At 37.0% G+C, this 72,089-nt stretch overlaps 3 protein-coding genes and 2 long non-coding RNA genes across 5 annotated transcripts; 1 reads left to right on the forward strand and 4 right to left on the reverse strand.

The window, feature by feature from the left end:
- Positions 1 to 13,355: 13,355 nt before the first annotated feature.
- On the reverse strand, positions 13,356 to 14,374 carry LOC110909787. Its single transcript, XM_022154545.2, has one exon. It carries the CDS (start codon positions 14,332 to 14,334, stop codon positions 13,450 to 13,452), a length of 885 nt encoding a protein of 294 aa, XP_022010237.1. The 5' UTR covers positions 14,335 to 14,374; the 3' UTR covers positions 13,356 to 13,449.
- A 20,105-nt stretch (positions 14,375 to 34,479) lies between these two features.
- Positions 34,480 to 35,220, reverse strand: LOC110913882 (the record flags this gene model as incomplete). The annotated part of the gene is made up of 1 exon (XM_022158699.2): positions 34,480 to 35,220. A coding segment is annotated over one exon (741 nt), but the record flags the coding sequence as incomplete, so codon positions are not given.
- Positions 35,221 to 35,652: 432 nt separating this feature from the next.
- Positions 35,653 to 36,558, reverse strand: LOC110911915. The gene is made up of 3 exons (XR_002577459.2): positions 36,177 to 36,558; positions 35,997 to 36,049; positions 35,653 to 35,854 (listed from the first exon to the last, which is right to left on the reverse strand). It is a non-coding gene; the product is annotated as an uncharacterized LOC110911915 (long non-coding RNA).
- Positions 36,559 to 37,947: 1,389 nt separating this feature from the next.
- On the forward strand, positions 37,948 to 38,439 carry LOC110911916. Its single transcript, XR_004881158.1, has 2 exons — positions 37,948 to 38,209; positions 38,319 to 38,439. It is a non-coding gene; the product is annotated as an uncharacterized LOC110911916 (long non-coding RNA).
- Positions 38,440 to 41,754: 3,315 nt separating this feature from the next.
- On the reverse strand, positions 41,755 to 44,200 carry LOC118487277. Its single transcript, XM_035983962.1, has one exon. It carries the CDS (start codon positions 42,800 to 42,802, stop codon positions 41,903 to 41,905), a length of 900 nt encoding a protein of 299 aa, XP_035839855.1. The 5' UTR covers positions 42,803 to 44,200; the 3' UTR covers positions 41,755 to 41,902.
- Positions 44,201 to 72,089: the final 27,889 nt, after the last annotated feature.

Genomic DNA, 72,089 nt, shown 5'->3' on the forward strand with positions numbered 1-72,089 from the left:
GACCAGTTATATTTTCGAAGAAAATTTGCATCGAATCGTAAACCAACTTGAATTTATATTTAAACGTTCATAAAAATAAGCACGTAAGAAAATAGTTACGACGCGTGGCGGCGGTATCGAAACGTAAAGTGAATCGAATTTATACCGTTTAATGAAAACGTATTATATTTGACCCGACTCAATTCTGAAAAACAAAATAACGTCAAAACGTAAAACAATTGAAAATGTACATAATAATAAGCATAAAAACATATTATATTTGAACCAATTTATTAGCCGAAAGAATTACGTCTAAACATAAATTAATTTGAATATATACGAACATATACATGAAAATAAGCACGTAACACTCAACTACAAAGCTTTAAGAAAGTTAAAAGGTTGTCATTGTTAACTAGTGGTGGCATATCAGCTTGTCCGGAGCAGAAAAAGTCATGGAAATGGATTATTTTAGTGTACCACGCAAATGTACGGGGACGTGCAATCATTGAGTTGTTAAGTTCTCTGTATCTTTGACCGTGGGGTATGGTGGGGCGGGGGTTTGGGGCATGGGTTAACACGTGGAGTTCGAACTCCCCCGCTGGTGAGTGACGTGTCCGTGAGGTATGGCGGGGCGTGGCTAGCCCGCATGGCCTTGCAGGTTATAATTTGAATTTCAAATGGAGCCCGCTATGACCTAGCCAACAAGCGAATAGGAGCCGGCCACGTAAGACCGCTAGGCATGCCCAACGCCCGGTCTTAAACTCCCGCCCCTTGAGCCACACCCAAACCCAAGCCCACCCGGGGTGATGGCTTGGGCGTTTTCAGCCAACCCACGCCCCAACCCCCCGCCCCATACCCCACAGTCTAAGCACAACATAAGGATTACATACGTAAGTCTGTTATTATTTAGTTTCAGGACCGTATAATTATATGTGATCAAACTTTCAATTTGCTAGCTTGAGGAATTCTCATAAATAAATATAGATTAAGGATTCTGAAAAAAGGATTAATTTTTTTTAAACGGCTGACAAAAGAAGTTTATTCATTATAGCAAGAAGTTATCACCAGCAATACAAGCCACCAAAATAAAAACAACAAGCATACAACTACCAGCAAGGACAAAAGAAGAAAAGAGAGATAATTACAAACAGTTGTTTCAAGTGATTCCACCAAAAACGTCGAAAGATCTCCAATTTTCCAAATTAATAGAAGCATCCTTCGATCGGCTTTTATTCCAAAGGAAACTCATGGCCTTAATTTCCTCCACCACTTTGTTAACCGAGATCGACCCTTGATTAAAAACGACATCATTCCTCAATTTCCAAAGACTCAAAAAAGAGACCAAAAGGATAGCGTGTACAACTTTCTTTTTCTTTTTGGAACCAGCAATATGAAGATGGAAATCAAGAATGTCTTTAAAGGCAAACGCATAGAGGAGGGAGCTTACACCACTGCACGATTACATGTAACACAGTTTGGGCGAAATGGCAAGCAACGAATATGTGATCACACGTTTAAGGGTACAAACCACAGAACACACAGTTGTCCGTTTAAACACGGATACCCCTAACTGCCAAAGCAGCCTTGGTTGGGAGTCGTTCTACGTCTGAGCGCCAAGCCACAATACTAACCTTTCTCGGAACCCAGTTATTCCACTAAAAAAACCTGCTCATATGGGGTCTGTTTACTTGCTGAAAGGGTTAATAGTGTGAGAAGTGTAGGAAATAATATGGTGTTGACATGTGTCCTTCAATTTAATTAATTAGAAAGGGCAATAATGTAATTTACTTCAAAGATTTTATAAATCATTATCGTCCGATTCATAGAGATCGAAGGAAATTACAGTTCGTATTTTTTTTGAATCATCATTTCTTATTTTTTTGAATCACCTGTTCGTATAAAACACCATACGAATTCCAGAAAACACCACAACTTGAATCGTAATACAGCCATGGTGTTTTAACATCTGGAATGATTTTTGTTATTTTTGCAGGCATAAAACACCGTACAAATTCCAAAAACACTATGAATTGGATCATAATACAGTTGTGGTGTATTAACATCTAGAATGATTCTATTGTTAGATGTTAAAATACCATAACTGTAATCATAATACAGTGTTACAGACTCTAGATGTTAAAACACCATGACTTGAATCATAATTCATTATCTACAATGTTATGGTGTCTTATATACGTTCATGGTGTTTTACTGTAAAACACAACGCCTTGAATCACAATACAATTAAAAGACCATTGTATGAACATAGAGAAAACACCATGGACTAAAACATCCGATCGAAACGTATTTTTTTTTCTAATAAGTATAACAATATGGTACTCATATTAAAGATAAAAAACACTTGTTATTATGGTGTAATTCTTTTAAAAGAGTTACGTATAAAATGTTATTGACGTTTAAAAAAGAAAGGGTGGGTGGGGGGGGGGGGGAACTTGCATGTGCATTGCATTGGGTTTCTAAATTTAAAAATGTTAAATTTACTTTTATACTCTTAGGGGTTGTTTGGTAGTCTCTGAGTGGTCATTAAGAGACTACCTTTTAATGGAACCATTAAGAATTTTACCAATGACAAGGTAGAAGAATGTGACATGTGATGATTTGTCATTCAGAGGTTACCTCTTAACCATTCAGACTTGATGTTACCTCTTATTCATTCAGATGTTTTGAACCATTAAGAGGTAGCATCTGAATGATCATTAAAAGGCTACCAAACAGCCCCTTAATCTAGAAAATTAATTATTTTAATGGTAAACACTATTTACAATTTTGTCATTATAATCTCAACAATTAGATTATAGATCAAATGGTGTATATTCCTTCCTACACATCTCACAAAACACACCCTTTTACAATAACCCTACCCAATAAATATATACACAATAGGTGAAAAAAGATAAGTGCTTCTTAAAATGATCATTAGATTGTTCAAAGTTGAGCAAAGATCAATAGTTCTTAAAACGATCATTAGAATTTTCAAAGAGGTAACTCACTAAAGCTTGGGTTCAAAATAAATCCTTTTTCGCTATAATAGGATGAGTATTTGAATTAGTTGTTGCCAGATAAGTAAAAGAGTAGACTGTCCATTTACTTGCAGAATGTAGACAATGAGATTTTGTTGGTGCACTTGTGTCTGTACTTTGTCTGTATTCGGTCTGTATATAAACGATGTCCTAAGTCAGTCTGTAAGTTGACCAAGTCAACTATCCTCCTAGTTTGACTTGGCCAATAAGTTATATGTTTGTCTGTATCGAAGGATAGCCTCGAAGGATACTGTTGATCCTTCGAGGTGATCGAAAGATAGGCTTCGAACAATAGACCTCGAAAGGTGATCTTTCGAGGTCCTTGCTGATCCTTCGAGAGCATTGCATCCGAAAGATGATCCTTCGGACCATCTATCGGATCCTTCGAGCAGACCTGCTGTGTATGGGTATATATATACCCATGCAGTGTGTTGTGTTAGACACAGTTCTGAGAGTGCACACCCGAGAGATAGAGAGACAAGTTGAGAGCTTTCTGTCCGGAACCACACACACACACTTTGGGAGTTTACATGTTAGATTTGTAAACATTGTGCTTGTAACCGAAACCTTCATTTGCATTAATACAAGTTGTGTTAATCGGTGAACCCGTGTGTGTTTGTGTTTATACTTGCTTAATCCCGGTTTGCTCGCTAGCTTGGATTCCGCACTCGCTAGTGGGTTAGTATAACAAGGTTTTAGGTTCGTTATCCTCCGTGAAAAAGGGACCTACAAGTGGTATCAGAGCTTGGCTCTTTACCTTGTTTAAAACCGGGTTATTCAAGTTCTTGGTGTGTGTTTGAACACTTGGTTTAACACCCGTTTTTGTTGGTTTTTCTACACTTTTAAACTGGAAAACGTGTTTTAAACTTACCGGGAGTGTTCGTAAGTGGGTTGGGTAACTTAAAAACTTGTTTTTGAGTGTTTTGGTGAATTCCGGCAATATTCCGGTTAAGGTTCCGGTCACCGGTTTATGGGTTAAATTTTCCTTTTTGGGTAAATTATCTTTGAAAATCTTGGTTGGTGGGAAAGCTGTCAGCCTGCCATACCCTTTTGCCGAAAGTTGACTTACCAACCCATCACCTTTTCACCAACCCGTCACATCTGTGTCAGTGTGTCAGTGCACATTCGAAAGATATCCTTCGACTTCGAAAGATATCCTTCGACATCGAAAGACCATCTTTCGATCAAGGAAGGCTCGAAAGATCATCATCCTTCGACCCATCCTTCGAAGTCTGAAACATATCCTTCGATAAAGGAATCTATTCGAAAGACAGTGTCCGAAAGATAGGGATTTATCTCGAAAGATAAGGATCTTTCAAGTGTGAATCTTTCGAGATTTTGAATCTTACGAAGCCAGTGCTCGAAAGTCAACAGTGATCTTTCGAACACTGTTGATCATTCGAACTAGTGTGATCCTTCGAAAGACAGATATACGAAAGACAAGGATATTTAACTCGAAAGATAAGGATCTTTCAAAAAGGGAATCCTTCGAGTTCTTGAATCTTTCGAAATTATTGTTCAAGACTCAACAGTAATCTTTCGAGTACTATTGATCCTTCGAACAATAGTTGATCTTTCGATTGTGGTCAGTTTATTGCTAACAAGTTTCTGTGATCTCAGATCTTTTGACCAGGATTCTTCGGCTGTGTGATCTTTCGGAGTATTCAGTTAGCATTTATTTTGCTCATTAATCATGAATCCGAGTTGGTGGAATCCTGCTCCAGATAGTGGTAAATATACAAGTTCAGGAGTTACTCCTTCATGGTGGGGTACACCGGCTCCTGATAGTGGAAAATACACGTGTACAAGTCTATCACCATCATGGGCCGAATCTCCAGTATCTACATCTTCACAAGTAAATGCTTTACCATCAAATCAATGGGCATTAGTAACGGGTCAAACTCCGAGTGTACAAAGTATCTTATTAAGCGAAAGCGAAACAGGAAGTTTGAATCGACCCCCAAAACTGATGAGTTTGAATGAATATCCAGGATGGGCTGAGAGGTTTAAAACATATGTTCTTGGTCAAAATACGGAACTGTGGATACGTTTCACCACAGATTTCGATCAAGCCATAGAGGTTGCTGCTTCAGAGACTGCGTCATTTGCTGATCTTCCCGAAGATAAAAAGAAAACGTATGATCTGGAAAAGAAAGCATACGCCATTCTCACCCAGGCCTTGAGCAAGGATATTTATCACCAGTTTGTCAGCTTCAAGACAACTAAGAAGTTGTGGGACGGGTTGAAAACAAGAGGAGTAGGGAATGAAGCAACACGTCAGTTGCGTCATGATCTGCTCAAGAAAGAATTTGACAGCTTCGCTTGTATGGATAAGGAGTCTCTGGGAGACATGACAAGTCGTTTCTATCACCTGCTTACTGAGTTGAACAATTTTGGAGTTACAACAACTCAAGCAGAGGTGGTAAAGAAGTTTGCTGATGCCTTACCTCCTCAATGGAGTAGTTTCTTGGAAATCCTTAAGTATAACGGAGCGTTGAGAACTACAAGTTTTAACGACTTCGTGCAGCTTTTGGAAAACAAGGATCAGGAGGAAACATTGAAGGCGAAGAGAGTTCCATTGCCACAGAATCCAGAAATGTATTATGGAACTTCCAGCTCTTCGTCTGCAAGAACTGGTTCACATGCTCCAATTCAAACGGCGTTTGTCACAAGCACAGATTGTTTTGGCAATCCAATACAAGTTCCTGTTAAGCCGCCTCCCACCACAGATATATTTGGAAATCCAATCCAACCACCTCCACCTCCTCCTGCTCAACAACAACGTGCATGTTATGGAGGAACATCATCTGCTGATCAACAATCAAAGCCAAATACAGTACAGCTCGACACTTCAAGCTTTTCTAAAGTCAGTGTAGAAGTAGCCAAGGAACACATGGAACTACTTAACACTATAGTGAGCGCGTACTGTGGGTTGATAGAAGGTCAGATTGGCAACATTAATCTGACACAGGAAGACTATCGGCAGATAGATAAAGAAGAGATGGACTTGATGGATATCAAGTGGGCCTTTGCAAGTGCTGTGAGAAGAGCAAAGGATTGGATGGAAAGTACTGGAAGAACCAGCTTGGAAAGTAAGAGAGACACCAAGTATGGGTTCGATAAACAAGCAGTAAGGTGCTTCAACTGTGGTGAACGGGGTCACTTCAAGAGGGAATGTGCAAAGCCAGCACAGCATGGAAACCAGAACCCCTTCAGAAACCAGGGCAACCAGCAGAACCAGAACAGAAATAGTGAACGTACGTTAGTGCCTGTCAACAATCAAGCCAACCGGGCACTGGTAGTTCAGATGGATGAAGGTTGTGACTGGTCAATCCAGTTTGGTGGTGATGCTCCTAATGGTACAGCTTGCTTTGCTAGAGTTGTGAAGGATGTAGTTAACACCAGTGGTGGAGAATCTTCCGCCAGTGGTGGTGAATCTTCTGAGGATGAAGACTCTTCTGGGTACAGCAGGAGTGTTGATGAAGATTCATCTGGGTCAGGAGATGAGAATGTGAGTGAGACATCTGGTGTCTCGGCTGATGCTGATATTGATGAACGTTTGGATGAAGCTGCAGCACTAAGTGTTGGAAGATCTATTCTGGTGGACCAAGCTGCTTGTACTTCGTCTTCTCTCCATTCAGCCTTTATGGCTAATGTCGACAGTTCTTCAAGTCAGGTATGTGTCGATGAACCCATTGCTGTAAACTGTGATAACTGTGATAGCTTGCAGGATAAATGTGTTAAGTTAGAGGCAAACATGTCTGAGTTGCAAGCCAAACATGATGCTTTACAAGCTAGTTTGTTTGACTTGCAAGACAAACATGGTTCCTTGAATGATGAGTGGTGTGCATTGCAAAGCAAACACGAGGCTTTGCAAGAAAAATATGATGTGACATTCATCCACAATCAGAAGTTGACTGTGGATCTTTCAAAATGCACAGAAGCCAATATGTTTTATGAAAACCATGAAAAAGAATTTAAGTCAATGATTGAGACATTAAAGAAAGATAAAACTGAATTGACTAAAATGGTTTCCAGAAAACAAACGGACATTAATTTGTATATATCTCGCCTTGAGATGATGCAAAAGGAAATGGCTTGTGTCAAAACTGAAAGTGATGCGATCCAGCTTAAGCTAGACAGTTATTTGAGCTCTAGCTATGTGTTGGATCACATCATTGACGTTCAGAAAGAAAAACGGGATGTCACATGCATAGGATACAAAAAATGTCCACCACCAGTCAGACACAATTATGATGCCATGCCTGATGAGGAGGATAGAGTGTTCTTCGAACCATCTGTTCCTCTTGATGTGAAGGAGTTTGCAGCAGGACTCGGATACCAGAAAGAAGTATCCTCAGATTCAAATGTGTCAGCAGATACATCTGTAACTGCTGAACAGAAACAGGATCCTCCAGTTGAGGTTGAGGATGCTGATTCTTCAGATGATGAATCTGATGATGCTGCTCCAGCAAAGTCTGATGCGGTAGTCAAAATGAGGACATACCTCTTGAGAATCACATTCTATGTGATCCCCCTGTCAAACCCGCTAAGACTGTTGCAACTGAGTCCTCGTCTGAGAAGGAGTCGGAGAGTGTGACCTTGCTGTACACTTTGGTTGGTGATGATAAAATTTACTCAGACAAAGATTTTCCTATTAAGAACGTTAATCAATCCTTAATCAGTAAAGTCTTTGAAAATTCGACAAGTAAGTTTTTGGGGAAGAAAGGACCACATGTTACAGTTACACAGTGTCCTCCAATCCCAAGGGCTGAAGTTCGAAAACAATTTGGCAACAAGAAATTACCAGCAATGCCAAAACAGCAAAATCACACCAAGCCCAAAGGAAAGGCACCGGCTCAAGTCCAAAAGAAGCCGAACCAAAAGAAGAAGAAAAATGTTAACTTTGTGAAATCGACGGGAACAGACAAAATTGAAAAGTTTGAAAATCAATCTAACTTAGATTTTGTCAAGAAAGCTATTGTCGAGAAAAGAAATGAACCAAGTAGTTCAAAGCCTAGTACCTCGGGTTCACAAAGTTCAACATCATCGGCTAGACGATCACATGATTCTTCGGGGTTTGTAGAACGGAGATCATGTTTTGAATGTGGAACCATTGGACATATTATTCGTAATTGTCCATATCTTCATAAACAAAAAGGAAAGGTTGATGATCCCCGTGGAAAGACTGACCGTAAGCCATCTGTTTCCACAAAACAAGATCCCCGACTTGTAAAAGAAAGGGAGAAGAAGCAGAAACGCCAACAGGTCAAAAGGATTGAAAAAGCAATTAAAACCGATGTGGTTCAAAAACAATCTGTTTCTGTAAAATCAGCAAATTCAAAAACTTCAAACTGTAATGAAATTAAAATTTTAAAGAATGACACTGATAAAACAAAACAGAATTGGAAACCAAAAACGGTTAATGCATCAGGGGGACCATCACAATTTACAAACCATCAAAGACAAGAAGTTATTGTCATTGATGAAAATGGAAGACCCAAGACCACAATGGCTTGGGTCCCACTCTCCAACTAATCTCTGAGTGAGTGTGCAGGAAGTTCCAGGAGGAACTATTGATAGTCTTAGGATTGTTGATAGTGGAATGTCCTTGCACAAGATAGGCGACAGAAGAAATTGTTGCCTTTGATGGAGAGAGAGAAAAGAAAAAGAAAATTTGGATGAATGAAGTTGCAAAATTCGACCAAATGAAGAACGTGTCAAATTTGGTCATTATGGTTTTTGATCGGGTCCACAGGAACGAATGAAGTGAAATGTGTGTCGATGCCTTGGCGTGGATTGAACATCCGCTCACCATTTCTGAAAGAGAAAGTCAAAGACCTTCGCTGGTGAAATGTGGAAGACCAGCCGGACCCGGAGGTTTATGAGCTTGTTGCTGTCAAGAGATTTTTCAGTAGTTGCAAATTCGACTTTGAAGTCCACACCGGGTGGATATCCAGTTGGGAGAGTGCTTAGATTCCTTGCAATGCACGGAACAGTTGCAGGATACGCCTTTAAATTCTTAATCTCTCCTATACTTGTCGATATTTTAGCTGCTTTGTGAATTGTTATTATCTCGTACAGCACTCTTTGACATGACACGTTGATCTCGGATATCACCTTACACGTGATTGTTTCAATATGAAACTCATCAATGTTGTCATGGTCCGCACCGCTTACCGACATGCCAACTCATTTTTCCAAATTTTGTTAAATCTTTTCTGATAAAACTTAATTTGGTAAACGGCATTAAGGTCAAGCACAAGAGTAATACCAACATCGGAAAATCTTTTTTGAAAATATCTTTGTGTGTTTTAAATTTATCTTAGTTTATTGATTTTAGGGGGAGTAAATCCAAAAATCAGAAAATCCAAAAACATCGAAAAATTTCAAAAACACAAAAACAATAGAAAAACAAAAATGAGTTTCCTGGCGAGCAAAAGAGAAAATGATAGTACATCAGTGGTCTATCCAAACCTCTTTAAAACCTTAAATGAAAAACGATAAGCAGCTCTATATAAGATGTATCGGTAGGCTCACAATCATTTTAAAGTGTGCAGGGTGATATAAATCTTAATCGACTGAAGACCAGGTGGGAACCATTCATTGGCATATGGTCTTAGTACCGAAATTTCGTTTGATAGATTGCCGAGGTTCTGAGATATTCGGTCTTTATGCTGCTTATCATCTGGGTATCATGGTTGTATCTTTTACCGAAAAATAACGGGGACGCAAGTCTAGATCTTCCATGATACTATACATACGTGTACATAATACATACTGCATTCGACCTCAATAAGTGATAAACAATCACATGTCCCATCAAATAAGTGATAATATATCACATTTATCCGGTGTCAAGTTCGTCTCTCTGCTGTACGAAAGTACTGACCTGTTCACGGACTTGCACCTGTGCCCTCATGCATACGAAAATCAAGTTCCTCATCAATAAGTGATTTTATCACATAGGGCTTGTTTTCAATTCAAAATAAGTGAGTATCTCACAATTTATACGGTCAAACAGATGATAATCGGTATACTCACCGGTAAGATGAACTCTCGTGCATACCTTGATACGGGAATGTGTCGTGATGTGGATGAACACCGGTCGGTAAGTATAAATCATACCTTAACGTATCCCCTCGCCATGATTACATTTGATAAGTTGAGCTTAAGTGGACAACAATACCGATAATTGTTATAGGATGCTTATCTTAATGTTAACTAACTGAACAACAAGAGTGTTTTGGCATGACCGTACACTGATATGATTCTCTTACCCTCGAAACTCGCAAAAAGAATGTCTGTAAATATTTATGTACTGCTTAACTGTTATTAACTGTTATTATTTCTTTTAAACAGTTTCGTCGTTTGGTGCATATCAGCACGACATTAGCGGTGATGTCGTTTGATAACACTCAAAGGATTTTAAATTGTTGTCTTTTAATTTCAAAAATACCAAAAAGATTTTAGGCTTGTTTTAATATAAACTTTATAAAAGCCAAAAAGATTTTCTTTCTACTTTATTTTCGATCGTACGATGTTGGAGCTCAAGTCTTCGTTACCTGAAACCTGACTGAAAACCGAACTGACTAAATCTTCATAAACGGTCAAAATTTGCAGATTTTGAAAGTTAGAATTTAAAATTGATAAATTTATTAAACTTTCAAACTGTCGGACGGTGTTTGTTTGTGACATGGTCATTCGTGTGTCATTTGCTTATACTATATTCCAAGCAGTTGTTCTCATTATGCGTTTAGATTTCTTGCATGTGCAGATTCTAAAGGCTAGGAGAACATGGTCGATGACAAAGCTTCGGAATGAAGACACGACGAGAAGGCGCTCAAAAGATGAAGATGATCGAGTTGCCGCTGGCCATCATCAACACCACAAGGATCTCACTTCATAAAGATAAAGTCTTTTCACGAGCATAACTCAAGGGGGAGCTTATGTTAAGGGGGAGTTTGTCAACACACTTCCTACATGATACGGGTAGTTTGTTGATACACTCTCTGCTTTCAAGACGTGAAGACTTTGAAGATCCTCCGACTTTGAAGACTTGAAAGGACATCAGAGTTTTTGAGAACTCGAAGACCCAAGACCGTCGAAGTTCGAGACGAGTCTACAACTATAGAAGATAAAGACAAAGCTACAGCCAAGGGGGAGTTTGTTGGTGCACTTGTGTCTGTACTTTGTCTGTATTCGGTCTGTATATAAACGATGTCCTAAGTCAGTCTGTAAGTTGACCAAGTCAACTATCCTCCTAGTTTGACTTGGCCAATAAGTTATATGTTTGTCTGTATCGAAGGATAGCCTCGAAGGATACTGTTGATCCTTCGAGGTGATCGAAAGATAGGCTTCGAACAATAGACCTCGAAAGGTGATCTTTCGAGGTCCTTGCTGATCCTTCGAGAGCATTGCATCCGAAAGATGATCCTTCGGACCATCTATCGGATCCTTCGAGCAGACCTGCTGTGTATGGGTATATATATACCCATGCAGTGTGTTGTGTTAGACACAGTTCTGAGAGTGCACACCCGAGAGATAGAGAGACAAGTTGAGAGCTTTCTGTCCGGAACCACACACACACACTTTGGGAGTTTACATGTTAGATTTGTAAACATTGTGCTTGTAACCGAAACCTTCATTTGCATTAATACAAGTTGTGTTAATCGGTGAACCCGTGTGTGTTTGTGTTTATACTTGCTTAATCCCGGTTTGCTCGCTAGCTTGGATTCCGCACTCGCTAGTGGGTTAGTATAACAAGGTTTTAGGTTCGTTATCCTCCGTGAAAAAGGGACCTACAGATTTAGAGAAAGAAAGAGATAGAGGGAGTGAACCTTGTTAGAGAGAGGAACCGATGAAAGTGAGATAGACGACGGAAGAAGGGGACGGGTGACGATGGTGGTCCTGGATTTTGAGGTTGGGGACGACGACGAATGGAGATGTTGATGGTTTTCAGTTTGATCTCTATTGTTTTAGGGTTCTCCACAATTCGTATATTACAGATTTCATTTAACGGGCTCTGTAGCTTAAGGTAAGGTTTTATGCTTACCTTTTGGTTTAGATAGCAATTATGACATAACAATTTCAATGACTCCCACATTCCTTTTGTAGTACCATGAAATTGTTTTTTGGTTTTCAACTCGAAACATTTGATATATTGTATTGAGATGTTAAAATAGGACTTGCGAAGTTGTTCTTGTTCAGCAAGCAAGAAGATATTAACATAAATATATTTAACTTTTTAGATGTTATGACTACTCCTTTGAGTTTGGATTCGGTTGGATGAATCTATCAAGTAACGTAGCAGCAATGATGTATAACTGAGATTTAACCACATCACCATTTTCACCGCAAGAGCAAAACAATCACTATTTTGAATTAAACATATGACTTAAGATGCAATAGTCTTATGGGGTACCGTCAAACCCCTCGTATGTAATGCCCGCTGCTTCTGTACCTTCTTCATTCACCTCTATAAAAGATTTTTGGTTTTCAACTCGAAACATGCTAAACTTTAAGTAGCAAGGTGTGGCTTTTTTCTCTTAATTTGTGTTTTTCCGGAGGGGTGACCGGAGTTTCTTGGGTTATGGTGGTCGGAGTTCTTGGCGGTGGTGGAGGTTGTTGAGAGTTTGAAGATGGTGGTGGTGATTATCGGTTGGTCTCACAAAAATGGTTGGAGGGGCTGATTCGATGAGGGGTTGGGGTAGGCCCAAGCACTTAATTATTTTATATGTTTTATTGTTTTTATTATTTTGTTTTGTAGTAAGGGTATTTTAGTAATTTCAAACATACTTAACACCAAAAACTATCCTTCATTCGCGCCAGGGATTATCCGGGAACGAAATTGAAAAAGTTGGGGACTATAGTTGTAATTTTAGAAAGTTAGTGACTAAAGGTGAAAAAAGGGCAAATCACAGGGACCATCCGAGCATTTTTCTCTTCTGATATATATAGCCATGATTTCAGTTCTTATGAGAAGGGATCAATGTACATAACAGTTCAAGACATAAAAATAAGAATAATAAAAAAAAACTGAAATTATATAGTAAATTAGTATGCATTGCCAATATGTGATACAAAAATGCCTAAGAACACTTCTAAAATACACAAAGGGCACATTAAAACATTAGAGCGTTCACATCCATTCCATCAAATTTTTACCCTATATTACACTAAAAAACACTACATTTTCTCTCTCTCTTTCAATTAAATAATATTTTTTATACCTTTATCATTACCTTTTTCTCTCTCCCCCACTCACAACCATTTTTAAAATATATTAAAATATTATAGGGGGTGAACAGTGTCCCCCCAAATATACAGATGAACAGTAACATTTTCTCTCTCCTCTACTCACAACCAGTTTTTATACTTTTTATATTATAACAATCTCACTCACATAATATGATGGATTAGATGTCTAACAAACAACCATGTTGAGAAGTGATACTCGGTGCTGAATCAATCTCCTGAATAGGAAATTTAGTTCGGCCCCAAACCCGTCGATGCTAACATCTAGAATTTGTAAATTCCTTAAGATCATTTGGACATCAGCATCCTTCATCTCATTGTTGTGTGCACTTTTATGTAGAGACAAGGTAGCCATGTCAACGGTTTCTACCTCATTGACAAACACCTTCACATTTTCATGTGTACATGTACCCTTCAAAGCAAACTTCGATAAGAGCTGAAATCCGTTAGTAGGCTTGGGCTTCGCCGAGACAAAGGTTAGAAGGGTTTTGAATATGGAGATCGTTAGTAGATTAACTTCTACAAGAACCTTACTCACCATTGAAACATGGTGATCTACATCTTGAATTGTAATTAATCTCATTTTCTTTTCTATACTCCTTAATGTACCAAGGTTTTTGATGATGCTCTTCTTTACTTTTTTCCTAAAGCATAGATAAGCGGCGATTTGATTAGCGACTGTCAAATCGCCAGCTTTTCTTCGTAGGGCTGATTGAAGAATTTGCACATTTTCCTTCATTTGTATAATCAATTCTTTGAGGATGTTACACGAGTCAAGCAAAACAATTGACCACTCCAAGGCATCCTCTACCAAAGGTGAAAGAGCTTGTTTGGCGTGTGGAGATCGAAAAAGCTCATCCACGCAAACAAACAACTCCACCAATCCAACCAAACCTTTTTGAGTGGTTTTAGATGAGCATACCATGTCTCCCCATGCTTTCAACTCGTTTATTTTTGTTTCGATCGATGTATGAGAAGGATTAGTTAACCTGGATGGAAGACTAATAGATCTAAAATGAGATGTAGATGTAGAAGTAGATGATGAGCCTTCCATCTTTATGAACTTTCTTGAAAACTAAGGCAAAACTGAAGAATCTGAAAATGTGAAAGTTTGGGTATAGAAATATACTTTTCAGGGTATTTATAAAGCAATGGGCGTAGTGAGTTATGAACACAACGGTTGGCATTTACTGAATTATTTTGCAGGATATATGAGCTGTGATGTCTTGGCATGCCCCCCTATACTTTGTAGAACCTATAGATCAGATCTTTATATACGTTTCTAATTCTTATTAGTTTATATATTACGAGTGGTATTGGGTGTAGCCATAGCTATATTAATTCATTGGTAAACCCGTATGAATATATTAATTCTTATATGTCATTTGGATACTCACTTCAATGACCCGACATCTAATTTAACTAGTGGTGGCATATCAGTTTTGTCTGGAACAGATAATCATAAAAATTGATTATTTTTAGTGTAGACAAGAATCTAGCTCGACCACGCAAATGTACGGAGTTGAGTAATCATTTAGTTGTTAAGTACTCTGTATCCAAGCACAACTCAAGATAAGAGTTAAATCTCATTTTAGTCCATGTGATTTGAACCATTTTTACACTTTAGTTTAAAGGTTTTATTTTTTGTCTTTGGATACAAACAAGTTTTACCGTTGCCATTTTAGTTCACTTAATTAATTTCATCCATTACTTCTGTTAACGAGAACGACAATTCGGTCATTTTATATGGCATAATTGCCTTTTTAGTTCTCAAAATTACATATACAATTACCGAATTGCCATTCTCGTTAACATAAAAAATGGATGAAGTTAACCCAATGGACTAAAATGACAACGGCGAAACCTTTTTGAACCCACAAGCGAAAAATGAAACTTTTGAACTAAACTGTCAAAATGGTCCAAACCACATAGACCAAAATGACATTTAATTCCCAAGATAATTTTGTTTCCGGTTTATATAATTATATGAGATTAACTTATTAAAAATGAAAGACTATATACGAAGGGGCTGTTTGGTAGCTTCTGAATGGTCATTAAGAGACCACCTCTTAATGGAACCATTAAGAATTTTACCAATGAGAAGGTAGAAAAATGTGACATGTGATGATTTACCATTCAGAGGTTACCTATTAACCATTCAGACTTGAGGTTACCTCTTATTCATTCAGACGCTTTAAACCATTAAGAGGTAGCATCTGAATGGTTATTAAGAGGCTACCAAACAGCCCCGAAGTCTTATAAGTGTTCCCATAAATAATTACATCCACAATAGGATTTTTTTTTTTTTTTTTGTTAGAGAAATAAGAGTCGATTTTGATTCAAGATATGGGAGCACAACTATAAAGCAATTATTTTTTCTAATAGAATTTAAGTACCTGTAAAAATAAGAAAATAAAAAAAAATAAGGGTAGAGAAAAGATTATTTGTTGTTTAAATTTAACGCGTTAATGCCACCCGTGCGTTGTAGCGGGATGTGGATTCTGAATGTCCTTAGTATAACTATAAGTGATGCGAAAATTCTGAAGTTTATAAACAACACGCGCGTTGCAACAGGGCATTCCCGCACATACCAAATGTTAAAGACCAATTTCTTTCAAGTTATTATATAATACATATTCTCACTTTTTTATTTTCATTTTTTTAAAGACTTAAGTTACACTAAATCCGCTTTTGGTAACGCTCGATCCCTTGATCTCAAGGGGAGCAACAACTGAATTACAATGGATTTGCCAATTAGACACAATCCCCACCAATAATTGTTTTAATTTACAGGGGTCAGGTTAGATGTCATAAGGGGACACGGGCTGGTCCCGTGATAGCATAACGGAACAAAAAATAACGCGTGGAAGTTGATAAAATCCCACCGCCGGTCCATACTTCAACGCGTTATATCATAACGAAATCCATTTTCCGTTATTTCCTTCACGCGTTATGATTTTGGTTTGTGAGGGTATTTGTTGGTTGGGGGGAAATTGTTGGGTGTGGTGGTGAGTGATGACCACCCCTAGTAAAAATGGTTGTGAGTGATGGAAAAATAGTCAATGACATGGCAAAACTTGATTGGTGCTTGTGAGTGCTAAATTCTATCACTAGTAAACCACCCCTAGTCCCCTAAGCCTTTTAGATCCATAATATTTCTCTTCGCATATAAAAAAAAAAAAGCAACAAAAAAAAAAAAACAATTTGCCTCTCCAATGACAGTAACATAATTTCAAATCGGTTTACCGTCATAGTGAAACATGTTTAGTTCAACCATATTTTTTATTTAAAGTTTGAAATATTACTTTGTCTCACAACATGGTTTTGTAAAACCATCAACGGTAAAAGCATATGTTATCAGTAAGAGAGTAAAAGAAAAACCATCTAAGTTATTAGAGACGGTGAGCGTTTAATCAGCGGGGTTGGCACTGTGCCGGTGGTCGTTATTGTCATCGCCGTAAGTGATTTAACGGCAACATCATCTGGTACTATGGCGTTAATTTTGGTATTCGAAGAAGAAGCGTGAAACGATGAGTCTGGACATGGGGTCCGGTGTCCATGTCAGTTATTGTTGTTTCCGTTAGTGATTTAAAGGTTGCCACCGGAATTAAGTTGGTATTTGAAGAAGATTCAAGAAACGTTGGGACCGGTGTCAATTGGTGTCGATAGTTGCCGCCGATAGTGATTCAAAGGCTGCCACCATAAGCCTCTATTTTTATTTTTTTTCGAAATGATGTGTCGGTTAGTTTTCCGGCATGTGTCTTAAGTCATAATTTGTGGAAACCGGTGGTGGGAGCAGTTATGTTAACGGACTAATGGTGCTGCTTAATGTTAACGGTTTGTTTTTTTTTTTTCGGAACGGTGCGTCAGTTGGGCACAGGTTTGCTTATCACATCGTTGACCACAGACTAAGGTGCCGACATTTGTTGACGCCTTGTTCAATATGATTTTATTAATTCAGAAGGTTGATTTAAACGGTGTGTTTGTTTGGACACGATGATTACATGAGCAGGTGATGCCCCAAGTTACTTTTTGTAGTATTATATTATATAATATAATGCCTGCCATTTATAGGACCTAGTAAATCCTTATTTAACCACAATGAAGAACCAAAACATCAAGAACAAAGAAGATGCGATGTATACCTAAAACATGGATTTGCATTGATCAATCGACACGCTTTGAATGTTTACACAGACATATAATCTATATATACTGACTGTAGGGAACAGGGCAAAGCTTCACCAATTGTCATACACATTAACCATAATGTCAAGGAATAGACACGAAACTAAATTTTATACTCTAATTACTTAAATAACTAGACTTTTTATCGAACTTGTATCAAACATACAAGTCTAACAACCCCTCCCCCCCCCCCCACACACACACACACATACACACACACACATGTTAATCCAAGTTTAAGTATGTCTTCATACCTTGATCTTTTGTCTCTTGTTCCATTCTCTTCTGAAATTTGAAAAAAAAAAAGGTTAATCAAATTCAAATAGGCAGATCAAATGATAGTTCCATTTTGGCCTTCTGGAATGAGACGTAAACTACATCCATCACTCTCACCAAAATAAAACTTTCAAATCCATTTCTTGATCCATCAACCAAACGAAATTTCCAAGAACAGTTGTTATCTATTTATGGACTAATTACACTATACTCAAACATTAATTGCATCCTAAGGATAATTACTATATCTACAAAATCCAATTGACTACATGACTTGTCCTTTACACACCTATACACACACATATAAATCAGTGTGATGAAAACAACATGTTCCTTTTGATATGTCGCAAACCTGGATACACCGGTTATACATTGGAGAGTTTACATACTTAACCCTTCTACAAATCTGAATTACATATAATACATAAACTAAACTATTCGTCGTTGACAATTCTGACCGATTAACTTTCAAATGAACTCGATTAACAATTAGAAAAAATTACAACCAATGACCTTTAACTAAAGAAATTACAGGCTCTGTCCTTTATGTTACCGGTTTTTAACACGTTATGTCCTTTAGACATAATCTAATTATTTTTTTTTTTGGTTAAATCTTACCATGTGCCGCTCACATGAGGGCAAGCATGGTCTTTTCATCTCAATTTTGTATTAAAAAACGAATTAAATATATCTCTTTTGTCCCCTCCATTTTTTTAGTCGATCACTCTTTTTTTTTCAGTTAATCCAAATGAAATAAATAAATCTCTTTTATCCCCTCATTTTTTTAGATGAATATGAACAATCAGATGTATATTATGAGATGCAATGGGGAAATCGAAATTCATGTTAATTTGAGATGAAAAGACCATGTTGCCCTCTCATGTGAGAGGCACATGGTAAGACTTAGCCATAAAACTTAACTAGGTGAAGGCTAAATGACATAATGTGCTAAAAACTGGTAACATAAAGGACAGAGCCTGTAACTTTTTTAGCTAAAGGACACGGTTGTAATTTGATACAAGCGTAAAGGACACCCCTTAGTATTTAAAAAGTAGGCGCTACTTAAAAAGTGGGTATGGATAGAGTTGGAGACGGAGAGGCATAGATATCTGGGGTTAGGGGGAGGCAGTGATGAATGTAGGTGGGAGGGTGGCGGGCTAGGGGATGCAGTGGTAGTCAGATGTGGAAAAGAGGGAGAGGGTGGGAGTGTCATATGTTTTAAATAAAAAAGTAGGCCACACTTAACTCTTAAATATTAATTACATAACATAAGGGTAGTTTTGTCATTTTACATGCACATAAATTGATAACTAATGTCCATCCAATTAAGGGACTATGCGAGTAACAAGTGAGAACACCATAGGAAACACACATGTAATTTTAGAAAGTTGTGAGAATACCACTGGGACCATCTAGGTAATTTACTCTAATTATTAACAACCCGTATAATGTCTTAACATGTTATCCAAGATATCTCTTTATTAAGATATATTTTCTCCAAGCCAATCAATCTTTGTTGTAACACAATGTCTAAGACATGACCACCACACTTTAGGTGCCTTTGCTAATGTTACAAATGAACTTTTCATTCTCTTACTATGCCTTAAATAAACCTTTCATTTTCACAATGCCCACTTGTATTTATTCACTAACACTTTCAATAATGTTTATGTCCTACACAAGTCTCATCTGTTTTCACTTCCTCGAGGAATCAATTTTACAGTAAATCTTCGGTGATTCCCAAGTTCAGAAACTCTTTCTTGACTTGTCAAAACTAATCATTAATCAATGAATTCATATATTGTAGAAACTATCTTAACAATGTTACTTATCCTAAGAGCACTTCTTAGCTTCAACTAAACAATCCTTTTTGGAATCTTTCACTAAAGGTTCCATTATCCACTCCGAATCTCATTTGTATGGTCGACGTGTATATACTGTGTATCTTTCATGTTAGAACGAGATATAAAATAGAACTTATTCTACTTTCTCCTTTGATTGAAGGTTCAAATTTCTAAAATCAGGCCCGTTCCACAAGTTCAGATGTTGATCCTCTCGAGGTCATTCGTTGAAGTCATTAAATGACCTTCTTAGTATATACATACTTCTTCGATGACTATACAAAACTTGTTACTTGTCATCCGTAGCCAAAATCTTCATTATGAAAACATTTAATTAATGATGAACTTAATATCCCAAAATATTTCATAGCTCTCACTTGCCATTACATTATCCCTAACAGTCTTGCTTTAAAACAACTTGTTTGCTTTAAAAGTTTATAGATATCTCGCACAGAACCACAAATGAGTTTATCCTATAGATTCATATTTTTTAATTCTCGAAAATGAGATTGTTCACGTCTGGACTTGGTTATGCATGTGGTTAGCATTAATATCTATGATTATGATCGTATCAAAGGTTCTTAATCTCCAACTAAGTCTATCAAATTCCTCATTTGATAACTTTGTTATTTGGATATTCAACATCATAGTTGTTTCTCCAAACCTCTCAGATCCATGCTCAACAACTTCTTGTTGATTGACTTATGATATTAGTTCAGGAAATTCTAAAGACTTTGTTTTATCCCTTGAATCATATCTAATCATCATTGAGAATCCTATTCTTAGTTAGATTGATTAGATCTTTTAAGAATTCCAGACAAAACTCTTTTTCCTCTCGAAGATCCAATCTTCAGAAGGGATTTAGTTTTGTTATAGAATTTCCAAGTCTTAAGGTAAGACAATCATTGTATAACTATTATACGATGTTATATAAGATCTTTGTCTACCATGTTTGTTTTGATGATAATTTCCTTTGATATTTAGGAAAGAACTTTTCTTTTACTAGATCGCATTTTCATCATTAATTGAAGTCTAATCTAATGCACTTCAACCTTTCTTTTCAACTTCACTACTATAGCGCTTTGATTCGAAAAATATTTAATGATGATTGCTTAGAAGTTCGATTAAGGTCTTTTACCTCTAATCTAATCAAAATACCTTAAATAAGCTATCATCTATTTTGATTAATCTAAGTAGAATCCAACTTCTATGTTTCAACTTCATAAGTAAAATATGATTAATCTGTTTGCTTTGTCTCATTTGTCTCCAAGGACTTGATGCATCGCCATGCACCATGTTCTTCCTTCATAAGTTGATTCCAAATCATTCCTTGTTGATTTGTCATTTAAACCTAATTCACATATCCTTAGAGATTCCACATTTTTGGAAAACAACTTTAAATAAAATTGGAATCCTACATATGCGATTCGGTTTATGCATTCAAATCAATGATGTGCGTTATAGAAATCTAATTTCTATCACATATCTTTTAGACAATGTATAATATGTTTATTTAGAGAATATCTATCTCATAGATACAGATACAGTGCTTTTGTACTATAATGGACATTTTAACAAACACAAGAAACCGTAAATATTCATCAATATTTAAAATTGAATAATGAAAATTTGTCCAAAAACCAAAAGCGTAAAAAATGAAAGAACAACTAAGAGAATCAATAATATTGTTCATAATTCGAAAGCATAATAAACTATACATTCGCTGCAATCTCCCAGACTGCATCACTCTACCTCATCAATGTATTTCTCTATTTGCAAATCATAATAAACACATTTTAGCGACAATACACTAAAGATTTGACGAAAAGGAAATTCCCACAATAACCTATATATGCGTCAAATATCAGCCCGAAAGAATCAGATCCATCTAGCTTAGAAATCTTCTTCGTGTAATTCCAATACCCTTCCTTGCCACAATAGTAACAGATGTCATCATTGTAGCTTAAGGCCCTTTTCTTGCATTGGCTTGAGGTTTCTGTTCTCGGTGTATTCTTGGGCTTCAACTTTCCTTCAGTAGATATCATCATATCCCATAGCTCATCTTTTTTTCCCTCAAAAGACATTCTTGTTGTAGCCCTTGACGAACTCTTCGTACTAAGCCGGCAACGATAGTAAGATTGTAACTTTAGCCATGTCTATGTGCATGGAGTACCCAAGCTTCTCAATCCTGTCAATGTACCTTTCCATATTATCAACATGATCCTTGTAGTCATGCTCAACTTTCATGGGATGCTTCATTTCCTTGGGTATAGCGAAACGCCAATTTCTTTAGGTGGATACTTCTCTTGCAATGCTATGATCATATCATAAGAATGCTTATACTTAATTTCCTCACGAGAACTTTCAGAAAACTTGTCAAATGGAGTTGATAGAATCAAAATTTGGAACTTTTGAGAGTCCCTGACTTGTGTTGAATCCACTCGTCCTTTGAGCATCACTAGGTGGAACTATATGGATGGGACGATCCAAGAAATACTACCTATTTTCAGTCTAGAGAACAAGTCTTAAGTTGCTTGGAGAACACTTCTTAAGTTGCTGAACGATTCAGGGAAGTTATTGTCCATGAGTTTGTTACGGTACATGACGGTGCGATAGGCATTATAGTCGAACTTGTTATGGAAAATCTACAAAATAAAGACAAAATTTTTAGTATGTTCATGCTTGATATCCTAATTAAATTTATGACCCAATAACAAAATTTTATAAGGATGCAAGATCCCATTTCACAAATACCAAGTGAATGACACATAACTCTTAGGCTTGGGGTCGCATGACACAACGTGTCAAGACATGGTACGTTTAACCCCAACTATGCCCACTTGAGACACTTCAAGTGATATCGGTCTTTAATGGAAAAGTGTAGAACGAGCCCACGGGACATAGGAGTCGTGATTCAGCCCCTCTCAAAATTGTAGGCCCATTGCAGCGTAGTCAGTAACAAAGGGTATTCGGATAAATTGTATCGAGTATTTCCACTTTAGGGTGGCATAGCAATATTGATTTAATATAAGATTTAGCTTTTATATTTAAATACCAACTAGGGTAAAACATATAGTGGACGACTTGTAGCATGAGGCAAGTCATGTAACTTTTAGTAAAAGTCCAATTTTACTTTGAGTTTGTGACACTGAAACTCCTTTCGACTCTCAACACGATCAAATCTTAAATACACTATTTAACACAATGTTGGTTGTTAATCACGAACTTGATTTTAAATTAATAAATATTTATTAATGTAGGTCTTTCCAAATTAACAACTTTAATTTTAAACTAAAAGTTTTATCTTATAATAAAAACTCCTTGTTATTATTTACCTTTTCAAGTAAAATTAAAACTCTTTTTAACTCGTCTAATCATTTTATGATTGCAAAAATGGTTTTGCTGGTAAAGATTATCTACACTAAACAATCATAACCACACAAAACAATAAATATAGAATCGAGCCACTAGTGGTAATTTGTTCAGTTTTGTTCGAGCTAGTAAACGATAAACTGAACGGGTCTAAAGGGACAAACAACCAAAAGTCTGGCCTTGTTCCAACTTACTCCAAGATCTCCATCTTCTTGGTCTTGTTTGTTTCCATCTTTGGTCTTTAACGTTCATCTTGCTAGTTTTTACAATTTTACAACAAAACAACTTTTAGAAAAAAATAAAAACCTAACTATTACAAGGGTTCCAAATAACCTGTACAAATGCATACATTGAAATGTATCAGAAACAACAAACAACCCATAAAACAACCACAACCACAAGTCTCTAGTGATCCATTCATGAAAATCACAATCACATCCAAACAATAAAGGCTTGATCTTTTTGTCAAATAAAAGTTTTGACAAATAAAATTAACAATCAATTTAAACAATAACATCTGAATAACTGTAAAAGTGGTTTGGATACCATTGTAAGGAATCCGGGTATCCGTTTTAATTTAATTGTTTTATAAAGTCCAATTTTATAATTTAACAATATTAACATCTTATTATTAATTTGAAGCGGAAACGTCTACAACACAAAACAAACAAACAATATGTTCACCAATAATCCAATTACGAGTTATTCAGACAATTATCTAAAACAATCATAGTGGGTTTAGAGATATACCTTGATGAATACCAAGAACCCACACGATGGATGCAACAAGCAGCTTCACTAGTAAGCCCAATCACAAGTTGCCGAGACACCACGAGATCCACATGCTATATGAGTCTAATCTGATATACTAAACGAGAGACACTAGACGGTGGGTTGGCATGCGGCGGTGTAGGTGGTGGATGGCGGCGACTGATGTGCGTTAGGTGTATATTTTAAGCCCTTTTTACACTTTTTAGCCAAGTTTTAAATTTATAAACACGATATTTACTAACACTAAACACACATATGGGCAAGTGCACCCATCGTGGACGTATATAGTGTTGGTAAGATACCGAGGTCGTCCAAGGACACAAGAGCTTTTAGTACCGGTTTATCCTCAACGTCTAATCAAATCAAAATGTTAGAAAAAGATTTTTAAACTAGAAAAATAAAACTAACTAAAATGCTGAAAAAGAAAATAAAAGTAAAAACAGATAGACAAGATGAATCACTTGGATCCGACTCGTGTGTAGTGTAACCTTTGATTATTTTTGCACTTTTGCACTTGTTTAAGAGATTATCTTAGTTATTGTAGTAGGCCCCTCTTTTGAAGGTGATGTTACCCTCAACCCAGTAGTTTGAGTCAGCAAGGATACAATCCTAAAGGGTCGGATTATTGAAAGATAATTAATTAAGTTATTAATGCATAATGTGGTAGGCCCCTCTTTTGAAGGCGACGTTACCCTCGGCTAAGTAGTCTGAGTCAGCAAGGATACAGTCCTAAGTAGCCGGGTTAAAGTTTTAACAGTAGTTTAACTTATGAGGGGATCAAAGAGTTTGGACCCCCGCCATCCAATACCGTTGGGTATTGAAGGAGGTCCTACTAAATTTGACCCATGTCCTTTGCAGGATCTATACACTGAACAATGGCAAGACTCTTACCAAACCATTCCCTTAACCCCCGACCAGGTAGCCAACATACCTCCATATAGACCGTGGAGATATGAATGGTGAAAATCTTTTATTTTATATAGACAGTAAAATAATGCCAAGACACCACGGACAAATGATAAGGAAGAATCACCTTCAACATAAGAAACTAGTAATTAAAGTCATTAATACAAAACCAATTAAAAAGTGCAAAAGATTAAAAATAAAAAGTATTACACTAAACACTTGTCTTCACCAAGTGATGTAAGAGACTTAGGCAAACATGGCCTTTGATTGTCAAGAACTTTTACGATCAATCTTGGATCCCGAGACGACTCACACACTCTATGATGGACAATGGATGATGGTGTTGTGATGGTGGTGGGTGGTGGGTGAAGTGTGAGAGAGGTGGTGTGCCAAGGGATGAGTTGCAAGAGCTCCAAGCACTCCTATTTATAGGCTGAACAGAAGCCTGGGCACGGCCCCGTGTCCATCCGAGTCTCTCTCTTCATTAATTGCAATTCGCAATTTCATTAAATGCGTCTGCAACAGTTGACCACGCCCCCGTGTCCGCTGAGCACGGCCCCGTGGTGGGCAGTAGAAGCTTCTATCACTTTGTCTTTTCTGTTGACACTTGGGCACGCACCCGTGCTCACTGAGCATGGGGCGTGTTTAGCCTTCTGCCTTCTTGTTTTGCTTTGGGAAGATGCTGTCGGGAGGTCGGGTATGCCACGTTTGTTCCTTTTCTTGTATTTATGTTAGATTTAGCTGTATTTTTGCTTCTTTTGTTCATTTGAGCTCATTTAATCCTGAAAATACAAAAGGAAGACAAAAGCACACTTTTTCCAACATTCGTACTAAAAAAAAGGTTAGTTTTATGCCACAATTGATGTAATTTATATGTTGCTTTTGTGCACATCAGTGACCGAAGTGACCGAAGCTGGTGGTTCGACGGTGGTGGTCAACGAGTGGGTTGTCAGTGCTGGCCGATTCACATGAGAGAGAAGGAGATAGGGTGGGTGTCAGGTTTCTTTTCGGGTGTTCAGGTTTTCTGTCACGACTCTATAATTAAAGTTTAGGTTTAACCTCCTATTTAAGGAACCCATAATTCTCTCCAAGTAAATATCCCTTGACAACTTACTTTTAATAAGGAAACCATTTGATTTTTTGTTATTAAATAATAAAAAAAACTCTCACTAATTATTATCTAATAATAATTAATCCCCGTTTCTCTCAAATAACCATTATATGACCATTAAATAAAACCACTAGTCAAACGCTTTGAATTTATTTTATACCTAATCAAATAACCTATTTAATTTATTATCTAAATAATAAATTTATATTCGTTTAACTCTTTGAACATCACCAATAATTTCGGAAAACTAGTTGTTTCATAAACAATTAATGTTTCCTAGAAGTTCACCAAATACTCATTATCCTTAATTAATCACCCTCCTGATACATAATGTTTAATGATTAAACACCCTTGTTTGTTTGTTGTCCGAAGTATAACTCTTTGGATCGTACCAATATAATGTTAAAAACTCGATAACTAGACACCCAATTCCAACATTATCGAGCAACAACTCTACACATATACATGTATGACGGATAGTTCCTCTGTTACCACATGATTTCCTACATTTGATCAACAAAATCCTATCAATATCAAAATATACATTTACTTAGATTTCTACACAACAATGTGTTTTCCGAGGGTCTTTTGTCTCATGATTTGAAGCAAGTTCAAGATAATTTATTTTTTGAAAGCATCAAAATGCTTCACAAATCATAAAATACCATTGTTTCTTTGAAAGAGAATGGGAGATTACTTGATTGGTCTTGAGAGAACTTTAGGTGATTGTTTGAAGTGTGTTAAGGGTGTTTGGGTGTGGGTTACGATTTAAGATGGAGAGAGCCGAGAGGGGAGGGTGGGGGTGACGTGATGTGAGGTGTATATAAAAAGTGGTATATTGTTAGCCGCCTAATGTTCTAGTTTTAATATTTATATAAACACGATTAAATTCTATCACACTACACTTTACATGGGGCAATTGCACCCTTTGTTGGCGTAATACAGCGATGTAAGATACCGAGGTCGTCCAAGGATACAACAACTTTCAGTACGGAGACTTCCTCAACGTCTAGTCAAAACAAACGTAAAGTGTTAAAAATGGCTCAAAAAATAAAGAGATAAATAAAAGTTTGTAATCAATAATAAGAAAACGGAGTGTTTGGGATATATTTACCTCTTGATGTTTTGTTAACTAAACATTACCATAGGGTAACAAGGGCTCGATTGTCAAACAGGAAACTGTGTGTCTTAATGCATAAAGTTGTGTAAGTTTTCATTAGGAACCCTCGCACACTCGACCATATTGCTTTGAATCAACAAAGAAAGTATATACTATTATATATGCTTTATTACTAGCTAAGAAAATAGTTAAGGGATTTAAATTAATTGTGACTATGGTTCCTTTGGTGCGGTATCAATTCCCCAAAGGCAGTTACTTTTATAAAAAACAAGTCCTCTGCGCTGATCTTATTGCAACGCATTGGCAAGAGCTTACTAACCCAACGTCTCATTCCAAAAACTTTAACCTCCTTTCGAAACATCAACATGTTCAAAGAAAAGAAAAATGTCCCAAGTTAATGGTGACACAAGATTATTGGCAGATTTTAAAGGTCAAGTCGAAAGACTAACGGCCCAAGTTAATGGCGACAATAATATTTCACTCATTTTCAATAAACACATTCTTACCTAAAGTCATTAACACACACCTTATTCACTCATGATTTGCTTTAATTAACTCCCCATCAAGGGGGTAAGTTTACCACAAACACCAACAAGATACTTAGCTAGGAATAGCCATGGTGATAGTTTTCACCAAACTTGGAAATATTATATTAACCATTAAATGCTTGGTTACAATAATGATTCTTGTTTTTTGTCAAGTGATTACATGATTAGAGATAGTGGGTTATTGAGAAATGTGTTGTGGAGAAGAAAGAATAATTGAGAAAATGAAAATGGTGGCCAAAAGGGCTATTTATAGCTTGCTGGGTGCCTAGACACGAGGCTGCCATAGGAGACATGGTTGTGTCTCTCGTGGGTTCCACTGGAACCAATAAAAAGTGGGTGTAATTTGATATTAAAAACATTTCTAGTTTTGCTTATATCAATGATTGAGGGAGTGATGATGGTGAGGTGATCTCTTAGTAATTTAAATGATAGTCTTAGGTTAGAGATCACATGAACCTAGATGCTTATCTATTTCACCATGTGTTGAAGGTTGTGTTAACTTGATCTTATGGTGTTGACTAGATCATCCATGCCTTAACAAATCTCATTTTGGTTAATTAGTTCCTATTTTATAAAGTCTATATATATATATAGGGTCAGGATCATTTTAGAACCATAAATATTTACAGAACTCGCAGAACTCCTAATAAACAATCTTTTTATTTATATATTTTTATGTTTAGGATAATTTTATCATTTATTATGTGTATTTTTACGATTACACATATATGTTAAGAGTAATTTTATCATTTTTTATATGTAATTTTATAATTACACATATGTAAACTAGTTTTTTTACATATATGTAATTAGTTATGACACATATATATAATTTTGGCAATTAAACATATGTAAACTACTTTTAACATGTATGTAATCAAAGAAATACATATAATATATGATAAAAAGATCCCAAATACAAAAACTTATATATAAAATGATTGTTTATTAGGAGTTCTGAAAGTTCTGTAGTTATTTTGTAACACCTCGAAAATTTACGTCCAATAATGTATTGACACGTGTCATAGACTTCCGGTATGTGAAAACAAACTTTAGAGGGACTAAAGTTGACAAACGGTGAAAACTATGGAACGTAAGGGTCCAAAGTGTCAACAATGGATAAATAGACTCTACAATAACCCTACATAATGTTTATAACCTTAAACGGATGGATCATGGATCATACGAAGCGGAAATTGCACAAAAGTGAGGAATTACAAACTATAGGGGCTAAAAGTGTCAACATGTTGAATTTATACCTCTGAGTGAACTTTTGGCAGACCCGAAGCTTTGTAATGCTAAAATATACTCACTAGAATATGTGGTAAAAATTTCATGAAGTTTCGTTATCGTATGAGAAAGTTATGGCCAAAACCGTACTTGAGGGGTTAAAAGCGTCAACGTCGAATTTCATGGCTTTTCGGGTGAGCGCAAAGTTATCCGAGGACATTACCATGTTGGTAAATGTCCCAAGGTTCTTAAAAACCAAGTTTGGGGGTTTACGAGTCAAAATAAATAGCCGAAACCTCGCGTGCAAAGACAGGGACCAAAGCTGCCATTTTTAATCAAAGTTTGGCAGCCCCAGGTGCAGAATTCGCGATCAGCTGCTGTTAAGTCCGAATTTTTGAGTGTTTGAAAGCTAATATCACCTCCCTTATGCACCAATGGATGGACATGCAAGTATAGACACATGTAGACTCCTTAGAACATCTGATTTCCTTTATAATTCAGATCAAAGCTCACATTTTGGGCACTTGGGTTAGAGAAACAAGAACACCCACAACTTGCAAGAACTCTCAAGGCTTCCCAGAAGCAATCTGATCGACAAGGCAGCCTCCAAGTGTTTTCTAGGCTTCATTAGGACCTTTGTAAGCATTCATATCATCCTCTAATTCGTTATAGCTTTGATTATTAGCAAAAAGTCAATCCGTTGTTCATATAGTTTGACTTTTCGATTAAACAAAATTGGCTCTGTCATTTCTCAAATTGAAACCATTTATAAGTTGGTATTTATGTGGGAAACAAACCCTCAAAAGGGTATTCTCTGATTCCCACTCTAAGCATGCTATTTGTCGAGTCAAAGATGTTCTTAAAAAGTCAACAGAAATCGTTTTTGCGAAATATAGCATAAATGGTAATGTAGATGACATGCAATCAGTTCGATCATCAAAAATGACTTATAATGAATATAAGAATGTGTTTTATCATAATCAACTCGACAATCTTTAGTATAAACACGAATCGGAACCGAAAGTCTTGTAAAACGACTTTTTCGTTGACTCTCGATTCGGATTCGTGCATGCATGTTTGAGATCTGTATTAGAGTTTATTTTTGACCATTTTTATTTTAGTTTAACTCTCTGGAATTTTTGCAACTTGAGTCTATGCTTAACCGATTTATATGCATGTTTCCGATTATGCTTAAAAGTTGACTATTTTGCCCTTTTTGATATAAAACGTGATTTTTGGAAAAGTGAAAGAGTAGAAATATTTATTATTAATTTATAAACTTGCACCGAAAATTTCAGATCAGTTGGTGGTCCAGATTTTGAGTTATGGCCGATAGCGTAAAACTATATCTTTATGTTTAATAAACGGCGCATTTAGCGTATAACCTAATTGAGGCCACTTTTTGATATGAAACTTTTTACCCACTGATGTTATATAATATTTTGGGATTTTTGATGATTTTTATTTAATTTTTGGCTGAACGCATCATAGGTCGCTAAGTCGATTCGGTTAATGCCGGTTTTGACCGTTTAAGCCATAAAATGAGTTTTATACATCCTTTTGACCCCAAACCTTTTTCTACTGATTTTATTTGTTAAATAAAGTATTTTGAGCATTCTAGAAATATAAAAATCTCAGCTTTCTTTTGAAAACCCGGAAACGGCTCTAAATCGCATTTTTAGCGTTTTTAGCGCATAGTAAGCGTTATACTCATATTAAACATATAAAGATGATACCTACTGATGTATTTAGCATATTTTCATATAATAACAGTAAGTATAAGATTTTGAACTCAGATTTCCAATTTTGACATTTTTAGCCCTTGTGAAATTACTAAAATACCCCTACGGTGCATAGTTTGATTGTAAATGATAAGTTTTGTATACGGGTCATACCCTACTGTTATAACATGACAAATTAAGTATATTTACTGTATAATTCAGACCCGTAACTCAGATTTCCAAATTGACTCTTTTATAATCTTTTAAATGACCAAAATGCCCTTATGAGGCGTAAATTGAGTTTAAATACATTCGGGGCATAATAGAACATAACTTACTGATATTATATCATATTTAAAGCATATTATCTCAGGGAACTTGCATTTGACTCTTTTGGCTACCCGTAACGCCCTTTTTGCGTTCGGTTCGGTTTACGTAACTAGTTTGCGTAAATTGACCGAAACGGGTCAAATGTTATCATTTTTATCTCAAAATCCAGAATGTATTTAGTATACCCATATTATACAAGTATTCAAACTTGTCGGGTCTAAATCACATTCTATCCGGTCTTTCGCTTAATCGTGCGCTTGTACCGTATCGTCCTTAAAACTAACCGGTCTAGGCTAAAGCTTAAATAAAGACCCGTTAGGAATCTAATAGGTTATTATAAACCTTTGTTCCAGAATAGGAGGCCTAGTAAAAGCTATCTACACTTACCAATTGTGATTCATACTTACTCAGGTAAATACATTTTGACTTATTTTCCCTATACGGGCTTGGGGTACGGTATATAGAATACCGCTTGATCGAGCGTTCAAATCTTGCACCCCTGGGTATGCAATTGGAATAGTTTGTCCGACTCGTTTAAACAGTCTTGTTTTACTTTAAGCATTTGGGGGGTTATTGACCGTGTCCCGGATATCCTTGGCATTATCTTACGAGATGGCCACGACCAGAGCACGGGGTGTAGGCGTACACCCGTCGTGTATAACTCTTTAATTTGGTGTGTCTACTAATCTTTAACCCGGACAGAAGATCCCGGGCTACCAAACGTACGAGTAGCATGTAATTCGTTCACAAGTTTATACTGCATAATTATCCCAAGTTATAAAAATGTTTTATGCCATGTGCATTTAAATCAATTTTCAATCATTTTCAAAATGAGTCAGTTAACTTGTATTTACCAGTGTAAACTGACGTATTTTCCCAAAAGGTTAAGTGCAGGTACTACACGTACTAGGCTGGCTGTCTCCTAGAGCGTCCACAATAGTCTCGCAAGCTCGGACGACAATAACTGTTGAACAATTATCTTATTTTATTTGATCCGCCTGTGGATCCGTTTCAACTACATATGATATTTATTATTACATTTTATTTAAAGTTGAAATGAATCTATTCCTGCTTCCGCTGTGCATTATTATATTGTGTTGTTTGTCTATGACGATGCCAACTACGTCACTGTACCCCACACCGGGCCCACCGGTGACACGTGGAGATCGGGGTGTGACATATTTAGAGTACTGAAATGAACTCAACCCTATATATATATATATATATATATATATATATATATATATATATATATTATCTAGCCATTTATACAAGTTTTTTAGGGCTTTTACAATTTATATGCTATGTGTTGTTTATTTTAAGGGAAATTGGCCTGTAATAATCACACCTAGACCTTATTGGCCATTAATAATCTCACCTCAGAATATTCCCTCCACCATTCCCATCTTTCACATATTTTTCCTACAATGGTCCCCCGTTAAAAACTTAACGGAGTTAAGCTTTTTTCCAAATTACAAACAGTTTTTTAGGGCTTTTGATTAGAACGACGATACATGTCCAGTGATGCAAAACTTGCCTCGAAACGGTGCTCCGAACGATGAAAACGATGCTTCAATTCTGGTGTTTAAATTTCCAATTAACCAAAATCAAGTCACTTGGAGTTCCATTTCGAGACAAGTTTTGCATCAATGGACTCGTATCATCGTTCTGATCAAAAGTCTGAAAAAATCTGTTTGTAATTTGGAAAAAAGCTTAACTCCGTTAAGTTTTTTTAACGGGGGACCATTGTAGGAAAAATAGGTGAAAGATGAGACTGGTGGGGGAATATTCTGAGGTGGGATTATTACAGGCCAGTTCCCCTTATTTTAATTCACTAGGTATTGAATTTACGTACTAGATTGTGTGGTATATAAAAATAAACATTTTTTTTTATAAATTCCAATAAGTTTATCAAATTAGGGTTTTGTTGTTTCATTTATCTTATGTCACCATCATCATCATCATCATCATCATCATCATCATCATCATCATCATCATCATCATCATCATCATCATCATCATCATCATCATCATACTCAGTATATCCCACCAATAGCAAAGCTAAGGTAGGGTCTGAGGAAGGTGAGATGTAGACAGCCTTATCTCTACCCCGTAGGAATAGAGAGCAGCTTCCAATGAGACCCACGGCTCGATTGTAGTTTTGCATCAAGCCTTGGACATAAGGCACATAACACTCAGCAATTGAGACAAACGCCGATTAGTTCATGTACCTCCTTGTCTTTGGGCTATCAATACCACCACATGATGCATGATTAACCATCCCCCTTCTTTAACGTTATTTTCACGAAATTAGTAAAATAACGTTAAAATTAGTGCACTTTCACTTTTGCCCCCGAGCGCCCACACATATATACATTATATGAGCTTACCGCAAGCGGGGCGTTATCTTATGTCACCATTGTTCGTTATTTAAGATCGTCTATTGACCCTTTTAGCTTGAAATAGCACTTGCGTAGTATTCATTACTGGACATACTATAATTGTGTCTAGTCATGCACGTACAACACATTGTATGACCTAGTTAGTGCCAAACTAAGTCTATATGATTCATATAAAATGATGCATGTAATTTAACTGTACGGATGGTGACCCGGCTAAATGGGAGTTGTCGCAAAATAACTAGGGAGGGGGAGCCGGAAGCGTCATCAACCATTCACGGATTCACCATCGGTTTCGAAAATCAACGTGAACCCTACTCGAACGTAATCAACTAATAGGAATTCCAATATCATCTGATGTCCAGAAAAGGTGGAACTAGAATGGTTGTTCTTGTTAAACTTGTTCGCACCTCATCAAAGTCTCGGATTGGTAAATTGGATACATTGTAATTTGTAACTAGTTTTAAACTGTTGAATGTTGACGACTTTTAATTTCATTTTTTCTCCTTGTTATTCAAATCATTGTCGGTATCTTTTATTGCCATTCGCCATAAGGGGAGTGGGGGTGACTCACTAGTGATAGAATTCCATCACTCACAATATCCAATCATGTTCCACCATATCAGCAACCATTTTTCTATCACTCACAACCTTTTTTAGTGGCGGTGGTCATCACTCACCACCACAACCAACAATTTCCCCCAACCAACAACTACCCTCACAACTAACAACTATCACGCCGTGAAAAAAAATCACGGAATCGGGTTTACGTTGAACTATCACGCGTTGAACTTGGAGTGGCGGTGGGAATCTTATTGTATCACGCGTTGAACTTTGTGTATCACTGTGCTATAACGCACCGCCCCCACCTGCCTAAGGGGCTATCTAACAACAAAATCAATAGTTCAATTCCTTCTCCACTTGGTGATTGTCTTTTGGAATTGGAAGTTTGAACATCTTTTATAAATGTAAGTTTACTTTTTAATATCTTGCTTGGATACTCTAGGCGTTTGTTGTTACCAGTTAACTTATGGAGTTTATTCTTTGTTTTACTAATGATTATGTATTACTTGGTATAAATTTTGGATTTATAGTGTTTTTTTGGTAAAAAAAATGTTTTTTTATGTGTAAGAACTGTAATTTTGATTATCGACCCCTCAATTTTTATTAGCTAATAAGCTTTCTGAAATCGAAAATTATTCTATAAAACTTGCGAAAATAAATTAAAGCTATAATAAAAAAATAAAATATAAATAGAAGAACTAAGAATATATGTATAGTAAGCACTAAGCGTTACAAGTAAAGCACATGCAAAATCTTGTTACAAATATATTTGCCAACGAATGCTTCAAAATGCACATTAGAGGCATAGAAAACTTCAGACGTCTAACAAACAGCCATGTTGAGAATAGATGCTCTGTATTGAATCAATCTCCTGAAAAGGTGATTTAGCCCATCATCAAACCCATCAATGCAAACATCTAGAATTTGCAAATTCTTTAGGGTCATTTGGACATCAGCATCATTCATCTCATGGTTGTGGGAACTTTTGTGTAGAGACAAGGTAGCCATGTCAATGGCTTCTACCTCATTGACAAACGGCTTCGCAGTCTCATGTGTAGACATACTCTTCAACACAAACGTTGATAAGAGTTGAAAACCGTTACTAGCCTTGGATTTCGCTGACAAAAAGCCTAGAATGGTTTTAAATAGGGACATTGTGAGTGCATTAACTTCTCCAAGAACTTGACTCACCATTAATACATGGTGATCTACATCCGAAAATGAATATAGACTCATTTTCTTTTCTATACCCCTTAATGGCCTAAGACCCTTAATGATGCTCTTTATTTTTTTCCTAAAGCATAGATAAGCTGTAATTTGCTTAACAACTGTCAAGTCACTAGCTTTTCTTCGTAGGGCAGATTGAAGAATTTTCACGTTTTCCTTCATTCGCAAGATCACCTCTTTAAGGATGCTACACGAGTCTAGCAACACAATTGACCCCTCCAAGGCATCTTCGACCAAAGTTCTAGTTTGGTATCTTGAAAATGCTTGTTGGGTATGTGGAGATCGAAAAAGCTCATCTACGCAAACATACAACTCCACCAACCCAGCCAAACCGTTTTAAATGGTTTGGGACGAGCCTACGTCTCCCCATGCTTTCAGCTCATTTAATTTTGTTTCGATTGGTGTATGAGAAGGATGTGTTAATCTAGATGTTAGGCTAATAGATCTGATATTTGATGTAGATGACGAGGCTTCCATCTGTATTAAGTTTCTTGAAAACTAAAACAAAAATCAAGAATTCGAAAATGTGAGACCTTGGTATAGAAATATACTTTTAAGTAGGGGTGTTCAAGATCGGATAATCCGGTTTTCGGATATCCGAAAATCGGATATCCGAAATTTCGGATAGTGAAATATTGACATCCGAACCCGAATCCGAAATTTCGGATATCCGATTTTCGGATATCCGAAATTTCGGATTCGGGTTCGGATGTCTAAACGGATATCCGAACTTGAAAAAAAAAAGAAAATTTGTTTTCTAACTAGAGCAAAACTAAACAAGTGATGATAAATTCAAGCTTAAAAGTTCAAAGTTCAAACCACCACAAAATATTCAAAACAATCCAAAGTTTTAAACAATAAACATTCAAAATAAGACATAACTTCCAAAAGTTCTTATAATAAAAACGAAAAATCCAGCCACAAGCACTTGTAAACATCCACTATTCGTCCCAATGTAAACCTGCGATAACTGTACAAGAAAACACATAACAACAATTCAACAATCAAATCTGAAAAAAAAATCAGTAGATCTAAATATCTAATACATTAATGAAAACTAATATCTAAAGTCTAAACTGATGAATAACAATTTAAATTGCTAAAGTTGTTACCTTTTGAAGATCTGATGAAGATGTGAACTCAAAAAGCAAACAATATCCAATATCTACAAATCGATTAACATGTAGAGGTTAGATACACATCTCAAACGATCTAGTATATGATTTATATACATCTCAAAACATCCGAAAATTAACAGTTAGATACAGGATTTAAAGAGGAGAAAGTCGAACCTTTTGTCACCGGAGACACCGAGACAGATGACGAGGGAGAGGATGCCGGATCGGAGAGGGTCGATGTCGCAGGTAGAGGATGCGGGAGAGGGTCGATGACGAGGGAGAGGATGCGGCGCTGAGATCCAAAGAGAAACCCTAGTTTCTCTAAGTGTGAATGAGTAAATGACTGAACTTGAATGCGCGTGGTGTGTGTTTTAATTGTTTTGTTACTGACTTATGAATTAAAAAATCAGGATATATATGATATATTAAAATATATCTATTTTTATTATTTTTTAAGATTTCGGATTCGGATAATCCGAATATCCGAAAATCTGTAAAACTAACATCCGAATCCGAACCCGAATTTTCGGATTATCCGATTTTCGGATATCCGAAATTTCGGATATCCGAAATTTCGGATATTTCGGATACGGGTTTTCGGATATTTCGGATTCGGTTTCGGATTCGGATTTTTTTGAACACCCCTACTTTTAAGGGTATTTACAGGGGCAGAAGAAGCAATGGAGGTAGTGGGTACAAAGGCAAAGTTTGGCATTTACTGAATTATTTAGAAGGATATATGAGGTGTGATGTTTTGGCATTGCCTCCCCAATCCTGTATGGTACCTATATATATATCTGATCTTTATATTCTTGGCCACTTATTTTTAGTTTATATATTGCGAGTGGTATTGGGTGTACCCATGTATATATAATTCATTGGTAAACCCGTATCTATATAGAGTACATATAAAATATGGATAATATATTTTGCCACTATTAAATTATGTTCTCTTTTTATTATTTGATGGTGGCATATCAGCTGTCTGGAAAAATAATTATAAAAATGGATTATTTTGGTGGTGACATAAATCCAGCTGGACCACGTAAAGGGGTTTAGTGTTGTAAATGATAATCAGAGACAAAGATAATCAAAGGGAACTGATTTATTGGTTTATTTCTTCCATATTTTCAAAGATACATGGATAACATATAAATACACATTCGCCTTAGATAATAAAGGAAATACAATAAAGATGATTCACAATTATTGGTTGCCTGATTTACGGATGCCAAGAATAGGGAGGATTCTTGTTGACCCATAATTTGCTCTCTAAGTTATCCTTCTTTCTAACACCCCCCCTCAAGTTGAATTGTGGGATATCCATGATTCAACTTGGATTGGTTTTGATTTTGGGTTTGATTACGTTTGGTTTTTGGTTTGACTACCGTCTCCTTGACATGGTAGTTTGAGCTATTGGGTTACCGCCTTCAGATATGGTAACCTTTGGGTTTTGGTTTGAGCTACCGCCTTTCGACATGGCAGCATATTTTGGGTTTTGGTTTTTGAGATTTTTGGTTTTGGTTTCCCCTCAAGTTGAAGAAATTCAACTTGGCCTTTTGGGTTTTGGCATTAGGTTTTTTTTGGTTTTTGTTTGAAGACACCGTCGTTAGACATGGTGCCTTGGCTTTGGTTTGGAGCCACCGTCGGTAGACATGGTGACTTGGTTTTGGTTTGGAGATTTTTGAGCTTTATTTTTTTGAGCGGAAACGTTATTTTTTTCATAACAACCTGTCTTCATCTTGTTTTGTTTGGAGCCACCGTCGGTACTGCATTTGTCTTTCCCATTTGCCTTTTTTTCTGTTTCTACACCTGCTCCATGACCCCTTTTAAATCTTTATCCCCACCAAAAAGAGATTCTCTTTTTTTCCTTCATACAAAAAACACTTGAGCACCTTCCTTTTTTTATATGTAAAGAACTATTCAATCAAGTTGAGGGACCTTTTGATAAAATTGAAAACTTCAATTATTCTCCACCACAAATAAAAAAATAAAGCACATTCGTGCTTTCTTGTTCACCCACAAAAAAAGGAAGTTGCTTTTTCTTCTTTACTTTCACAGAACAAAACAACAAGAACAATTCTTTCTTTTCTTTTTTCTTTAATCGATCAAGTAACAAGCAAGTAGCAACCTTCACAAGCTTCCCATTAGGGTTCTGACCGGTGGCTGTTCGGGGTTTAGGAGGATGTCGACGGTGGTTCTCACAGGTTGGTTTGGTTTTTTTCCGATTTTGGGAGTTTGATTTTGTTTGAGTTGAGTTTTTTTTTTTTTTTTTGAGAAGGTTTGTTTTGTTTTGGGGTTTTTGGTTTGAGATAGGTTGTAGATGATGAGCAAAGTGTTTCCAAGGATCAGAAACACCGCTCTGATAGGGTGATACTATACACACCCCCCTAATTCCTGATTACACCCCCCCTATAAAAACATCACATCCATCAATCATTTGGTTTTTGTTTTTAGTCTTTTTTTGTCTTTTTGTTGTCTTTTTTATTTTATTTTATTGTCTTTTTTATATTTTTGTTATTATTATTATTATTTACTATTAGTAATGAATTATTATTATTATTATTATTATTATTATTATTATTAAAATTGATAAAAAAAACGTGGTGGTGGTTTCAAATTATTAGTTCTTTTTACTTTTTTTTTTTTTTACCTTTTTAGTGCTCAAATTATTGGTGTACAACTATCTCGTGGTGATATTAAATCCAAACAACAAACAATAATGAAGACATGACCATTCTCTGCAAACAACAAACAATAATGAAGACATGATCATATTATTTTTACCTAAAAAGATGATCATATTATTGGTGCTATCGTAGCAAGTATAATAATGAACACAAAAAGCTCATATGAGCCGTGCTATTATTGCTGCAAGTTCTATGTGGTGATATTAAATAGTTGATATTTCCTCCAAAATATCACCAGTTTCCTCCAAAATTGGGAACTTCAGTGCATTCGCTTCATATACTTGAGAAAGCTATTCAAGGCACAGTCCGTTTGGGAACTCCCAAGATCATGATTACACTCAAGAGCTTGCAAGGCATAGTTCATTTACGAACTATAAAGAGCAGGATTACACTCAAGAACCTGCAAGGCATAGTTTATTTACGAACTATCAAGAGCAGGATTACACTCAAGAGCCTGCAAGGCATAGTTCATTTACGAACTATCAAGAGCAGGATTACACTCAAGAACCTGCAAGGCATAGTTTATTTACGAACTATCAAGAGCAGGATTACACTCAAGAGCCTTGGAGACATAGTTCATTCGGGTATCTAGAGACTGATGATTATGTTGGTTACATCAGTCCAGGCGTGAATTATCAAGTGCCTGGTGAAACAAGTCCGTTCATAAATCAAGATATTTACGGAAAAAAACCATTCAAGGACGATCCTGGTGAACCAAATCCGTTCATGACACAAGATACAGACGGACAAGGTTTTTTTACCAACCTTTTAAACACACCGGGATATGATTTCATGGGGTTGAACCAAGATATTGTCGGACAAAGTTCTTTCGCCAACTCTACAAGTGCGCCAGGCTATGACTTCATGGGGTTGAACCAAGATCAAGCATCACAGGTGATACACAACTATATTCATCTAATTCCAAAAATCTTCCATGCGTATGTTACACGCATACATAACGTGTTAGGTGATGGAAATTGTGGGTTTCGGGCGACAGCTTCTGCTCTCGGGTACGGTGAAGATGAATGGTTATTTATCCGGAGATCACTGATGGAAGAGCTACTCGAGTTTAGAAATAAGTACACTAAGGCTTTCTTAGGCTCATTCAAAGATGTGTTCACGTCCTTGGCTTGGTCAGGATCGGGGTTTGCACCTGAAAAACACTGGATGATTATGCCAGAGGTAGGATTCTTGATTGCGAACAAGTTTAATGTGATCGTTCATTTTTTATCTCAAGAAAAAAGAAACAGTTCTACTTGGTTTTCGCTTTGGAGAGGCCCTCACGAGTTCCCAGAAAAAAAATAATTACAATTGCACACGTGAATGGTAACCATTTTATAATGGTAGAATTGCAAGGAGAGTATCCAATTGCCAGCACAAACAACCTATGGAAATTAATGAGAGAAAATGATGCAGCTGGCTGGGAGAATATATTTGAATCACGTCAAAATATGTATAAGTCTTGGATAGCACAACCTGCCACATTTGAGGGGAGTATAGATTAAACCTCGGTATGTAAATTATTAAATGATAATAATTTTGTAAAAAAATACTTATTTTTATATAGCTTTTGTTATAGCTATAAATATAATTTGATAAATTATAACAATAAAAACTAATAATAAATACTATATCATTACTACAACTAATAATAAATATAATAATAATAATAATAATAATAATACTAACTAATTAAATAATAAACAAATACTAAATAACTAATAATTTAATAAATGAATAAAAAAAAGACAGTAAAAAGACAAAATAGGCTAAAAACAAAAACCAAATGATTGATTGATGTGATGTTTTTGATAGAGGGGTGTAATTAGTAAATAGGGGGGGTGGGAATAGAATGAGCCCTCTAATACCATGTTGTAAATGATAATCAGAGACAAAGATAATCAAAGGGAACTGATTTATTGGTTTATTTCTTCCATATTTTCAAAGATACATGGATAGCATACAAATACACATTCGCTTTAGATAATAAAGGAAATACAATAAAGATGATTCACAATTATTGGTTGCCTGATTTACGGATGCCAAGAATAGGGAGGATTCTTGTTGATCCATAATTTGCTCTCCAAGTTATCCTTCTTTCTAACATTTAGTTGCTAAGTACTTTGTATCTAAGCACAACTCCATGATTACATAAGTAAATGAGTTATAATTCTGTGGGACTAACTTCTTAACTGGCCTATTTGCTAGCTCGAGAATTCCAATAATAAATATTAATATCTATAATAGTTGTATAGAAGCAAAGTTAAGAAGATCTCAGATTATTTAGACAAAAGGAAGAAAAATCGAAGCTCATTTCCTTAGGAAGCAGAAAATGGGCATAAGAGCAAAGCGTGTAAAAGTTGGTGGGACTCGCTAGGGATACCCTCCTCTTTGTTGGTGTGGCTTTTGAATGTCGAGTTTGTTTGGTCACACTATCTTTGTTGGTGTTTTTTTGTTTTTGTTGTGTTCTTTTGGTGTTAGACGTGTTGTATTCTAGCTTCTTTGCTCATTTTGCCGTTAAAAAAAGATAATGATTCCTAAAAGAGAATTTCACGAAAGTAGTTCTATTAACCAATAAAATTTACATAATTGATATTGACTTTTAGCAATTTCCAAAATAGACATATCCGAACTAGTCGGTCAGGAAACGAAAAATAAGATGACTAGAATTAATCCGGCACAAAAAGTTTTGAAAAATACAATAGGGTCCGAAGAACAGTTGAAATTTGACACATTCATTGGCGCAACCAGATTTCATTTATAATGGGTATATGATGATTAGAATTAATCCGGCACAAAAAGTTTTGAAAAAATACAATAAGATGACCAAAAGGGGGACTGTGGGTGCTCCGATCCTCCAGCCGACCAGATTTCATTTACAATGGGTATATGATGACATCATGTTTTTTTCTTATATGTTCATCGAGAAAGTTAATGGATTTCATGATATTTTTTAGTATGAATGCTCTGTTGATGTATTATTTTATTGTAAATGGACGTTTTTTGTTTCTTGTTTAATAACTATTTTCATAGTTCTGATATTATAACCGGCCATGATATGCTTTTTTGGGAACAAAATTCAAGTTCATAAATCCAGATATAAATGAGAATAATATAAAAAACTGACATTGTATATACACTACGCATTAACAAACTGTGATACAAAATGCCCACAAATGCTTCGAAAATGCATATAAAAACTATTAACGTCTAACAAACAGCCATGTTCAGAATCGATGCTCTATATTGTATCAATTTCCTGAAAAGGCAATTTAGTCCAGCATCAAACCCATCAATGCAAACATCTAGAATTTGCAAATTCTTTAGGATCATTTGGACATCAGCATCATTCATCTCATGGTTGTGCGAACTTTTGAGTAGAGACAAGGTGGCCATGTCAATGGCTTCCACCTCATTGATAAACACCTTTACTTTTTCCTGTGTAGATTTACTCCTCAACACAAACTTTGATAAGAGTTGAAAACCGTTAGTAGCCTTGGACTTAGGTGACAAAAAGACTAGAATGGTTTTGAATAGGGAGATTGTGAGTGCATTAACTTCTCCAACAACTTTACTCACCATTGATACATGATGATCCACATCTTGAAATGAAACTAGACACATTTTCTTTTCTATGCTCTTTAATGTCCCAAGGCTTTTGATGATGCTCTTCCTTATTTTGTTTCTAAAGCATAGAAACGTTGCAATTTGATCAGCAACTGTCGAATTGCTAGCTTTTCTTCGTAGGACTGATTGAAGAATTTGCACGTTTTCCTTCATTAGCTCGATGATTTCTTTGAGGATGCTACACGAGTCTAGCAACACGATTGACCCCTCCAAGGCATCTTCGACCAAAGTTCGACATTGATGTCGTGAAAGAGCTTGTTGGGTATGTGGAGATCGAAAAAGCTCATCCACGCAAACATACAACTCCACCAACCCAACCAAACCATTTTGAATGGTTTGAGACGAGCATACCAAGTCTCCCCATGCTTTCAGCTCATTTGTTTTCGTTTCGATCAAATTATGAGAAGGATGGGTTAACCTAGATGGTAGACTAATAGATCTGAAATGAGATGTAGATGTAGAAGTAGATGATGAGCCTTCCATCTATATCAACTTTCTTGAAAACTAAGGCAAAATTCAAGGATCCGAAAATATGAAAGCTTGGTATAATATATAATATACTTTTGAGGGTATTTATACGGACAGAAGAGGCAAAGGCCTCTGTGGGTTATGAAGGCAAAGTTTGGCATTATTGAATTATTTTGAAACATATATGAGCTGTTATGTTATGGCATTGTCTCCCTAATCCTTTATTATACCAATATATCTGATATTTTGCACATATTGCTAAATCTTTCATTTTTATATATTACGAGTGGCATTGGCTGTACGTACGTACCCATAGGTAATATTTAATTCATGGCTAAACCCATATGAATATACGGTTCTCATATAAAATTTGTATACTCAGTTCAATGACCCGACATCTATTTCTTAGTCTAAATAATGGTGTATATCAGCTTGTCTGGAACTGATAATCATATTTTAGTGGTAAAATCAATCCAGCCAGACCAGGCAAATGTACGGGGTTGAACAATCATTGAGTTATTAAGTACTCTGTATCTAAGCACACTCCATTATTAGATAAGTAACTTAGTCTTATAATCATGTTTCCAGATCATATAATTATATGTGGCTAACTTCTTAGGGGTAGGGGCACCCATCACTCATCACTCACAACTTTTTCACTCGTGAAAATCTCAACGCGTTATATGTTTGTTCCACGCGTTGTGGAGATGACCGGCGGCAGTGTGCGTGATGGTTCCACGCGTGGTGGAGATGCCATCACGTGGCGCCCCGTCCCCCCTAAGTTTGCCATTTACTCTTTAAATCTGGCAACATGCATACTATATAAAATTTATTCTAGCTTTGGGAGTCGTATTAAAAAAAACGATAATGTTAGATATCTATATGAATCTAAGTTCACAATAGGATGGTTTTCCTTAAAACAATATTATGTGACAAATCAATGATCATTCAAACTGAGAAACAAGTTCCCTCACAAATCAGCTATAAAAGGCCACATGGCTTGCAAGTCACGAAAATAAGGTTTGCACATTGCACCTAATGTATGTATTGTTATGATACACCAACAAGTAACAGACTTCTTGCCACTGCCACCCGACCTCGTATAAAATTTTACCACGATTATGAAAAAAAAAATATCTGGATGATTCTAAGTGTAAGTGAGTCGTGAAAAAACATCAATGATTCTTGAAAACCTGTCCAGGCGGGCCAATCTTTTTGGATGTCGAATTTGTAGGTCAGCTCCAAGTAGCACTTGTGGTCTTCATGAAGAAACTGGATTAAATCCAAATGGAATGAGGTCAGAACAGATGAAACCATGTGGCCATTTGACGTGTTAATTTGTACATGGTTTGATTTGGGTTGGGTTGTGTTTGATCTCCACAGGGCGAAGTAAATAATAGGTGGAACATGTCAAACACGTTGAAAATCATGTATACAGCATATAATATATGTAGAAATATTTTAAAAAGTGGGTCAATCCAACCTGTTACAACTTGCACAAATTAATGATTCGTTTCAATCCAACCCGATTTGACCCATTACCCAACCCACACACCCATCCATTTGCCATCTATACCAAATACAGATCGACTATGATCAAGAGAGAAGAATTTTTTTTACAGGCATTATAGTTTCTTTCAGTGAGCATTACAAACCACATATCTTGATCTTTGTCGAAGCATGGATGAACGCAATTAAACAAAGTTGAAAATTAGACTAAAGTGTGTTGGTATGTTAAACCTGGCCCACTGTAACCAAATAAATAAAATTCATGTTTTGGTGAGTTACGCAACCCGCCCATTAAACATAATAAAACGCAAAGGCTTGATGCTTTCTAACATTAATACCTTAGTTTTTGCGGAATATGATCCTCTTTCAAATATCCCAAAGAAGTAGTTCTTCTTTAGTCACAACATGTATGTAAGGCTCAGCTTAGGGGGGCTAAAGGGTTATTTTTGGCGTTATGTCTAAATGGGTTTGATAGGTGGGATTGACCCACCATCATTATTTGGTATTGGATTGGATTGGGTTAAAGACATTTGGGCTATAGTTGTAACTGGATTGCGCTAATTGACAAAACTTAAATAACCATTATTCGATATTCGTTTAAACCTAGTTTTTCTTTAACCGAAAATCCAAATTGGGTCTAAAGTTTCTCATGTGCCCCGTTAGAGATAGAAAACGACACAAAACTTAAATAACCATTAATATATTGTTTTGTAGTCTTAGCTTACATCCTTTGATTGTCCTGATTTGTATAATTCACAAAGGGTTACAAAGATATTGTATTCACAAAGGATTACAAAGATAAATAGATGTAAAAATGGTGTGAAGGTACCTATTAAAAATGGAACCACATTTTTTGCGGACGCATATTGATGTATCCATTTTTTGCGGACGCAAGATTGCCCCAGTGTAAAGAAGAAACCATGGTTAACCTGGAAGTGGGAATTGAGAACAAAACAATTTTGCATTTTAACTGAGTTTTATTGGCCAAATGTTGAATTTTCAGGAGTAGTTTCACATATTTCTTATGATTGAAGGTTTAATTAACTAAAATTGTGTTTTAGATTGTTTTTCCATAGTTGAAGCTTTAACTAAACTGTGTTGTGTAACACTACATCTATTGCTTTTGGACAAAGATTCCGTCTACCATCTCTTGTATTGTTATTCTTATGTCAATTCTTCGGTTTATTTCGGCTGCACTTTGTGAGTTGATATATTAGTTGTCTTAGCTAATTGGTATTAAAAATAAATTACGTGAAATCTGCCAAGCAACGTGCATCAAAAATGCATAACTACCTGCGGCAACGCGAGGGCATTCCAACTAGTAATGTATTATAGATTACAGATAAAGATATAGATTTCTACACAAACATCTTGTATAATTTTGAAAATTAAATATCACAATTATATGAGCCTTGGCTCATGACTGATCGCACACATGATTAATCCATGAATAAGAGGCCAGGTGTTTAAACTCCTTTGGGCCAGAACTTGGTATCATATTTGAATATAGACATCAGTTTCAGATCATACCTTGTACTAGACTCTAGCAAGCCTCTTTTCCCCTTTATCAACCCACTGTTTTATTTAACCAGTGGAACGAAAACCGGCACGTTGCGCCGGGAGATTCCTCTCGCTACACAAAGGGAATTTGGTTGTTATCGGTCCGTTTCGTTATGTTACCGGCACTCGTTATAGTAACCAAAAAAAGAAAAAATTAAATGAATGAAATCATAAAATGACTAAAAATATCAACACGTGATTTAAATCGATCATAAACAATTGTTCGGTAGGAATAGCTTAAATAAAAAAATATAAGCGTAGTTGTTAACATTTTGTTATTAAAATATCATATATTCTTATCAACTGAAGATGAAATAAAACCAGGATGTAATAAGGGTTGTGTTAAATATACCTTAAAGTTATTAAAATAAAACCAGGATGTAATAAGGGTTGTGTTAAATATACCCTAAAGTTAACTTTTTTTTCCCACAAGTCAACTTTTAAACTTTCCATAAACTAATAATTTCTCAGTGCATTTTTCAAGTTTCCATATATCTTTTAATTTTTTTTAAACATTTCTTTTATTTTTTTACAGTTGCAAACGATTTTAAAAAAATACAATTAGTTAGTAGATTGATAATTAATATGCAAACAATTAATACTTGAAAAATACACTATATACAAGATGACACTACTACATCTCCAGCCACCACCACCCGTCGTACGGCTTCGGCCACCACCACCCACCGCACACCTCCGGCCACCACCAGCTTTTATTATTTTTGAAGATGTCGATTTCTCATGAAAACAGCTCAATGGAAGAAGATGATTTTATCGTAAGGACACTTGAATTTGTCACTAATCAAGTACAAAAAAACTCAATTGAACAAGCTTTTTATAACCAAATCTCTAAAAAAACAAGCTTTTTAGGTCATGTGTAGTCATAAAGCCCCTTTATGGGCGTTATGTGACACGTCTCCTGCCACGTTACACAGAGGCTTTATGGGACGTTATGTCACTAGAACCCATAGTCATAAAGCCCCTAACTCATCATTACTCAATTAATTAATTTTCAATTTTTCATTAATTTCTAACTTTTTAAAATTAAAAACCATTCCATTAAATAAACATTACAACAAAATAAAAAAACATTAAAATAAAATAAAAAAAAACATTACACTAAAAAAAACAATACATTTATTCTTCGTCTTCATCGTCGTTCTCTCCTTCTTCCTCTTTGTTTTCTCCAGCATCCAAACCTACGTCTTCAAAGTTCTCGGCTTCGAATTCCTTAACTTCTTCTTCCTCGGAATCTTCTTCATCATCACCATCATGTCGAATTGGGCGAATCGCCCAAGCATGCTCGACCAAATCCGCCTTTAACACATTATGTATATCCTTATATCGCAATAGTTGAGCATTTACGAGTATCTCTTCCATTGTTGCTTGGGTTCCTTCAACTACATCTTCCGGAATATAGTTTTCTCATATCGCTTTTCCATCATCCTCTATGATCATATTACGCATAATGAAGCAAGCATTCATGGTCATTCGTATTCTATCCTTGTGCCACATACGACAAGGATTTCTGATAAAATGCATCGTTGTTGTAGAACCCCAAAACACCTCTCGATGTCCTTTCTCGAAGACTCTTGTAGTTTTTTAAAATACTGTCTTTTCTCATCGAACGTTTCAGAAAACGTTTTAACAATATTCGAATACTCCGGGTATATACCGTCGCCGAGATAGTAGCCATGCTCGTAGTCGTTCCCGTTTGCATGAAAACCGGCCTTTGGTATCGTTCAAGAAATGTAGCTCTCTAACAATGGTGAAGCCTCGAACGTGTTAATGTCGTTCATACACCCAGCTACACCAAAGAAAGCCGACCAAATCCAAAGGTCGTATGACGCAACCGCTTGTAAAACCAAAGTTGGGCCTTTCTGGTCACCCTGTTTATGTTGACGTCACCATGTGGTTGGACAATTATCCCAACGTCATTGACGACATTCCAAGCTACCAATCGTGCTAGGTATTCCATGCTTTTCTAGATGCACCTCGTATATTTGTAGAAGGTCGTTCCAAGTGGGATTTCTCAAATAACGTTTTCCATATAACTGGCATATGCCTAAAATTTAATTTAATACATAAAAGTTTTACTAGTGATGTACTTAAAAATAAAAATAAATAAATAAAAGTGATAAAAAAAATACCATATCAAAATTGTTCCACACAATCTCGTGTTGTTTTCTCCTCCATCTTCAAGTACTCGTCGTTGATGTCGTACGTGTTTCCATAGGCTAGTATGCGTAAAGCGGAAGTGACCTTTTGAATTGAGGTTAACCCTTAATATCCTCGCGCGTCCATTCTTTGCTTAAAGAAATCATACTTAGCTTCCAAATCATTATTAATGCGCAAAAATAACCTTTGGCTCATCCGAAACCGCCGTCTAAAAACATTGGGTCCGTGAACTGGTGTGGGATCAAAATAGTCTTTCATTAAACGCTCGTTCGCGGCTTCACGATGTCGCAAGATATATGTGTGCCTCAAAATGGGGCATGGAGGAGAAGGTTGAACGTGTTCCATTGCTTGTATCACGAGAGTACATGCACTCGTAACCGCTTCTTCCTCCTCCGCGATTTCTTCGGGTGAAAAAAATCTTCGGTAAATATCGGTGAACGAATGTTCCGATGGGCAACCCATTTTTTTAGAATATAGTGGGAGTAGTTTCTATACTTTTATAAAAAAAATATAGAGAAGAATGGAATGAGATGTGATGAATTGTAAAAAAAATGGGAGATGTGGGATGTATTTATAGATTGGAAATTGAAATATTTTTTTTTAAGTTTTTGACCATTCAACGGTCATCTTTTTCTAATTCTTCTCCTCAAAACGCAGCTATGGCTATGGCGCTCCACCCAAATTTGACCCCATAGCACTGCCCGTCGTGGTGTTTAGGGCGCCATGGGGTGCGATCGACCAAAAAATCCCACACATAGCGCCCCACTACATATGACCTTACAACCTGATCTATAAAAAAAACCAAGCTTTTTACAACCAGATATGTAATAAAAACATGCTTACTTAAGATCGTCAATAGGAAAGAATTGATGAGTCACCGGCTGTTTGCTTTGTTTTCTTGAATCATCATCGTCAGAGCCGTCGTCTCCCTCCATAACCACCGGCTGTTCATTCACCAAAGAAGAACAACCGTTGGATTTTTAGATCAGAACCGTTCATGTTCATCGGAGTTCTTTCTTGGTCTTTTCTTTGATTGGAACCGTTGGATTCTTAGATCGGAGTCGTCGTCCCTTCTTGGTTTGTTCTTTGATCGGAAGGTCCATGTTCACCGGAGTTCACCGGAACCGCCATCTGTCTATCATGTTCACTGAAGTTCACCGGAACCGCCGTTTGATCGGAAGGTTCACCAGAGTTTCTCTCACCTCTCTTGGCTCTCTCTCTCTCTCTCTATCATCTTCTGTATATATCATTTTATCTCCATCTGCTCTTAATATATCTTTACATATTTTTTTAACCTACAAACCCATAACATAAGGGTGTATATTGAACCTACAGGCCCATAAAATATGTTGTTGCATTTGTTAGCTATTAATAATTAGTGTATTGATTTGTTTATATATTTTTTGTTGTTGCATTTGTTAGTTGTAATTTTTTGATCGTTTATTTTTTTTTGTTGAGTACAAATAATTTATTATTTTTTTTAAAATTAAATTTCGTTTATAGGTATTCGGGTCTTGTGAAGAATTGATGAATTGGGTACAAAAGTTGGCATACTCACTCGGTGCTGGGTCATCAAAAGAAGGTCGAATAAAAGACCTTATGGTTTCGTGTATAGGGTTGTGCCCAAATGTGATCGTGGCGGCGAATATAAAGTTAAGGATTCAAGTAAAGTTACCAGCATAAAAAAAAACAAATTGTCCTTTCGAATTAGAAGGAACATATTTAGATGACTATGATTGTTGGACCTTAAAGGTGACATGTGATCGACATAACCATCAACCTACACTATTTATGGAGGGTCATTAATATGCAAAGCGACTTTCCGAAGATGAAGTTAACTTGGTTGCAAAATTGACAAGGATGAATGTGGCGCCATGTGATATTCTAGCAATACTTAAGGAGTGGAATTTAAGTAACGTGTCTACACTTAGGACTATTTACAATGCACAAAACAAAATTCACATGGTCGATCAAGTAGGCAAATCTCCAATGCAGGTTTTATTGTCCCTTTTGCATCCTAATGGTTATGTTGTAATACCCATTCTAATTTAAACATTTCTTTTACATTTAAAGAAAACATTTCATGAAGAAAATGCCACTTACAAAAACTTTTGCATCAAAAGTATTCACATATGTTTAAATCATTCAAAAACATAGGTATACGTGTCTACATATTTCACATTATCAAAAACCAATGCAAGATCAATGCGGAAGCTTCATTTATCATGTGTTCGGCTCTTCTTCGTCACTTGATCTTCATACGAAGGCCTATAATATTCTCCTAGAATCAAAACCAACATAAACATTAGTTACGAAGGCTTTGAAACACTTTAAAACAAATTCCATAAGCAAAAACAAACAAATCAAAATTTTTTTCCAGTTGTAGGGTCCCTCGCGGGTCGCGACGGCCTCAGCCGTTTCTGTTGCGGGCCGCGACAGCCGTTGCGTGACGCGACGATGAGTTTTGTTTGCTGTCGCATAGCGCGAGCCCCCATTTTCGATAGAAGGTTTCTTATAATGATGCTGCATTTGCCCAGCTATGTATTCATACCATGTTCCAACTTATAACTAGCATAACTTTCAATTTACTTATCCGATTTACGTGATTCTTATTTCTACGTGACCATAATTCATTTACCTCTACGTTTATCACCTTGTTTCGCAACAAACTTGGTTTATAAGCTAACGGCTTATAGATCCCTTATGCGTTTGTTCGACCCGTTTCATTTTAACATCATATCACATATTTTATAACAATGATTTTTGCCATTTTTACCCATTCTGGGATTGTTAGAAACTGGCATTTTCGCTTCCATTACATGGTTTGCGTACGCGTTTATGACATGCTTGATATCTCTGATTCAAGCATACGTTTTTCTATCGAAATTCAATAAAATCAAGTCTTCTATGTTTTGAACCAATCTAAGGTTCATTAATCAGATTTTTGGCGTGTCCGTTTCTCGGCTTACGCATTCAATTAATCGGTTTGTTGTGTGACATTCAAGTCACTTAAAATTTGCTATCTTTCTAACTATCTATTTTGACCCGTTTGGTTGTCGAGTGAATTCCATCAAACTTCATTGACTTACCAAACACATACGTTTTCGCTATCTTAACATCATACATATTCTAAATATCTATTTTGACCCGTTTGGTTGTCGAGTGAATTCCATCACTTCATTGACTTACCAAACGCTTACGTTTTCGCTATATCAACATTAAACATATCCACGACTAAGCTTGTTTACATAAATGTAACGAAATGATAAGTCACGTACCTTTCAAAGCTTATCCTTCAAGCGCGCATCCGTTCCTACTTAACCGCTTGAAGATTCACCAACCTTGCCTATTGAGTTCAACCAACATAATGTTTAGAACTCGTATTATTACATATTACACGTAATTCATCAAATTTGCCAATTACGTGTTTCTTTCATAATTTCATCATATCAACATTCGTTTAGCCATTTTAACAAACACCTTGCTCGTAAGATTTTTATACATCTTTTATTTAGTTCATGACTAACTTTTAACCAAGTTTCAATCATCAAAATCAAGCCCTTATGTCTAGCATTCGTGAACAATATCAAGACTTCTTGCATCATAACATCAGTTTTTCACTATTTTAACATTCAAATTTATGTGTTCATCACATTGTTATAAAACCCACTTAACACATATCTGGGTGATTATCAAATTCGTTGTTTTCAACCCTAATTTATCAAGTTTTCAACTAGGGTTTGTTCCTAGAAATGGATTCAACATAATATCACTCATACATTCAACATTCAATCAAGAATTCCGATTACGAGTGTTCACCAAAAATTCAAGATATCACCAAATAACAAAATTTGACATACCTTGTGATCTCCTAGTTTTGGTGATCCACGAATTTAGTAAAAGCCCCAAATTTCTAGCTCGTTTTCCCTTTGATTTGTTGGATTTTTATGAGTTTAAGGTTCTTGTAGAGAACCCCCTTGTTTCTCCTGGATATCTCGACCAAACACACACATATGTGTGCATTTTGGGTTTTTTTAATTCTTTTAATTAAAAACAGTTTCATCATTGCCGCTTTTAGTCCCTCATGTTTGAAAGTTATTTTAAAAGGTGCTCATTTCCCTTGTTATTTACTAATATTTAGTTAACTAGGTTATTTACTTTACTCCTAGTTACATTTCCGTTGGTTTTGACCAACTCACATTTTATAAACTTATATTTAAATTTAATATTTTTGGGGTGTTACATATGTTTATGAAATTACTACAACCGGGTTAAACCAATTAGAAAATTTATTCTTCATTCATCCGACATCGTTTGATATTTGGCGTGCATTTCCACACGTGTTGATTATATATGTCACGTACAAAACAAACCACTATAATATGCCTATCCTTGAGGTTGTTGGTGTAACTTCAACCAGCAAAACATTTTCCATAGCTTTCGCCTTTATGCATAATGAAAAGACAGATAACTATACATGGGTCTTAAACTGTCTAAAGTTGACACTAGACAAGTGCATGCTCCCACGTGTTATAGTTACAGACAGGGAGATGGCACTAATGAATGCATGCAAAGAAGTTTTCGGGATGCTGCTCATTTGCTTTGTAGGTGGCACATTGAGTAGAACCTCTTTAGAAGATGTAGGAAATCTTTTAGGTCATTAAAGGCTTGGGAAGAATTTCATCCATGCATAACAAATATACGAAATGTTAAACCCGATGGAAATTGTGGATTTCGAGCACTATTTGTTTGCCTCGGACTTGATGAACATGAATACTATGAGTACATTCGACAACAAATGAGAGAAGAGTTACAAAATCGATATCATATCTACGCGGACATTTTTGTTAGGGATGTAAATTCATTATATGATGACTTGTGTTTCTTTGGGCCGCCTTGTCCAAAAGAACATTAGATGAAAATGTCTGGAGCAGGTGTTCTGATTGCCAATAAGTTTGGTGTAATCGTCCATTCTTTAAGCATGTCAGGCATTTTCACTATTTTCCCGTTTTGGAATGGTTCAGAAGAGATTTAACATCACAGAGCTCTTACAATTGCCCTAGTAAATGATGAGAACCATTATGTCATGGTGGAATTACAAGGAGGGTACCCAATGCCTACAATCATGGCTTATTGGAATTTTCGCAACATTAGCATGTCTGCGGCTGGATGGGAGACCATGTATAGGTGGCGTCTAGAATTATATACCCAACTTTATCGTCGTAAATGTGGTTTTGTCAATCTAGGTGATTAATTGTTTTAATGTTTGCACGTTTACTTTTTTATTAGAGACTCGTTTTTTATTTATTTATGATGAACTTTTTCACTTTCGTGTTTATAAAAAAATGTCTTGATTATTTATTTATTTATTGATATTGATATTGATATTAATACTAATTGTGACACCTGTGTCACTTCAACCATCAAACAAATACCAAACCAATGAAATATTGTATTTCATACTTGGGATTTGTATAAATATGTGTACCATTTGCACATATCAACTCTTGTTCGATTTCGGGCTCTATATCGCTTTCTGGAAGGTTATACGCGCCCTAATGCGTAAATATAACCAGTTTAATACAACAAACACTCCAGAACAGTGATATAGGCTTAACATACCTTAAATTACCTTTACATAGCTTAGAAATAGGCTTTGAGGGGTTCGGTGTGCTAAAATAAACTTTATGCTCATTTAGGGACTAAAAGTGTCAAAAAGTGCATAATTTTGCATTATCGCCCGTAACTTACGTTCTGAATACATCCGGACATCTAAAAATTTATGTAAGCATTAAAATATTTTATTTTAATGTTTGGCATAAGAAAAATCCATTCGTCGTGCAATTTAGATCGTTTTTCGCGCTTATGCGCATTCCATCATAATTAATTTAACATCGCGATCGTACGACCAAACGAACCGATATCCGACATATTTTTGAGCATGTTTCATGTCCACAATGTTTAGGCATCATTTTAGGGCCTTAAAGTTGGCTTGACGGGCCTTAAACATGTCGGAAATGGCTTTAAACACCAACAGGGACTGAAACTGTCATTATGCAAACTTGTTTCTGAACTGTAACTCCCAGGCGGCCCGCGTAAGAGCCTGCATATGTTTACGTGGCCCGCGAGGCCCTCCCAGATATGCAAAAATCTGTTTTCCAGCTGTTAACAGTTGTTATACTCTTGTAACCCACTTGCAAATGGTTTTTGGCAAACAAGGGGCTTAATCTATGGGCTCTAATGGTTTTGTAAAACAATGGGCCCAAGTGGAGGGTCTAGATCAAAGCTCGTTTCCCGATAAACGATCCTAACGGTTCTAGATTTCCTATAAATACCCCATCCCATTCACTTGCAAAACCCACTTGATTTCTGAGATTTCTCTAAGTTGGGGTGTTTCATCACCTCATACCTGAGAATACTTGGAAAATCAATCTTGCGGGGACCCTTTGTAAGTATTCCTTCGTTCTTTTTATGGGTTTTAGCGTTAAAGTCAAACTGTGTTTGACTTTCTGCATTGACCAGTTTATGGTCAATGCGAAGTTCGTTTGAACTTCATAACATGAGCGTAATCACGATGGTTATAGTCCCTAGCAACTATACCTACTGATTACCACGTTATCTAGGTTCAGTGACGAGTCGTAGTTTCAGCCAAAATACGTTTTCTCGTAAAGGTAAGCGATCTAATCAATCGCTTATACTTTCGAACCCGACCCATTTGGTCGATCATTAGGATCCGACCAAATACTTTAGGTGACCATAGTTGTACAAGGAATAACCTTCCGAGGTTATACCTTATGGTCACGTCGTTTAAGTAGTTGTATGATAAGTAGTTTATATGCCTTAGGAAAATTACCAAAATGCCCTTTTTGCGCCAAAATTCATTTTAAGCATATGTAACATAATTTTTGATATCTAAACTGATTAGGCAACAATATTAGACTTGTTAAGGCATATTTTACTTATCATAGGACCAGTTAGGCGGTCCTAACGCATTTTACGCAAACGACGTGTTAAAGTAGCATAAGCTACCTAAACGGGTCGTAATGGGTCGCAATGTCACACCCCTATTTTCCACGTGTCACCGGTGGGCCCGGTGGGGGATTCCGTGACGTAGTTGATATCATCATAGTCAAACATACAAAAATATAAATGCACAGCGGAAGCAAAGAAAGATTTATTTCAACTTAAAATATTGTAATATTCAAGTATCACAAAATAGTCGAAATAGATCCACAAGCAGATCCAAACAAAAAGGAAACTTTATTTCAACAGACTTCATGCATCCTAAGCTTGCGAGACTTCTATGGATGCTTAAGGAGTGACCAGCCTATTACGCGTAGTACCTGCACTTAGCCTTTTTTTGGAAAATACGTCAGTTTACACTGGTAAATACAATTTAACTGACTCATTTTGAAAATGTTTAAAATTGATTTAAATGCCCGTTGCATAAAACTTTAATAACTTGGGATAATTATTTGCTTAATAATCTTGTAAAAGTGTTGGACCGTTGTTTGACCCTAAAACGTCAGTCAAGGTAGCTCATCATCACATATAAAGGCGGAATCAGTACATATGATGTAACAACAGCTTATCCTTTCAATTCCACTGCTTTTATTAGCTTTATGAATGAATTTTGACAGAGTTTCGGCTCCTAAGCACACACATACGCCTATCAGATCCGCTGATAATGACACGCTATTTATAGACTTGGTGGTTTGCTTATATGACAGGTCATATAAGCGGACCTGTTACACTTGGACACAAAAGCGGACCACACTAAAATCCTATGAGCGGATCTCCTCTTTTCTTTGACATAAAAGCGGACCGTTAATGTACCTAAAAGCGGACCTAAATACAAATGACCTTAAAAGCGGACCTATGTCATAACTTTCTAAATTTGACAGTTTGACCACCTGTTGACCAGACTTGACCTCAGACTTCTTGTAGACGTAGTCAACAGACATCCTATGCATCAACAGACTCCCCCTTGGATGTTGACGTAGTCTTTATCAGTCTTCAGATCCATAGTCTTCGGTCTTTGTCTTTTCACCAACTCTGTCTTCTCCTTGTAAGCATTCTTTACAGGTTCCAGGATTGTCTCCTAGCTCTAACTTCAAGCTCCCATTAGCTGATGATCCAGACTCCCCCTTTCACAGACTTCCCCTCTCAGTATGCTGGGATCTGAGGTATCTGGCTCAAACTTTGACAGTTTGCCTCCGTGGGAATAATAAAGTCTCCAAACCTGTTACTCAACCAATAGCATTACGATCTATCTTTTCAAACAATAAAACACAAACTTAACCAGTTATAAATATCCACTCAAGTATTCAGGTCCAAATTAATGACCCTGATCACTTGATTAATCCACCAAGTTCAATTTAATGACCCTGGTTGATCTTTTTGACGAATCAAACTGATTTAGTAAAATCATTTTCAACTTCTTTCTGAAAATAACAAGAATCAACTTAATGAACTTGTTTTTGACTTTGAAAACAATCAAACTTCCAACAATGTAAGCTCTTCTCATTCTTCAGCTCAGAAACTCCTGCATCTGCTTCATCTTTCTAGAATCCGACAATCAACTTTCCACTCTGGTTTATCTAAAATAAAACAGAAATGTAAAATCTTTTTGGATTTTAAGGTGATCTAAACTAAGAAATGAAATAACAGAAAACTTAAATTGCAGAAAGTAAACTATTTACAGATTTATTTTTGGCGAGCGTGTCAGGGAATCATATCAGCTTTTCAGACAGATTACAAGTACCGTTAAGCTACATTACATACACAGATTTAAACAATTCACCTCGATTGTCGATATACTGATCCATCTTAAATTCTCACACAAACTTCAATCTATTCAGGATACCGTTTATGTGTTTTAAGAACTTAGATCAATTCATGTGTCCCACCTCTTGAATATACTCCCGTATCCAGAATCCCAATATTCAGTCTTACAGGCAAGAATACTACAATGATGTCTGTACATAAATTAGGGGTTAAATGCGAGAACTGAGGGATCTCAGGTCAGAACTTCCGTTCAGCAGAGAGATATCAGTTTCGACTTTGCAGTATGTCCCCTTTAGAGGATCTTTTCAGCTACAACAGATGATTATCAATTTTATTGTCTAATCAGCTGAGGGCTTTATGCTATATTTCAAGCATTTTGGATAAAGTATTAGCCAAGGACTAGGTCAGAACTACCGTTCAGCAGAAGTCCCGGAATAATACCCCAGACATCATAGAGTATAAACACCTAGTATATCAGAATACGAGACCTATCAAACGAGATTTTAGGGGTTACCTATATATCCAAGTAGTGTTCCCCACGAATTTCACAAGTTTGAAATTTTAGGTTTATATCCCGAATAAATCTACTAAATGTACGAAAACCTATCGACACATCGTTAGTGAAACTGTTTAACTCATTTTGTCTTTCCAAATCTTTAGCATACTGTAATTGTCTAGCCGATGTACAATCATTTTCCCTATATACACAAGCTCTTTTTCAATTTTATCATGTTTTTGGATTTTTGGATTTTTTATTGTTTTTGTATTTTTCTGAAAATATACTATGTACAACTATCTATCTCCCCCTAAATACCAAAACACGTAAAAAACCGACAAACCATCGCAGATTGTTTCTCGTCGTCATCCGCAACAGTACTCTCATCAACGCTCACAACCCCATCCGACACCGAAAGCAATTTCATACCATTAAGTTTTAACAAATATTGAAACCGATTTTTATCAAAAGCTTTGGTATGCAAATCAGCTTTTTGTTCGTCAGTGTGGATTTTCTCAATTCGTATCAACTTTTTCTCGAAGCAATCGCGAATAAAGTGATGACGAATTTCGATATGTTTAGTTTTAGCGTGATGTACTGGATTTTTAGTTATATTAATTGCGGCCTCATTATCAACAAACAGAGGTGTGTTAAGAAACTGCAAACCGTAGTCGCGCATCTGTTGCTGTATCCACAGGATCTGAGAGCAGCAACTGCTAGCAGAAACATACTCCGCTTCACATGTAGATAGTGCCACAGATGTTTGTTTCTTACACTGCCAGGTAACCAATCTCGGTCCAAAGAACTGGCATCCTGCAGTTGTTGATTTCGCGTTGACTTTGCAGCATCCGAAATCTGAATCGGAATACCCTTCGAGCGTAAAATCGCCTTTTCTAGGATACCATAACCCCAATGACGGAGTACCTTTCAGGTAACGTAATATCCTCTTGACAATAATCATGTGCGATGCTCTCGGGTTAGACTGAAATCTTGCTGCGAGGCACGTTGGGTACATGATGTCAGGACGTGAAGCAGTCAGATACATCAAAGAACCTATCATGGAACGGTAAAACGTTTCATCAGCCCTGTCTCCGGTGAGATCTGGGTGAATCCCATGATTAGTCGCAAGTGGGGTAGCAGCCGGAGTAGAACTTGACATTCCAAATTTCTCTAGAATATCATGCACGTACTTCGTTTGATGAATGAAAATTCCCTCAGGAAGTTGTTCAACTTGTAGACCCAGAAAGAATTTCATCTCCCCCATTGATGACATTTCGAATTTCTGCTTCATCACCTGTTCGAAATCTTTGCACTATTTCTCATTCGTTGACCCAAAAATTATATCGTCCACATAAATTTGTACTATCAGAAGATGACCATCAACGAATTTAGTGAAGAGAGTGGCATCCACTTTTCCACGTATAAACTGATTAGCGAGTAGGTGTTGAGACAAAGTCTCGTACCAGGCCCTCGGCGCCTGATGTAGACCATACAACGCTTTGTCCAGCAGATAAACTTTGTTCTTGTGGATTGGGTCAGTAAAGCCCGGCGGCTGACCATCATAAACCTCCTCTTTGACCTTCCCATAAAGAAACACCGATTTGACATCCAGCTGATATACTTTGAAATTCTTCCAAGACGCAAATGCTAGGAAAATTCTGATAGCCTCTAGTCGTGCGACAGGAGCATAGACTTCGGTAAAATCAATCCCCTCCTGTTGACTAAAACCCTGAACAACGAGTCGAGCTTTGTTCCTTACAACCACTCCTCTATCGTCCCTCTTACATTTGAAAACCCATTTTGTATTGATTTTCCTTTGACCATCCGGCAAATCAACTAACTTCCACACCCCCAACTTTTCAAACTGACTTAATTCTTCTTGCATTGCTATGACCCAAGAGTCTTCAGTAAGTGCCTCTTTGTAAGTTCTCGGTTCGACCTGCGAGATAAAACAACTTAATGAAAATTCAGTTTGTAAAGGTGCTACTGTAGAATAAAAACATGTTAAGCCCTGGTCAATTTGACGTCTCGTGCGAACGCCCGATTGCAATTCTCCTATTATCAACTCCTCTGAATGATAAGAAAGAGTTCGCGACATCACTTTGCTTGGAACTTCTACATTTCCCTCCAGATTAGTAACATTCTGCTCTGCATCTTGTTCACCAACTTGGTTTGTTTGACTTGACAACTGTATCTGCTCCCCCTCAAGATCTGAATCACCATGGACAAAAACTGGCATATTTTCAGCTTCTTGATCATCATTCACCTCCGACTGATTACCAGGAGCAACTTCATCATCATGTTCACCAGCATTACTAGGACCCGCTTCATCGTCATTTGAAGTTTCCCGAGGTCTTCTAGAATACTCCGCTGGAAACCTGAGCTGCGACTCATACTCTCGCAAAATATCCAGCTCATCAAAGAAATCTTCTTCATCCTCTGATTCTTCTCTCATGTCAAACGAATCCCAAAGTTTGTCATAATGATAACGCCATGAATCACCAGGATTCTGTGGCGGCATAGTGTATCCCTGACATTCAACATTTGCTGCCTCAATAATCTGCTTCTCTCTTGGAATAAAGACACGTCTCAACGGACTAGAATAACCCACAAAGATTCCCTCAACGCTCTTCGGACCAAACTTTCCTTTAGGCTCTATCACCGTACAGGGTGACCCAAACGGTTCTAGATACTTCAAATTCGGCTTGCGTTTATTGAGTAGCTCAAAACACGTCTTGTTGAACTTCTTTACAGTAAGAACTCTGTTGAGAGTATAGCATGCAGCAGAAATAGCTTCAGCCCAGAAATTAATTGGTAACTTAGAGTCTGCAAGCATCGTTCTGGCTGTTTCGATTAGCGTCCGTTTTTTGCGTTCTGCAACTCCATTCTGCTGCGGAGTGTACGGAGCACTAAACTCATGCAGTATACCTCGTTCATCACAAAATTCTTCCATCTTCCTGTTTTTGAACTCAGTACCATTATCATTGCGAATTCTACAGATCGGCCTCTGGTACAAATTCTCAATTCTTTTAAACAATGCTACCAGGCTGTCAAACGTCTCGTCTTTGGATTTCAAAAACATAACCCAAGAAAATCTGGAATAATCATCAGTCACGACCAAGCAGTAGGAATCTCCTGTTATACTCTTGACATTCACTGGACCAAACAAATCCATGTGAAGTCGTTCCAATGGTCTTGAAACTGAATTGACTTGCTTTGAGGGATGTGACTTTTTCTTCTGTTTGCCTTTGACACAACTTATACACTCCCCTTCCAGATGAAAACCTTTAACATGCACTCCTGTGACCAAGTCGTTATGCACTAAGTGATTCATTTTCCTTAGATGAATATGCCCCATCTTTCGGTGCCATAACCTTGATTCTTTTTCCGTTGCCCTGGACACAAAACAATGAGCCTGACCCGTGGTTGTAGTAGCGACGCTCATGTCCAACACATACAGATCGTTGACTCTTGGTGCCCTCATGATGATCCACTCTTCAGGTATCACAAATCCCGGTTTCAAGATCAAACATTCTTTGTCGGTGAAATGAGTAGTATACATCCTGTCACAGATCTGGGAGATACTCAGCAGGTTGTTCTCCAGCTCAGCGATGTAGTTAACTCTCTCAAACGTTATGACGCCATTCGATAACGTTCCTTCACCTATGATCCTTCCTCCTTGATTACCTGCAAAACCCACATAACCACCGTTAATGTTATTCACATCATACAGTAATGCGGTCTTCCCTGTCATATGTCTCGATGCTCCACTATCCATGATCCACCTGGATACAAGTTTTGGAAGATCCTGCACATAACAAATCATCATTTAAACAACTTCAAGAAAGATGCCGATTCATGCTTCGTGAACCAGGAAGCTCCGGCAATTCAAACTGTTTAGTCAAACATTGAGTCCACCCAGGCCTCATCAGCCTTAGGTGCAACCTTGACTCTCGCAATTTGAATTTTGAAATTTTCAGCCTTGAGAGGCGGAAAATTTGCATCATAATCAACAATAATTGGCTCTTCAGCCTTTTTCTCCTCAGAATTTGAAACTTTCTTCTCAACTTTTGATTCAATTTTAGGTTTCCACACCTGTTGAGTTACTGCAACCCTTTTATAAAATTTATCATTTTGAGTTACCAACTTCTTTATTGGTTCAGTTTTTACTCTGATGTTGTCGATTTTAACATTTTTCTTCTCAACAACTTTCTTCTCAACATACATCGGTGCTTTACCCTTCCCATCAACCTTCTTTTGTTGAGTCTTCACAACTTCAGTCTTAGGCTTCACATATGTACACTTTCATTCAATATGACCAACCTGTTCACATCTAAAACAAGTACGAGTATCAGCTACCCGACTCATGCCTTCAGACTGAGCCTGTGAAACTCTCTTCTCAAAAAATTCTTCGTTCGATTTTGAAAAAATTTCTTTTTCTTCATCAGCAAGTGAACTTGAACTGTTCACAAACTTTTTCTTTTCGACAAACCTCTTGTGTGAAACATTCTTTTTCTGAAACCCACCCGACCAGTTGTTTCTGTTGTTATTGTAAAAACGCGGTGGATAACCAGTTTTCTTGTTGTAAACCCTGTCTTTCTTTCGACTCAAATTGTTCACAGCTGACAACTCTACTTCAACAAGTTTGAAAACATTTGTCAATTTATTCATGTTAACATTCTCGATAGGAAACTTTGAATCCGAAAACAACTTATCCGAACCCATCATCTTGTACATGACAAGGTTTGATTCTTCATCTAAGTTGTTCTTGGACTTTTGTTTCGGAATGTATTTATCCAAGAAACACCCATCCTCCTCAGAAGTGTCACAATCCGGTTTAAGCACTTTAACTACCACACTTTTCACCACATCACTTTGGACACCCTCATCATTGGAAGACGTAAACATGACATCAATGTTCTCAGGAAGTTTAACATCACTTTCTTCCTCAATTTCTACCAAACTAGACTGCTTTTTCGTGTAGTTGTCTAAGATTAGCGGTGGAACTTTGTGAAGCCCTACACCCGTTCCATCAGAAAACACATCCTCACCAGCTTTGTTTTTCCCTATAGGTTTGGGAACAATATGCTGCAAAACAAAGCTTGCTGAGCTATAGCTGTTTAACTTCAAGTGAATTCTTTCATTTTCAATTTCCGCTTCTTGAACTTTAAGTTTCAATTTAGCAATTTCATCCAGTTGATTGTTAATTAATTCTTCTTTTATTCTCACCACAGCTCTCAGATGTTCATTTTCTTTAAATGTTTTGCCATTTCGATCATCACTATCTTTGACAATGCTTTTCAATTTTTCGAACTTTTCAGAAATTTGACGATTCTCAAGAATTAACTTTTCATTTTCACATTTTATTTTCTCACGATCAATTTTATCATTTTCAATTTGAGTTGTTAATTCTTTGATCCATTCGGTTGAAGCTTTTACAGTTTTGTCACGACCTAGAATCTGATCCTCAACATTTTTAACTTTCGTTGTCAGATTCTTGATTTTCTCATTGTTAAGATACGTGACAGTGCTACAAAAATTGCATTGTTTGGTGCAATTTTTGCAGTCAACATTTCCATCGACCTTGTTACCTGACGCATTTGTTGACGCAATTTGACTGACCAGCCCCTTTGACTCAGTAACAGAATTAGGGTCTACCTCGAGTGCTTTCGCAGCTAGCACTTTGTCAGCCATCTTTCCCAGGTTCTCAGATGTCAACTCCTGCGTAGTATCGATCAAGCCAGTATCAGTCTGCTTTGCTTTCTCAATCTCTTCTTTTTCTTTCATCTCTTTCTCTTCTTTCTCCTTTCTCTCTTTTTCTTTCTCTTCTTCAATCATCTTCTCAGTTGGCGTTCCCCACCACTTGTGCTGCCAATACTCATCATCCTCTTTTATCTCCTTGATGATGGCTTCCATATCAAGTGTGCTGTCATCAATCGCAATGTTTCCATACCGATCAAGATAGCATTCCCTATCTGGATCCCATCTATTTGCTCGTCTTGCTTCCAGATAAACACGAGAAATCCTCAAGATTCTGTTTTCAGCAATTATTTTTCGATAACAATACTTCTGCTCATCAGTACGATCATCTTTCCATGGAATCGGTTCATCATCATTCGCCATGAATGCGTAACCAACCGCATCTTCTTCCGGTAACACTTCCTTACTCCAATCGTACCCCTCATCATCATAAATCACTGCGAGAGCCCTTGATTTGTCTCTGTTATCTTCAGTCTGTTTCAATCTCGGCAGCTCGGATTTATTTTGATGATAAATTGCCTTTTTGTAGTAATCATCTCGAAATGGATTCTCTGACTCATCTGCATATGCGTTTCTGCATTCACGCTTGAAGTGACCCTTCTACTTACACTTAAAGCACGTCACCTTGGATTTGTCGAACCCCAACTTTGTAGATGGACCACCGATCGTTTTTCTCCCAGTAATCTCCATGAAGCGTTGTGCACGTCGAACAGCACTTGCCATTGCCCAACGAATGTCAATAAGCTCCATTTCTTCGGGGTCTATCTGATCGTAATCTTCTTTCGTCAGATTTGTGTTCCCGATCTTACCAGCTACCAACCCTTCATAAGACTCTAGCACAGATGCCAAAAAGACCATCTGTTGCTTAGCCGACTCCTCATCAAAATTCTGTGCGTTCTTTAAATCTATCGCGATATTGCATGAAAACTTCGCATCAGAACGATTTGCAGAAGACGTAGATCCACTGTGATAACCACTGTGACTTCCACTGTTTGAACTGCTTTGACTTTCTTTGTTTGCTGAAGAAACATTCTTAGCAGAAAATGCAGTTTTCGGAGAAGTAGCTTTCGGCATCAAGCTTTTCGGATAGTACAAATCTAGGTTTTGCTGATAAGATGAATGATTGACTTTGTATGTTTTCTTCAATTCTAGCTCATGACTTTCAAGTCTCTCAATCACCAAATCTGGAGTCAAATTTTCAGGAGCAATAGTGTTCTTCAACATCAGTGCGTAATATCTCCAATCCACTTCATCTGGTAATGAATCGAACAGTTTGTCAACAAGTTCTTCATCAGAATACGTGATCTTATGTCGTGCAAGCTCCAGCTTCAGATGACCGAACCTTTCAATCATTTTGCAAACCGATTCATTTTTAAGACAACTAAACATGTCAAACTCTTTTCTAAGAAGTTTCGTTTTATTTTTTACAATCTCATTACTCCCTAGACATTTTTTCTTGAGTTTTTCCCATAAATCTTTAGCATTGGAGTAGTCTATCAACGAAATGATGTCTTCCCGCACCGACTGAAACAATAAAGCCACACACTTTTGCTCAGCTACAAATCCTTCAATTTCTTCTTCTGATCTCAATGCTTCACCATTCTTCTTTACATTTGCATATCCATTTTTCATACTTTTCCAACTTGCAAATGCGAAAGCCATCAACCAGTCTTCAAATTTTGTTGACCACCTACTATAGTCTTCTATAGCCATCAACTTCGGAGGTTTGTTAAATGTTCCAAATGCGCTTTCAGACTCCCAAGCTTCTTTCTTTTTCTCTTTTGGTGTATCCTCATTGGTATTGCTCGAAGACGTATCATTATTTCCAGAACTTCCCGTGAAAGCGTACATGTCGCTGAAAGGATTCAAGAAGATATCATCCATCTTGACTATTCCTGCAAAAACAACCAACACTTAGAAAAAAAATTTCGAATTTTTGAAAATCTGGACACAAAAGCGGACCAGATTGATGTCGTAAAAGCGGACCAGACCAGATATTGTCCGTAAAAGCGGACCAGATATAATCCGTAAAAGCGGACCAGAAATTGACTTAAAAGCGAACCAGAAATTGACTTATCAGTGGACCAGACGATGTCTGTTCGAGCGGACCAGACAAGGTACGTAACAGCGTACCAGAAAATGTCACAAAAGCGGATCAAGAAATCGCGATGTCCGTAAAAGCGAATCATAGTTTTTAACCGGTTTTAACCATTTTTAGTCCGAATTTCACTCTAAAACTTTCTAGGGTTTGTTATTAGTGTGTTTTACACGTTATACTCAAATTTCAGACAATTTCAACCGTAGCAACCACTGAAAATCGAAAAAATATGAGAGAAAGTGAGTAGAAAAGAGAGATTTCTGCAGATGTAAGCTGTAGTAGTATGAACTCCTCGTCCTGAGCTCTGATACCACTTGTTGGACCGTTGTTTGACCCTAAAACGTCAGTCAAGGTAGCTCATCATCACATATAAAGGCGGAATCAGTACATATGATGTAACAACAGCTTATCCTTTCAATTCCACTGCTTTTATTAGCTTTCTGAATGAATTTTGACAGAGTTTCGGCTCCTAATGACACACATACGCCTATCAGATCTGCTGATAATGACACGCTATTTATAGACTTGGTGGTTCGCTTATATGACAGGTCATATAAGCGGACCTGTTACACTTGGACACAAAAGCGGACCACACTAAAATCCTATGAGCGGATCTCCTCTTTTCTTTGACATAAAAGCGGACCGTTGATGTACCTAAAAACGGACCTAAATACAAATGATCTTAAAAGCGGACCTATGTCATAACTTTCTAAATTTGACAGTTTGACCACCTGTTGACCAGACTTGACCTCAGACTTCTTGTAGACATAGTCAACAGACATCCTATGCATCAACAAAAAGAATTACATGTTCGTTATGCGTTCAGTGGCCCGGGTCGTGCAGGGTTAAAGATTAATAGACACACCACTTAATATAATTCCACCGCAAGACTTCTCTCGACCGACGATTATACTTTAATGAAATGCACTACGGGTGTACGCCTACACCCGTGTGCTAAGGTCGTGGCCATTCTTTGAATGATGCCAAGGATATCCGGGACATGGTCATTAAACCCCCAAAGGCGTTAAATAAACAAAACAGCATTTTTAAACGGGTTAATTTGACAACACTTAGCCATCAACGGGTTAAGGTCAATTCCCCGACCAAGCGGTATTTTAGATACCGTACCCCAAGCCCGTATAGGGAAAATAAGTTAAACGTATTTACCTGAGCAAAGTATAAACCAAATTTAGCGAGTGCACGTAGCTTTTACTGGACTCCTAGATCTGGAAATTAAGGTTTTAATAACCTATTAGAATTCTAACGGGTCTTAAGCTTAGACCGGTTAGTTATAAAGGAAGATTACGGTTTTAAACGCACAATAAGGCGAAGACCGTTTTAGAATGTGGTTTTGACCCAACAAGCTTGCATGCTTGTTTAATATGGGTAACATAATCACATTCTGGATTTTGAGACCAAAAGATATGGTTTGACCCGTTTCGGCTAGTCACAAAAGCCGATCCGAACACGTATAGTGCGTAACGAGTAACCATAAGAGTCAAATACAAGTTTTTGAAGTTAATATGCCTAAAATATGTTGTTATATCAGAATGATACCTTCCATTATGCCCCAAATGATTTTAAACCAAAACTATGCCTCATAAGGGCGTTTTGGTCATTTTATAAGATGTAAAAGGGTTAAAATAATAACCTGAGTTACAGGTCTGATTAAATTAGTAAATATACTCAATTTACTAAGTTATAACAGTAGGGTAGCAAACCTATGTGAAATTTGTTACCTTTAACCTTACTATGCACCGTAGGGGCATTTTGGTAATTTCACATGTAGCTAAAAGGTAAATTCTGGAATTCTGAGTTCAAAACATTTGCCTACTGTTTAAAATATAAAAATTCACTGATTACATCAGTAGGTTCAATCCCTTAAGCTTAATAAGGTTCTAGTGCACACTTATGCGTTAAAAATGCCTAAAAAGGCGATTTGGAGCCATTTCCGGTTTTTCTGTAAAAAGCTGATATTTTTAATATTCCAGAAGGCTCAAAATAATTTATTTATCATAACAATTCAGTAGAAATTGGTTTGAGGTCAAAAGGATTTGTAAAACTCATTTTATGGCTTAAAAGGGCAAAACCGGCATAAACCGAATTAATCTTAGAATACTAAGTTATGCTCAGCCTAAAAATAAATAAAAATCTCCAAAAATCCCAAATTATTATTTTATAACAGTGGGTAAAAAGTTTGGTATAAAAATTTGGGTTTTGATAGGTTATATGTAATTTACGCCATTTAATTAGTAAAGAAGCTCTTAATTACGCTATTGAGCATAACTCTTAATCTAGACCTCAAACCGAACTTAAATTTTGGTTGCAAGTTTATAAATCAGTAGGTAAGGTGTCTACTCTTTTACATTTTCAAAAATCACATTTTAAGGTCAAATGGGCATAATGGTCAACATATAAGCGATTAACGAAAACATGATTGTGAATATGATATCTAATGAACCAAGTTGTATAATCTCAGAGAGTTATACTAACATGCAAATAGGTCCAAAAGAAGCTCTAAGGCAATCCTAAACTTGGCTTAAATGGGTCAGAACTGATAGTCAAAGCAGAAGTCAAACTTTGCGACTTTCGGTTCCAAACCGAGCCTAAACTGAAAATTGTCGAGTTGAACATGTTGAGACATGTTCTTACATCAATTACCAAGTTATTTTACTGATCAAACAGGTTGCATGTAACCTACATTGCTAATTATGTATTAAATCGCAAATAACCTTTCTATTGACTTTTTATAATAAGCTTTGACTCGACAATTAACATAGTTAGAGTGGGAATCTGAAAATACCCTTTTAGGGGTTTGTTACCCACATTATTACCTACTTAAAGGTACTTTTAATTCGTGATTTGACTGAGCACATTTTAATTAATCACGAAGTCAAACCTTAATTACGATGGTTTGACTTTTAGCTAATTAACTAGGCTAAAACGAATTAGGAAGGGTTAAGGACACTTACAAGAGTCCTAATTGAGATTAGAGATCACTAGGAAGATGGCTTGAAGTCCAGAGAGCTCCAGAAGTGAACTTTTGAAAGTGGGTGTTCAAATGGTTACAACATGAAGTTCTTATATAGGCCATTTAATCTCATAAGATGGTGCCACAAGAGTCTATGATTGTTACCAGATGAAGACAAGTGCCCCTATTGCATGAAAAACCATTGGAGAGGCCTCTGGTATAAGAAAACAAGAGCTTTAAGTCGGTTAAACAGGCTGGACAGACACCTGCAGGTGTTTTCTGTCGCTGGCACCCTGACGCGGCCCGCGTGAGCCTATAAGGGGGGCTTACGCGGGTCGCCTGACCTGTCTGAACCAGCCAAACAAGTTTTAAACTTTGCATTTTCAGTCCCTGGTCCTTTGTAACGTGGTTTTAAGCTTCTAAATTGCCATTTCAGCCCTCTAACTTGATTTTTAAGGGTCTTGGGACTTTTACTAACTTGGTTAAGTCCTTGACTAACCTTGTAACCACTCATAAGGCCTTAGAATTCAACGTTGACGCTTTTAACCTCTCGTACACGAATTTGATCATAACTTTGTCATACGATAACGAAACTTTATGAAATTTTAACCATATATTCTAGTGAGTATATTTTATCCTTACAAAGCTTCAGGTCTGCCAAAAGGTCACTCAGAGGTATACTTTGCACATGTTGACACTTTTAGCCCCTGTAGTTTGTAATTCCTCACTTTCTTTCATCTTTAGCTTCGTATGATCCATGATTTATTCGTTGGAAGGTATAAACATTAGGTAGGGCTATTTTAGAATATATTTATCCATTGTTGACACTTTGGACCCTTATATTCACATAGTTTCCCCGTTTGTCAACTTTAGTCCCTCCAAAGCATTCTTTCTCACGTTCAGAGATTGTGACACGTGTTTATACATTATTGGGCATAAATTTTCAAGGTGTTACATCCTCCCCCCTTAAAAGAAATCTCGTCCTTGAGATTTAAGGGAACAGATGAGGGTATTTCTCTTTCATTGTGGATTCTAGCTCCCACGTGTATTAAGGACCTCTGCGGGCATCCCATTTCACCTTGACAATATGTACAAGCTTTCTTCGAAGCTTCTTTACCTGTCGATCCTCAATCGACACAGGTTTTTCCACAAATTTTAAGCTCTCGTCTATATGCACATCTGTGTGTGGTATGACCAGCGACTCATCAGCAAGACATTTCTTTAGATTGCAGACGTGAAATACATTATGAATACCATCGAGCGCTTCAGGTAAGTTTAACTTATAAGCCACTGATCCTACACATTCGACGATCTCGAATGGTCCTATATACCTTGGGCTTAACTTACCTTTCTTACCAAATCGCATCACCCCTTTCCAAGGTGATACTTTGAGCAAAACTTTATCGCCAACCTCAAACTTGAGAGGTTTTCGCCTCTCATCCGCATAGCTCTTCTGCCTGTCTCGAGCAGCTTTCAGGCGGTCGCGAATTTGGACAATCTTGTCCGTTGTCTCGAAGACTAAGTCAGGACCTGATAATTGAGTATCCCCTACTTCTGCCCAACAAATGGGCGTTCTGCAGTTCCTACCATATAGTGCCTCAAAAGGTGCAGCCTGGATGCTGGTATGGTAGCTATTATTGTAGGAGAACTCGACCAATGGTAGATGCCTGTCCCAACTACCTCCTAGATCAATTACACATGCACGCAGCATGTCTTCCAACGTTTGAATAGTACGCTCGCTCTGCCCATCCGTCTGAGGATGGTAAGCTGTACTGAAATTCAATTGAGTGCCCAGAGATTGTTGGAAACTCTTCCAGAAATGAGATGTGTATCTAGTATCCCGATCTGAGATAATAGATATTGGTACGCCATGTAAGGATACAATCTTATCCACGTATAGTTGGGCTAACATGTCAGAGCTGAAGGTCTCTTTAATGGGTAGAAAATGTGATGACTTAGTCAGTCTATCAACTATGACCCATATAGTATCATTTCCCTTTGGTGTCTTAGGAAATTTGGTGATGAAATCCATCGTCACCATTTCCCATTTCCAAGTGGGAATCTTAGGCTGTTGCAGCAAACCAGACGGCTTCTGATGTTCAGCTTTGACTTTAGCACACGTCAAGCATTTAGCTACCTAAGCAGCCATAGACTTTTTCAAGCCTATCCACCAATAATTTGCGTTTAAATCCTGGTACATCTTATCAGCTCCAGGATGAACGGAATACTTGGAACTGTGGGCTTCCTTGAGGATAACATCCCGTAGTCCTCCATATACAGGAACCCATATCCGTCCATTCAATCTCAACATTCCGTCCTTATCGTAGGACAACTATTCTTCAGTCACTCCTAATTTTTCCTCAGGATAGTTAGCTTCCAACACAGCTTCCTTTTGTGCAGCTAACAACCTTTCATTCAAACTGTTCTTAATTTCAATGCTCTTGGCATTGATCCTTATCGGCTTCACTCTTTCCTTCCTGCTCAAGGCATCTGCGACTACATTGGCCTTGCCTGGATGGTATCTTATTTCACAATCATAATCGTTCAAGGTTTCCATCCATCGTCGCTGCCTCATGTTCAAATCCTTCTGATTGAACAAGTGCTGAAGGCTCTTGTGATCAGAGTAGATCACACATTTAGTCCCATACAGATAATGCCTCCAAAGCTTAAGTGCAAATACAACGGCACCCAATTCTAAGTCATGGGTGGTGTAATTCTTTTCGTGCACCTTTAGTTGACGTGAAGCATAGGCAATGACCTTGCCCTTTTGCATTAACACACAACCCATTCCGGTGTGTGATGCATCACAATACACCACAAATTCTTCAATACCTTCAGGTAGAGTCAGTACTGGAGCGTTACTCAATTTCTGCTTCAAGATATCAAAAGATTCTTGCTGCTTAGGCCCCCAATTAAACTTAATATTCTTACGTGTTAACTTAGTTAAGGGCGCAGCAATCCTTGAGAAATTTTCAATTAAACGCCTATAGTATCCAGCCAAACCTAGGAAACTACGGATCTCTGAAGGCGTCTTTGGCTCTTGCCAGTTCATAATAGCTTCTATTTTTGCGGGATCCACTTGAATTCCACGTTCTCTCACAACATGTCCAAGAAACTGGACTTCGCGAAGCCAAAATTCACACTTTGAAAACTTGGCATAGAGCTTCTCTTGATGGAGCAGCTTAAGAATGCATCGAAGATGCTTCTCATGGTCAGCTTGGTTCTTCGAGTAGATGAGGATGTCATCGATGAAGACGATGACAAATTTATCCAGATAAGGCTTGCATACGTGATTCATGAGATCCATGAACGCGGCAGGTGCGTCGGTGAGCCCAAAAGGCATCACTAGGAACTCGTAATGACCATAACGAGTCCTAAACGCGGTCTTATGTACATCCTCCTCCTTGACCTTCAATTGATGATAGCCTGACCTGAGATCTATCTTAGAAAAGTAACTTGCTCCCTGAAGCTGGTCGAATAGATCGTCGATTCTAGGTAAAGGATATCTGTTCTTGATAGTAACCTTGTTTAGCTCACGGTAATCAATGCATAGACGCATTGATCCATCCTTCTTCTTGACGAACAGAATTGGTGCTCCCCATGGAGACGAACTAGGTCTAATGAAACCTTTAGCTAGTAAATCGTCTAGCTGCGTCCTTAATTCCTTCATCTCCGTTGGTGCTAATCTATATGGTGCTCTGGCCACTGGTGCAGCTCCGGGGATGATGTCAATCCTAAATTCTACTTGCCTATCTGGTGGCAAACCAGGTAGTTCTTCCGGAAAAACCTCGGGATAATCAGAAATGACTGGTATGTCTTCGATCCTGGGCTTCTTCTCGTCAGTGGTCACTTGTGCCATATAAATGATGCAACCTTTACTCAGACATCTGGATGCCTTAAGCATGGTCACTTGCTCTGGCAATCCATGTTGAGTATCTCCCTG

Source organism: Helianthus annuus, chromosome 15 (genome assembly GCF_002127325.2).
Source record: "Helianthus annuus cultivar XRQ/B chromosome 15, HanXRQr2.0-SUNRISE, whole genome shotgun sequence".
NCBI classification, from domain to species: Eukaryota; Viridiplantae; Streptophyta; class Magnoliopsida; order Asterales; family Asteraceae; genus Helianthus; species Helianthus annuus.

What these genes read in the sequence shown, in the direction of transcription:
- LOC118487277 (XM_035983962.1), bottom strand. Translation starts at nt 42,802, where the DNA reads ATGGAAGGCTCATCATCTACTTCTACATCTACATCTCATTTCAGATCT.
- LOC110909787 (XM_022154545.2), bottom strand. Translation starts at nt 14,334, where the DNA reads ATGGAAGGCTCATCATCTACTTCTACATCTACATCTCATTTTAGATCT.